The 66,235-nt window shown below is 39.6% G+C and overlaps 1 protein-coding gene across 1 annotated transcript; it reads right to left on the reverse strand.

Annotated features, from left to right (window-relative positions):
- Positions 1-3,749: 3,749 nt before the first annotated feature.
- Positions 3,750-48,940, reverse strand: SUSD1 (sushi domain containing 1). Its single transcript, XM_084304640.1, has 16 exons — positions 48,727-48,940; positions 46,877-47,005; positions 45,511-45,666; positions 44,681-44,833; positions 43,957-44,133; positions 41,573-41,752; positions 39,371-39,550; positions 30,711-30,805; positions 28,462-28,651; positions 27,385-27,479; positions 26,032-26,218; positions 16,772-16,865; positions 15,410-15,665; positions 10,185-10,224; positions 7,274-7,367; positions 3,750-4,827 (listed from the first exon to the last, which is right to left on the reverse strand). Exons 1-16 carry the CDS (start codon positions 48,821-48,823, stop codon positions 4,689-4,691), a joined length of 2,262 nt encoding a protein of 753 aa, XP_084160766.1. The 5' UTR covers positions 48,824-48,940; the 3' UTR covers positions 3,750-4,688.
- Positions 48,941-66,235: the final 17,295 nt, after the last annotated feature.

A 66,235-nucleotide genomic window follows, 5' to 3' on the forward strand; every position in this document is an offset into this window, starting at 1 on the left:
TCAGGCTACTCCCAGCCATTCAGCTTTCTTTTCACTTGTCCCAGGATGGCTGTGGAAAACACTTTTATATGAATTATCACTAAATTAAACCATCCAGGCTTAAAAGCTGCTCAGGAAAACCAGGGCCTTTGGAAATTACCTTCTCCTGTGAACCGTCTTTATTGCTACAATCCTTTTTCTGTTGCTCCCCAGCCTGTAATTTATTTATTTTATACTTGTGGGGAGAGGGGGAAGGGGAGGACGATGACACGACAGAAACTGAATGTTCCCACCTATGCTGTGAAATTGTCTGTACGTTCAGACACTTCTAAAGTAAAATAGATTAAAGAGAAGAAACTCCACATAGACATATATACAAATTACACATATATAACATATGCAGTATTTTACCACGTGCTGATTATGTAATATGGACACCAAGGAGCATAAACCAGCTGCAAGTGACAAACACTAACCGTGCTGCCTCAAGGTGGGAAAACACCAATGGAAAGTCACACTTCCTCATTCAGCTGCAAGACTCCAAGGACAAAGGCAGCATTTCTGGAAAAACAAACACAAACAGTGCAGGGCAGGGAGTGGAGCAGAAGAAAAAAACGTAACTTCAGAGCAGGTTCTCCTTTCAGTGACTGTAAAGTTGCCATTTTTGTTAAATTCAAAATGGAAATTGCTACGTAACAGCTATGCCACAAATACTGTCCTCAACCTTTGCCTCCTCAGACCTGCCCCCTCTGACAGAGCTGAAAGGAACAAGTGTCTGTGCATCCACAGAGTCATTTCTACTCTTGCCAGGAGCTGCAGTTGCAGAGGTGATTTTGCAATGCTCTGACACCTGTTTCTTTCCACTACAGCTCAGCACTGAGATCACCAACTAATTTCACAGAGTCCTCAGAATGTCATAGGAAGGCACCAACTCCATCCTTGAAAGCAACTCAACAGGTTCATCTCTGTCCTGTAGAAGAGATTTGCACAATTTCCTAGGAATGCCATCACTGGACAGAAACAATTCCTTCTAAGCTGGAGATCATGGGCCTACCAGCTCATGCTGGACTCTGGTTGAATTCTGCTGGATATGGCTCTGCAATATAATGGAAAACCTGGGAACAAGAACAGTGACTGGAAACAGTTAAAACTGACATCACATGCAGAAATAAGGAGCGTACCTGCCCACATATCTGGTCCTGTAGGCACACAGAGCAGATGTTAGCATCGTGATTTATTTTATTTTTTAACCCACACATTCAGTTAAGTGGGTCTTCTGTGTGATTCTGTGTGTCCTGGAAGCTTTCTTCTGATCTAAACTTATTTTTACATGGAACGAAAGTGATCAAAGATGATTTAAGCAACTACATTTAACACCCATTTCCTAAAATGCAATTGATTGACGCCAGCAACACTGAAAGAAACAAAAACGTCCAGATGGCTTGTTGACTGCCTCTATCCTGCCCAGAACACAGAAATACAAGCAGAAAGATTAGAAGGACTCATAAGTGACAAGTAGCAGGAAGCATGCCTTATAATAATGTTTTTTTCTTTGAAACACCATCAAAACTACATGCAGAAATGCTGTGTTTTTACAGGAACCTGCATGTTAGCTTATCATTACATAACAACAGATTAAAAACCTGTTTACCTTGAACTTACACAGAGTGTGTTACCCAGTGCTAACAATTTCCTGCTTCCTCTGCAGAGGAAAACACTTCCGAGATAATGCAAACATTCATATATATCTGAAACAGTTGCAAAATACAGCACCATGAACATCTAACAAACCAGAAGTAAAATCAACACACATCCAAAGAATCAAAGCAAAAAGCAACACAAGTATTTCACTGTTAACAGAAGGAACAGCAGTTAAGGATCATTAGAAATGTCTCTTAAGCCTCTTGAATTGTAAGGGCACTGTTATGGCAGTGCTGCAAATAGATTGGCGGGGGGTACATATAAAATTCAGGGCGGCTGTGTCTCTCCATGAATTTCATTATAAGGATTATAAACCTGAATAACAGAAGTACCCCTGAAGACATATGCTTTTAACTCAAAAGCCCCATTCAAAAGTGGCATCTTTTAGGACTACCTTCTAAGAGGAATTATTTTTGTAAACTCGCTATTATCTGATCAGAAGCATGGAAGTTCCTACTTGCAGTGAAAACCTTTCTAGCATAATGGCATACTTCCTCCTAATGGATATACCAGAGGGCTGGCCTTCATTAGCAGTGCTCTTAAACCACGGTCTCTTTATTGTACAAGCCTGTTTCCATAACAGACAAAAATAAGTATGGCCAGTAAAATTTCATGTTGTCTTTTTAGTCCATTTCAGCAATAGCTGTGCGTGGAACTTTTAAGAACCTGCTTATAGCTACTTCTTAACTTCCCACTGTTTAAACCACTTGCATTTTCCTGAAATATACTACAAAGCATTGGAAAGTTTCGTCGCATCAGAGGCTCTTACAAAAGAAATGTTAACACTTAAAAGAATTATCTGAAGAGGGCAATGCTAAATTATTTTTCTCTATGCTTCCAACACTAAATTGTAACAGATGTACGTGGAAAAAAAGATAAGTACACAACAGACAAAGACAGGCTCCCAGCCAGAGGTAGGGCTGCCAGGAGTGACAAGGGAGGCAGAGAGAAAGAGGAAACCTTGCAGGGCTGTAGCTGTTTTGGAGAACTTCATTGGCAGGCTATCCTGCCTCATCGCCTCTCCTTTATCAGTCTACTCATGGACGTTAGTATGATGCACCACTCTACTGTGCAGAGATGTCCAAATGAATCATTAAATACAGTATGTAATTGCTAGCAGAAGTGTGGTGGTTTACTAAGAAAGAAGACTTGCTCTGACAAAGCTCATATCCTGAAAAGACAAGCTAGGTAGAGATTAGAGAATATTTGCCCAAAGTTACATGAAGACCCCCAACTTTCCAGACACCAACAAGATGAACTTCATGTTCCTGGTCCAACACAACATACGGTAACTGCTGGTCTTAGCATGTGTGCAAGAAGTTTTCATTCACAGAGGATGGCGTGTCATGTCTCTTTTAAATTGTCTCCTGCCTCTTCAGGTCTCTCTTAATTTAGGAACAGCTGCTTATGAATTCCTGCTGGACAAGAGTGTCAGGAAAATGAACCATAATGAAGTGCTTCACTTTATACAGCTACACCAAACCTTGGCAATCGAACCCAGTGAGAAAGGGAATTAAGAACAGAACGTGTGAGAATGAATTCCACGGGAGAAACCGCAAAATTAAGTGACAGTAGCCCAACAAGAACAGTTTTGTTATTCTTTCTCAATCGGTTTAACCCTTTATCACTAATGCAGACAAAGGCATTTTTACTCAGCTGCCAACTACTGAAGACCTACTGACTTGATGGGCAGATGTAGTAATCAGTGGAAATGGTGGATAACAGAAGTAATACCCATGTATTGCTACTGCCCTGATCACAGAAAAATATTCCTAGCTATTTGCAATTTTATGTTAATTCCTCTCTGCTTTGCCAACTACAAAGTCTGCTGTTACACTTTAAAATATCCCCTTTGAACACCAAAAAAGAAATTATACCACCCAGAGACTGCATGCCTGAAATAAGTAAAAATTCAAAATAAAAGCCAACAGGAATCAGAAACATTTAGAATTCCAAAAAGGGATATCACATATTCAAAGTGGTGAGACACAAAACATAACTTCAAAAAAGTGACTAAATTACTAAAACTCAAAACTTCTTTTTATTTCACCAGTTAACAGAATGTTTTTTCTAGTATTACCTCAAAGCATCTTCTGAACAGGAGTGGAAGTAAGCACAGACAATTGATTCTTTCTACAATTGATTCTTTCTTACAGGAGGGAGAAATATTATCTGGGAGGATGCCATAGGAAATTGGTTAACTGTACTTTATCAACTGACTTTAACCAGATGTTACATATCTGTGAAGATAATGATTTTTATGTCTTTATTCCATTGAAATTATCAAACAGAGATGAATAAAACTGCACTTAACACAGGTAGCTCTTGATTTAAAGTAGTTTCACGTGACACTAAAGCTACTTTTTCTTTTTCTTTTTTCTTTTTTTTTTTTTTTGCAACTGCAGTTTTATAAATTGGTGCACTATTTGCGATCATTCCTAATTGCCATGAGCAATGATTGCAATACCTACGGAACATGTGTTGGTGACACTATTTCACGTGACAACTTCACTCTGTACTTGTTACTGAAGTAGCATTACCCACGAGAGACTGATGAAATCTACGTTTTCATTTGGAAAGACAGTAGGCACTTAATCTGAGGTAAAAGTTGATCTGTGTTTTCTCTCGTAATGGGTCAGTTTGTGTGTCCTAAGGCATCTGAAGTAGCAGTTAATCCTCAGACAGTCTCAGTTGGATCCGGGGATTATTCACGTCATCAGGTATGATACAGACACTTGCTATCAGGCATCCATGTGGCGGGAATAGCTAAAGCCTGTGGCCGACACATGAGATGCACGCTAACGTCTCTGACACATCTTTGTGACGGAGGGTTTTTCTTTACACACCACGCTGTCAGAAAACAAGGGGACGCAATAAAAAACTCAGTAACAAACACATTTCAACTGTCAATGCTATAGCACAGGTGTGCCTTACAGCTACATCCTGACAGGTGTTGGCTTTGGTAGGGAGACTGCACTTTCTCTATGCTGACTTTGAGGGATAACACATTAGAGAAGAGAGACATTTTCAGTCTCTAGGGACGACGATGCAATCCTGGCTTGTGTCATATCCATGGTAGCAGATAAACGTACACCCTCGCAGGCTAAAGCAGCAGGTGGGGAGTGCACTGCACTATGCAGATAAGATCTGAAGAAAGAGAGAAACAGCCAGTTAGGAAAACAAAACAAAAACCAACCAACCAAAAAAACCTTGCAAATAAACATTTAAAACCAAAGCACAGGTCTGACACAGAGCTCGTGACACTGACGGGGTAGACCACATTTTCTGAAGTTTTGGTGGGTTTTCTCTGAAGACCTCAGCTGCTGGTATAATTCTGAGCACTACAGCTAGCATGTGGTAAGTGGAAAGCTTCCCCATAGTGTCAGATGACTGCCTGACCTAGGTTAACTTTGGCATTGACAACGCTCATGCCCAATGTAGATTTTCACAGAACTGAAATTTTGTCCCTGTCCTTATACATCTGAATGGGCATCACATAGTGAAGGAAACAAAGGATTAGAAGGAATGAAGCAAGGTGAATGTGTGACTAAGTATCTCAGTAATAACAACTAAGGGCTAATACACTTACTTAAATGAAAAAAGTGTTAATAATATTTAAGGACATGAGCACTCAGGCTGTGTACTTTGTTAATTCAGTGCCAGGCCAACTCAGTGAGGATCAGTTAAAACTTGTCAGCAACCATGACAGTAGGAATTCATGACCTGTCCCACTGCAGTAACATGATTCCCGAGACAGCTGACATGGCAAGCTGGTGAGCACCTGAATACAGAGAACCTGAGTGACAGAAACTACAGAGAAATCAAGCTTACAGGGACCCCAAGAAATAATCCGAGACCATTCAGCTGACCCCATGGCACGACCAGCTGCAGTCATGTCATTCCTGGCAAATGTTTGTTTAACCTGCTCTTACAGGAGCCAGAGTTTCACAGCATTCACAGCAACCTAGTCCCCTGCCTCCCTCTCCTACCATTCAGGAGTGCACAGAAGCACTGTGGCCTTACAGCTGGACAGGGCAGGAGGCTGACTTTGCATATTTGTTCCACCTACCTTTTTACTCAGAAACGCGTTAGGCTGATGCTTGTTTAAAGCTGAAAGAGTACATGTTATTTATGGTCACTGCAGCTACTTGTGAGCACTGGAACGTTCATATCACAAATGTCACCTGGGTTTTCCATCCTCTGCCTCCCACCGTGCATGTGGCAGCTTTGATTTCTGCCAAGGATTCTGTCTGATCTTCTCTGAAACAGGCAAATGCTTTTGAGACTTTAACTACACTTGGGAACAAGGGCCTACAAAATACCTGATGAGTTACCAAGTCCCAGCCCCCACAGTGTGTAAACACAGCAGCATAATCTCTGTCAAATGTACTTAGCTCCTTAAGGATGTCACTTTTTTTTTTTTTAGTATTATTTTTGTTTTTCTCGTTACTTTTAAAGCAAGGCTGAAATGGAAGATCAGGACCTAATCTTCTCTATACTCATTCACAACTTGTTCATACTCATACACACACAATTCTTCTCGCACTGTCTGTTATCTTAAATAGCTCCCTTCCCACAGTGATACTAATTGACTGAGAATGATTTTTAAAAGTATTTTAAAACACTTGTCACATTTTTGTTACAAAAACTGAAATAATTGAGGAGCCTTTCAGACCACAACAGATGAGGGGTGTGCTTCACACTGCAATAAGCCCTCTGCCAGAACCTGCAAGGTGAGACACCAGGACAATAATAACCCCAGAAGCCTTTAAGGCCAGGTTGAATTGGGGTTTGAGCACGCCAGTCTAGTGGAGGGTGTCCCTGCCCATGGCAGCAGGGTTGGAATTAGATGATCTTTAAGGTCCCTTCCAACCCAAATCTTTCTATGATTCTATGAAATCCATAAATTCCATGCATTCCCCAAACTGTAGGCTTCTGACCATGCAAGAGACATAAATTGGAAGAATATTCTTGAACATATTAAAGCAACAACAAAGACCTGCTTTGTAGGCAAGAGAGTTTACACATACACAGGCATACACAGTTGCTGAAAGGCTCCTAGTTGTTTTACCTTTGAAAGGAGGAGTTATAAAGTCATTGCATGAAGGATCACAAAATATAAAGAAATCAATCAGATTTCCAAAATGCGTTTATCGTGTCCTTTAGCTAAGACTCAAACACCATTTTTCTTGGCATTTTGAAGGAAGGTGGGAACACTGGAAATTGGCTCTTTAAATAAGTAATATACAGCAACATTTCTGTTGGCATGACTTCACTTTTGGAGTAGCACACCAGAAAAACTTTTAGTTACCATTAAATCAAAACATATCTGAACAAAATCCCTCATGCTCTTCACTTTCTGAATCCTTCCTTTACTATGAGTCCGATACTTTTCAGATGTTTCCTGAGTGATTGCAAAGATATAAAAGGCATCAATTAAGCCAAGTCAGAGTAAGAGGACACTGAAGGAATTCTTCATAAAACTGATAACCCAGCCAAGAGGCTTTAAACAAGCAGGTTGGCAAGAAAGACTATCTGAAAAGCAAAACATGTAAGCCTTCTGGAGGAAGGCTTAACCAGAGTTTATACGTACCGTGCTGCTGAGAATGACAGGAACAGTATAAGGCAGACAGCAGCAAGTGACCCAAATACAACAACAGTCATGTATTGAAGAGTAGGTGGTAAATCTGAAAGAAAAATATCAAATAGATCAAATGAACAAAGAGCAAGTAATGAAGCTTCAGTCTGGCGATGGAGCTACTGAGTCTGCTCAAAGCTGGAGCACTGCAACAAAACTCCTGTGCTAGACTTGCCAGGCCACCAAGCAGCCATAGAGCTGACTATTCAGCAGCTACCAGACTGCTGAGGATACAAGATTTAACGGTGTATTTCTCAAAAATGATTATACTTCTCTATCCATCAGTTTCCCACTTTTTTTTTTTTTTTAATTAGATTTTCCCCTCTCACCACTGGCAATTTCAGTCTAAATCCTTCAAGGTAGCCTCTTGTGACAGGCAGATCTCATGCTTAATTAAATGGCTTGATGCATCTCTTTCAAAGTTTTTGTAATCTGGGCGTGGATTTCCCTTCCCCATTCGTTTTTCTTCCCAAGTGAAAAAACAAAACAAAACAAAACAAAACAGAAATAAACCTGGCAATGATAGCCTTATCCAAGCCTATCTTACCACAAACCACTGAAGGACAGAACAGAAGGCTTGTAGTGATTCACAACTGAAACCAGAATTACTAAGAACTATCTGCAAAGGTTCCTTGAGAAAAGAAAATTCAATCCTTTCCAGCTACCTCCTTCCCATTTTCAGTATTAGTCAAGGGTCACCCATTTCCTTCTCAATTTCCCACATATATCTGGGATAATGGATTTTGTTCCTGCAATATTCCACAATCCTACTTGCTGTTAAAATCTTGCAAGCACAAGTATTTAAGGTCTCACCAAGAAGTTAAATTCTTGCAGAAACAACACTCAGTGAAATTGCAGTATATGTCTACAATGAGAACCTGACTGCCCAAACATCAGAAAAGCAATTTCTGTTACCTAAGTGGAAACCTTACTTTAGCTCATCTGAATGTACCAACACAAAGCTGGCTGGGCATTGACCCCAAACACCCTCAAGAACTCATCTGAAGCACAAATAATCATACAAATCCATAAGATGCACTCGATCAGTTAACCATCTTTGCTCATGTCTCCTCAATAAAACATGACTTGTATCTGAGTGGCAACTCTCACCTGCTGGTTGAAGTCTGGGAAAATAATTTCAGACAGAGACCCTACGAGGGAAATCTGTTCTACCTACAAGCACGTTCGGTTTTGGTACAAGTTACACCTGTCCTTACATCACTATAATGCTAGTTTCCATATGTTAGTTACACAGAACAGATGTTGACCCTCCATAAAAACGAAAGACTTGCTTTCCCTACACATTGTAGTCTATTTTGTGAAAAAAAAACTCAAAATCTACTTTACTCAGACAACTATTTGTAACAGAAGTAAGCACGCTTGCAATAGCTTTCTACCACTTTTTATGACAATGATTTATCCAATGATGTATACCTTTGTCTATGTGGGAGTTGAAATCTTTCAATTTAGTTTACATTTAATTTACAGATCTGCCCTTCACACAGGTTGAGTTAAGTATAACTCCTTAAAGTTTTCAGTAAGCCAAAAATACTCTCAGCTTCTCCAACTGCAGAAGTACATTAGGCCAAGGACACTGCTTGGCTGGAAGCCTGTACAATACAGAGGAAAATGCATTTACAACAGAAAACCAAAGGCCTATCCTACTCCCACATGCCATTGCCCATTCTTTTTCCCAAAATAAAAGCCACCTACACGTAAGACCATCTCTGACAATGCTCCAGAAGCTGACAAAAAACAAGTTCAGAGAGGACAATTCTTTTGCCTTTTCAGAGTTACTTTACAGCTCTTGCCTTTTTGGACCAGCAACAGAGCCATCAAGCCTATTGAATCTTTGAGCTTATCAGAGTATCTCATAACCACAACTGCCTAAGTGACATTCTACGTGTGGTGGTAAATGAACCACTCTGAGAGTAAACCACAAAAAAAAAAATTAGAAATAAATAAACACTTGTCAGTGGGAGACTAGTAATAAGAGTCAGATGTGGTTTTTGATGAACAGTGGGGCAAATGCAACACAAGCACCTCATCATTCTAAGGCACTATCTCACTCTCCAGTGCCACTGAATTTCCAAACACCAGTTCATGAATCTTTCAACTCAGAAGCAGAATTGAAGAGTTTATAGGAGTGTCTTTTTTTGGTCGGAAGAGGCAAGTGCTTGCTTTTGCTGAAACATGACAAAATTAATAAAGTACTTTCTACCATGGTGGAAAGGAGAAAAACTTGATTTAGAGCTGATTCCAAACTCTCCTCTGAGGTAAACTCTTTCTCTGAAACATTTTACAGTAGAAAAGAAAAACAAGGAGAAAGCTACACTCTCCCACTGGCTTTTTAAGTTTTGCCACTATACCTTCTGAAATTGTACTTACAAGAACAAAAATTATCCATATTTTTCAATTCTGCATCATGTCTTTTGTTTTCCTAAATTCACAAAAGGACTTAATCCTCCAAGGACTACCAAGGTGGAATTAACAATGCATTTCTCGATAGACAGAAGATATTTAAAAAAATAATAATAATCTCAAAGCCTATGTAGAACTATCTTAAAACTAGTTTTTCAGATTTCATTTCTATTCTTCAAGTCCTTTGTGCACAAATGTTGCTGTAAGGTTTAGATGGGATGCAAAGAAAGTGTAATATTGTAAAACAAGCAGAGAATCCATTTCAGAACATCATAATCCAGATAACAAAGTGAAAAGTAATTTTTTTGCCTCTAACCTCTCCCATCCTCAAAGTCATCCAATTATTACTGGAGAATGAAAGAACAGCCACGGCAATTATTTGTTTACACTGCCAAGCAAAGCCATAATACCTTCTATTTTTTCACTAAAGGAAAACTTGACTTACTTTTAATTTGTGCCCATACAGCACAGGACTGCGTTCTCACCTGAAAATGAAAGCATGAAAATTACTCTTTCTCATGAGAGAAATTTATTAGCACTTACACACTCCGCAAGAGCAGTCATCCACTACATACTGAATTTTATTACTTTTATGAACTTTTTTTTTTTTTTTTTTTTTCCCCCTTGGTAGCAGCCTCTATGTTGCCTATAAATTTTATAAGCTATAAAGATAAGATTAGAGATACAGCTTCGATGAAAGCCCAGCTCTAATTTTTCAGATCATCATTCTTCCTCTCTTTCTACAACCTATGCAGGTAAACGTCATCAAAGGATCTTTGAAGCTGCTTAGATACGAATTCAGAATTTATGAAATGCCAAGATAAGGCTGAATGTGCTGTGTTAACTCGATCCCCATGTAGCACATATACATTGAAATACTTACTGACATGGTTTTCAAATACTACATCACTCCCCCTTCCCCCATATCCACAGTATGACAACTTGCTCGGTAATTTTAAAGTATTTTTATACAATACTTACATTGGCTAATGTTTACAATAGTTGAATAGATGTTTATTAAGGGTCTTCTTTTGCAACTCTTTAACAAGTTTGCTTTTTCCTCTAAGTTTTGCTCCCTGTATAGCTTTTTCCCCCTGCACTTCACACTCATACTTACACAAGAAGACTCCCAAGTGCCACCTCTGTTCTAGTATCTACTATCCATTTTATCATCACTGCGAAGTCTGTTTTTGTAGGGTTTCTGCACATATTTTCCAGCTAAATGATTTTCACAGACCTTCTTAAAATACATACACACATTTTTTTGTGTGTTTTAGCAAAATACATATTATGTTTCTCTGGATAATGACATGTTCCTATGAAATCGAAGGCTACGTTTTGAAGCATTTGCATAGAAGGACAAAGGTGCATTTGTATGCATTATCTTCCTTTTGTGTGTTGGCATGAAGAAGTGTGGAATTTCAGTGCTTCTTAAAATACTTTTTATATAGAATTTTCTGGTCATTTAAAATGACAGAACGCTATCAAAAGAAATCCTATTAGGAAAGTCAGAATAAATATTAAGGGGTGGATTTAAAAACTCAACCAAATGCCAGATTCTGGCAAACATTCATGTAAGTGCCATCAAATTGAGATAGCTGCCCCTGCCACATACTCTGTTTTGCAGGAAATCAGTGCCCTCCTGCCTGTGAGAGAAGTTAGAGAGCTGCCATGAATCCCTGCTGTAGCGGGTTTATGTGGCAAGGTTTTGGTAGCAGGGGGCCATAGGGATGGCTTCTGTGAGAAGGATCTAGAAGCTGCCCCATGTTAGAAAAGGGCCCCACTGCTGACCAGAGCCGAGCCAGTAAGTGATGTTGTTTTGTGCCTTTGTGAGAGCAGATTTAAGACTGGGAAAAAAAACGCTGCGCCACACAGCAGCTGGGAGAGTGAGAGGAGTGAGGAACAGCCCTGCAGCCCCCAGGTGAGTGCAGCAGGAGGGCAGGAGGTGCTCCAGGCAGGCAGCAGCAGTTCCCCTGTGGCCTGTGTAAGGAGAGGCCCCTGGTGGAGCAGGCTGTCCCCCTGCAGCCCATGGGTCCCACATGGAGCAGATCTCCACGCTGCAGCCCCTGGAGAGGAGCCCACGCAGGAGCAGGGGGTCTGGGGGGAGCTGCCACCCACCCATGGGGGACCCGTGCTGGAGCAGTTTGCTCCTGGGGGATGGATGGACCCCGTGGGACGGAGCCGTGTGGGAGCAGGTCCTGAAGAGCTGCTGCCTGTGGGCAGCCCCCGCAGGCTCAGTTCGTCCTTATCTCAACCCTTGAGCCCTTTTCTTGGTATTTCTCCCCGTTTCTCTTTGAGGAGGGGCAGTGAGAGAGCAGTTGTGGTGGAGCTCGGCCACCCACCCGAGTAAAACCACCACACCTGCAGTGAAGTTCAGTGATCTACACTTCACACTAAATCAAATTACAATCCCCTTCTTTGATGAATTAGCAGCTGGTCACAACAGTAAACCTCAACACCCTTCCAGAAAATTATTAGTCAAATTACTCCTGCAAATACTCAAGCATCCACGGATCTCAAAGTCCAGATTTCAACCTTGGTATTCAGCTTTCTACACTGAAACTTGTTTAACTGGGGATAGAATCTCCTTTCAGAGATGGATACTTAAAAAGACTTCTGGAGAAAAGAGAAAACATCTTGCACACATACACTTTTCTTGGCTTATATCTTATTGGGCTAGTATTAACAAACTTTTCTGCCAGCAGAGGCCATTTTTGATTAATTAAAAAAAAATCCCTCAGATTTTTATTGAAAATACTGCATGAAGAAATTAATCTCAGATAATTTTAACCTCGAAGCACCTTTTTAGTTCTGGCCCTCCACTTTCAGACTTGGCTCTTTGCACAGCATGGAATCCATAAAGTAATCAATGGAGACAAAAATAGGTACCACATGGGGCTGAGCTATTTAATTAGAAACATCCTTTACAGAGAACAACACTTCCAAGGGTGGAGAATTTGTTCCACTTCAGTAGTGTTTTTTCTTGTTTATTCTCAAATCATCCCCTTGTCTCCATCATTCCTATATTCCTATTGCCAAATTCACCAATATGAAAAATGGTAATTTCTATTATCTCTGACTTCCTAACTGATTTCCTTTTACATTCCCAATGATCTCATCAAATATGATTGGTCTTTTAACACATCTGAATGTCTTGCACAACTGAAATATGCATTTCTAGTCCTCCACCTTGAAAAATAAACAGAAAGTAAAAACCACACAGCAGACAGCTTTCTCAGGGCCTCCAAATACGAGAAAACGATAAATGAAAGTGAACTCAATATGACAAAATAGCTTACTTGTCTTTATCGTGTCCACAAGATTTTATCTGAACTGATTTTCCCAACTCTATTACAAAGAAGATATATTGGGTATATGGATGAATAATGGCGATAAAAAAATCACAACCTAGCCATGATTTTGTAGCACGTATGATAAAAAAATATACTGTTCTCATCGTGAAGGGACCTGGAGCCAGAAGGCACTTTGGCTGTATTCAAGCAGAAATGTAGGCATAGAATTGCAGAATGGCTGGGTTGGAAGGGACCTCTGAAGATCACCCAGTCCAACCCCCCTGCTGAGCAGGATCACCTGCAGCACGTTGTGCAGGACAGCATCCAGGTGGGTGTTGAATATCTCCAGAGAAGGAGACTCCACAGCCTCTCTCAGTGCTCTGTCACCTCACAGTAAAGAAGTGCCCTGATTTCAGATGCGATAATAACTGAGGGCCAATTAAAGATCGGATTTTATAAAGATTTTTAAATATGTAATTTTAGAGTCCAAATTAAATCACTTTAGTAATTAGACTGTAAGGAATTCTCAGCACCCAAAAGTCTTCAGTTTAGAATTCTGAATTCTTGGAACTTCTCTAATGCCAACAGTTGTGCAAAATATGGTGGTGTAAGAATTGAAGACAAACCAATACTTTTGATTCATTCACAACAAAAAGTTCCATTTCAAAGAAGAAGGGACGGGAACCAAAGTTGTCTGGTCTTTTCAATCCCAGTGATGATTTGTAACTGTTGTAACTTTATGTACTCTATTTAGTAAGAAAAGACATACAGGAAAGTGTGTAGGGAGCTAATGGCTTCCTTTCATTACACGGAACACAATGTGTGTGTGTGAATGTGGAATCAAAGGAAGCCAAGAGTGAGTTCTACAAATAAAAGTATTAATATTCCATTAAAAGGGTGGCCTAGAAAATATGTCTGGCAATGCTGAAGATGAAAAAACACAGGAAATATTCTGTATCAAAGAAAATAAGAACAACTTAGAAGCAGTTCAACAAACAGCTTGCAGAGCTGCTTAAGCAATCTGCACTGTCATGTGCAGAAAAAGCTTCAAACACAAATAATAATAGGTAATATTCCCCAGTAACAGAAAACATCAAAGGGAAATAGCTAGGGAAACCAATACGAAAACCCTACCATGTATAAACTGAGTTCAGACTTATTTAGGAGAGCTTAGACAGGCTAAACTTTTATATACTTCAGTCAATAACAATCCTGTTCCACAGAGTAAGTTCTTCTAAAAAATACAGTCTGACATCCAAAGTCTGGAATATTTTGGGCTTATTTCCTATGAACCAAATGTCTTTAGATGTCATTTCTCTACTTACCGCCTCACACAATTAATTAAAAATTTATGACAAGTAACAGACTTGTATCAGGATCAGCAACCAAGTTGTCTGTGCTATAAAACTTCCTGGGATATTATTAAGGTAGATTGCAAAAAAAAAAAACATGCTTTGCACTGGTTAATAAGTATCAGCAACAGCTCTTACATGTACTTGCTTTATTTCACTCAGTTTGGACTGAAACAGCTACATTTTTTACCAGAAGCTGTATTCACTTACTCTGATTTGGGTGTAGGCTTCCAGAAATTCCCAGAATTATTTACAAGTGACTCACAGATGAGTTTGTGCCTCTTTCCTTGCTTCGTGCTGCATACACAAGGCCCCAGAACTCTATTTTCGTGTTACGGACAGCAGGCTGAGACAGCTTTTAGGTGTTTTGGGTGTTTTTTGTTTAGTAGGCGATGGTTTATTTTGTTTATACATTTGACATTCAGGAACTGTACGCATGTCAAAATTACAGCGCGTGTGAGAAAAACTACCTACTTCTGAGACCGTAAGATTGACAGCCTCTTGACCACTGAGATGGGTAATGACTGGAAAACTAGTGCCATAATGACATTGTGGGAGGCGAGACACTGAACAGCTGAGAGAAACCTATAGTTAAGAAATGTTTTGTTTCTAAATAAAATACATATTTACCTTAAAATGTTAAAAAAAAAAAAAAAAAAAGCTAGTAGCATGCTTTTTTTCCAACAAGGTTTCCTCAAGGGAGATGGAGTTGACATTTTCTGTTGTTCAGAAGGTAACACACATGACAAAATACACTTTTCCCTTATCACTTGGAGAACTGGAATATAAGTTACAATTCAAAACTGAGAGAATTTTTCATTGCTCAGGAGAGACTTTCAGATTCTCACACCAAGTTCTGGCCCAACAGACAACCTCAATTGTGCAGGGAAGAGATGGCCCTTCATATTTAGCTCTTTCTGTTGTTTGCCTTTTAACACAACGCTAATATTTTCCTTTTTTTTTTTTTCCTCCCAGCAACACTTCATTCAACTGGTATAAAGAAAAGGTTTTAGAACATCCATTACCTTATTCCACTCGCTTATTATTCTCAAAAAAACACAGTACTCGTTTCCCAGCTTTAAAGGAGCATTATAAAACTTTCCGTAGTAATGTCTGTCTCCAAGAGCAACTGGCATGTTATCAGCAACATCCTTTGCCTGAAATTCAGCTGCTACGTATCCCTTAGTGTCCGTGGTGTTGCTAAAGAAAGTTGCAGCAGCAAAGGACTCACAAATAAAAGTACTTTGCAAACCCAGAGGAAGCACAATCACTTGATAAAGACTAGAGTGAAACAAACAAACAAACAAAAAAAGTAAACATTAGCCCTCAGTTCAATATTATAAATAACAGATATTCATTGTTTTCATATTATTTCTTCTGCATATAGCCTCTTAACTGCTTTTTATCAATGTCCAATACAAACTCTTCTTGTACTGAAATATTTCTCTGCATGTGTTCCCTTGCATTTTGAAATCAATGCATGCACAATTTAAATCCTTGTCACATGCAAATGAACACGTCCATTCATACTCAGAAGAGCAAACCGAATTATTGCAGGCTGCCTTTTGCTTCTCTCAGCTTACACCTAAGCTCATCTGTGAAACAGAAGACATTGCTGGCCTCTAAAAACAATGCCTAATTTCTGAGAAGTAATTTTTTTTGTTGTTGTTTAAAGGAGAGGACAGATACCATTTGTACAGAATTAATTACATCTGTCTCCAAACCTCTCAAAATAATGTTTTGTTTACCGTATTCAAAAGTAGGAAGAGTCATTGTTACAGCTGTTACACTTAGTCATTTCCCGATATATTATCAGCTTTCAAATGTTTTCTGCTTTACAGAAAATATATATATTTTTGAGCTACAATTACCTTCTCTTTCTTTCACAAACAGCACTTAGCAAGATATAAAGCCTTTTTCTCTAGAAATATATTTTTGTAGTAATACTCTAATGTGAAAATACTACTTCAGCATACGCATAAATACAGACTGTTCTAAATTGCCTCTGTGTCATAGAAAAAAAATTCTGGCTGCATGACTTCATTGGAAAACAAAAATTACAGGGGTTGTATTGCTCTTGGATGCATCAATAAAAATGTAGTGTGACTTAACTGTGGATAAAGGGAAAAAAAGAAAAAAAAAAAAAGAAAAGAAAAAAACATTGAAAACTCAGAATTATCAAAAACAGAATTTTGGTCCAGAAAGTACGAAGTCTTTGGCCAAATATTCTGCTAAGGGAGGCAAAACTGGGAGTTACAGCTTAACTTTTCTCCCATTACTAACAACAACAAAAAAATCTAATCCAAACAAAAATTTCCAATATGCAAGTAACATAAACCTGCAGAATGTTTCTTAAAAGGGTAATTAGTGAGTGCTCATAGACAAACCTGATGGGCCCATTTCGATCTTCTGCTTTCCGGAGTCTGAGCAAGGGTGCAGAACCTTTTGCTGCAACAAATTCTACATCTGGGAATGGGGGATCTAAAAAGTAAACAAATACCAGCACTTCAGAGAGGTTTTAGAAATATTGCAGGCATGAGGGTTCCCAGTTACTTCTTCCCCCAGACTTCCTCCATTAACCAAACTTCAAACCCCAATGGCTACAGCCTGCCTGGTCAAGAAAAACACTGGGCAAATATGAGCACAATGAAACAGCAACAAGCCTAACGCAAACGCCTGCATTGAATTACACGTGCCACTTGGGAAGAACAGAGATGCAAAGAATAAGGACAGACTGCAAAGAAGAGGAAAGATCTGTAGGAAGAAGCAGTATTATTCATTAGACTAACTGAAGTGGTCAAGGAGAACTAAAACATAGATCTTTGGGCACACAGCCCACTAGGAGGAATCAGTCAGCATGAATAAAGGGGAATCCATGAGAGCCAGAAGTACTTTCAAGAAGGCAAGTTCTGTAGTTACTGCACACAATCAGCTAGCGATACCCAGCCCCTTAAATTGGATTTCGATATGGGTACCGTGCTCTAATTTGTTCTAGTGGGAACTTGCATCAAGGCCAAAACTGAACAAACACTTTCTGCTGCCAGTTTTAATGGCAACAATGACAGCTGCAGGCTGACAGAGACCAGCGCTATGGTAATGGAAATTACCACTATCAGCCTAGAAGCAAAAATGAAAAGAGCTTCACTGTGTGCAACTGAGGGGGGAGGGGGTAAAGTGTGAAGTTTGGATACTATCTACCCCAGAAAAACAAAAGAGCTAGCATGGATGTTTACAGGTATGGTTAGGCTGTTTGAAAACTGGCCTATCAAGCTGTTTACATGACTTTGAGTAACAAATGCAGTGCTTGTTTGCAGGAAAACCAAGGCTTCAGAGTGCCGTTTGAAAGAATAATCAACGTCACAGAGACAAACAAGAAAATCAAGGCACATTTGTCAAAGTTAAGGCACATCAGGCAAATCCTTGCGGACTTTTCAAACAGCTGGAATAGCAGCAGGTGTACCTACATTTTGACATACAGAAAATCATCAGTACAGATGGAAACAATGAGTGTTGGCAGAAAAACTGTACATTTTTCACAGAAGAACTGGTAAACGGGGAGCTAGAAAAAGATAAAACGTTGAGGGCAGAAGTCCTGGTGTGCAGAAAGGTCACGACAGTTCCTCCAAGACTAAATGCAGTGAGTACCAAGACTATCATTTTGCTAACAACCATGGTGCAAAATCTGGGTGTGTAGAGATGAGCATGCTGCTCAAACAGTGCTAGACAGTGTAAGACCAAAGCAGTGTGGGGATGTTACACAGGAGGAACTGAATGAACTTGGGAGCTGTTATTCTGAAGAAAAGGGATGCAATTCAACAGCATAACGTGAAAGGCAGATACACATGGGGCTACGAACGTGATTCTTTTGGTTGTATTTTCAAAGTTTGCTTGGGTAGCAGGAAAACTACCTTAGAATGACTGTTAGTCACCAGGTCACCAGAGTGGTAACAGAAAAGAAAAAGAAAAAGAAAAAAAAAAGAAACTGCAGCTTAAAAAATAGACTTCTGTAACAGTAGAATAATACCAGCACAGGATTCAAGTGTGGTAATTTCACAGCAGTCTGCAGTTCCAGTCAGTCCAACATAACTAAACCGAACCAGCGCAGAGGATGACTGGTACTGTAGAAATAATGAAGAAACTGTCTTACAAGATGGAACCAGAAACTTGTCTCACACCTTTGGAAAAGAAATACGAGAGCCTACATGATCTCTGCTTTAAATAGATAGCACCACGATGGGAAAGGAACAACGTAAGATTAACATGCTCAAAATAAACACAGCAGGCCAGACATACATCCCTATGAAGGAAAACCCTACCTTGCCCTTGGTAGCAATCATCATCAGGAGACCCTCCTGACAAAGCTACCCTTTGGCTAATTTACCTAGCTAAACTACTTGCTCTGGCAGTTCCCTTTATCAGGTCCTCTTCAAAACCAGGCTATGGGTAAACTGCCCATAAAGAAGGCAGTTATGAGTGATTAGGATTGAGATGAGAATAAGATCTGCAAAGCCTGAGTGCTTTGCAGGAGCTTCACTGGGAATTTCTTCTTTAATGCCGGGTAGAAAGTTCAGTGCATGCAATGGTTTTGCTTTTTTTTTTTCAGGCGAGCATTGATTGCAAAGGGGAACAGGCAGCAAAACCACTGCTGGCTCAGTTCATGACAATTATATGTTCCCAAACGACGGGAAAAATGCAGTATATGAAAACAAACAGACATCTACCACTGACAGCCCTAGAAGGGGGGCAAAAGAGAACAAAATCTGCAAATTACTGTGGTTTTAGCACTCAGTGTCTTCCGCTATTTTTAGTTGTTGGTAAGAAACACAAATTAATACAAACATCAAGCACAATTAAGACAACTGTCTGCTTTAGCAAGAAGAGCAAACAGCTTGCAACAATACAAACTAAATACAAAGTAATAATGATATATAAAAGGAACGTGTTTCATTTTTGCTTCAGTAAACAGAAAGGAAACTCTGAAGGAATTACTCTGTACACAGTATTTGGTCACTAGGAATGTTTAAAAAGAAACATCCGTCCAGAAATTTAGCATTTGCCAAAAATACCTGCTCTAAAGACATCATACTGTCCACAGTTAAAAATCCACATGGAAGAACTACTGATTTAATACCATATAGAAATGGTGGAGGGAAAAGGGGAAGACCATCAGCAGATAAATACTTGTACCAGGTGGATTGCGAGAAGAAAGCAAGATTCTCCACCATGTTCAGGTGCTGTTGACACCTAACGTTTGTAAAGGTTTTTTTGTTGCTTTTTGGTGGTGGTAGTTGGTTGGTTGTGTTTTTGTTTTGCTTGTTTACTTTTTACTGTTCACCAAAAAAACAGACTAATGCCTGTAGCAGCATCAGGAAGATGCAGTAAAACATGGCAAGAAATAAGTCCAGAGGCAGTCCCGCTCTTAGCACTTATCACAGCAGTGCTGGGCTTCGAGTGCTTGGACATTTCATCGCCACACTAATTTTCTACATTAAGAATCAATGCGCTGAGTCTCCCTTTGAACATGAAGCCAGGCTGCAGGAAACAAGTGCGCTTGCTTTCTCAAGTGCCCTTGCAAAAGCACAGGCAAACAGCACAGGCCTCAATGCTGGAGAAAAAAAACCTGTTACACCGTAATCATGCTCTTCAGAAAAAGCTAGCATGCTGCGGGCACTTTGCTATTAGTCATCATGAAAGTGTTTCACAATGGAGCGTGTACATTTACCCGTAAAGATGTTCTAGAGAACAAGTCTTCTGAGGAGCAGCTGAGGGAGCTGGGGTTGTTTGGCCTGGAGAAAAGGAGGCTCAGGGGAGATCTCATTGTACCATGGCCTTAAAGGAGGTTGTAGTGAGGTGGAGATCTGGCTCTTCTCCCAAGCACCAAGTGATAAAATGAGGGGAAATGGCCTCCAGTTGTGCCAGGGGTGGTTTAGGTTGGATATGAGGAGAAACTTCTTTATTGAGAGGGTTTTTTGCCATTGGAAAGGGCTGCCCAGGGAAGTGGCGGAGTCACCATCCCTGGAGGACTTCGAGAAACATGGAGATGTGAAACTTAGCATCAGGGTTTAATGGTGGACTTCAGTGCTACGTTAGAGGTTGGGCTGGATGATCTTGGAGGTCGTTCCCAACCTGAATGATGCCATGTTTCTACGATTTATTTTTTCTCTAGTCTTGGAAATTGCAAACTGCTGCAAAATGAAGAACGTGGGCAGTTCTGTGGCATTCTCCAGTAGTGGTAACAGGAATATTTAAAGCTTTTCCTGCCATCTGACCTTTGCACCTTTGGATATGCAATGCCAGCAAAAAAAAAAAAAAAAAAAAAAAAAAAAAAAGCTGTAGCACTGATCTGTCCTCTACAGACATTTCAAAAATGAATGCACAAATCCATCCGTACACCATGCTAAGTAGGTCTACGTGTAAAACATATGAAGCTGGATAATTTGTTTCTTATTAAAAAAGCTTTGTTTGGGGTCAGCATAGTCCTGTTTACTGCTTCCCTTCATAATTTTCTGCTAGTGATACAGCTTTAAAAATAATAATGGAACTAAATCACAAAGTCCAAAACCAGATGGTAACTCTTCCCAAGTTCAGGGAAGTCAAACCAAAGATCCGTCTTAAGGCCAAGTTATAACTGAAAACAACCACTGCTGAAATTATGCCATTTGTGTCATCTTATTTATTGCAAAAGAAGGGTTTTGTGGTTTTATTTTTTTAATGGTTATTCCAAGGCCATATGTCCAAAAACATTGTTACTGAATTTTAAAACAAGGAAGTCAAAAACACTGCTGTAAAATGTACACAGCAATAAGACAGAAGTACTGATTCAATAGAAAAGGGATTTTTTTATATATATATTTTTTTTGTTACTATTTATACCGCTGTCTGAAGAGTAACTAAGTTTATTGTATATATTCCAGTATAATTGCTTTAAGAAAGAGATTTCTAGTTTGGAGAAAAAACATTAATAGATGGAAGGCAAGAAGGGAGGGAAATAAATCAAGACTACATCCACAGAAAACGATGACAAATCTTCTTTAAATATTGTATAGTAGAAAGAGAAATAACAGCAGGTTGTGTGTGGGGGGACTTTTCTGGTATGAGATGATGGCTGGATAGGCCTTAAATCTACCTTCCTCCTCAATGTAGCTTATTCTTGATTTTTAACCCTTTTCAGTTTCATTCATTTTAGAAAATATAAGTTAATGACAGGAGAAGAGGGAATGGTCTTAAACTATAAGAGGGGAGATCTAGATGAGATGTGAGGAATTCTTCTCACCACTCAGAGGGTGGTGAGGCCCTGGCATGGGCTGCCCAGAGAAGCTGTGGATGCCCCATCCCTGGAGGTGCTCAAGACTGGGTTGGATGAGGCCCTTTGCAGCCTGATCTAGCGGGTGGCGTCCCTGCCTATGGCAGAGGGTTGGACCTGGGTGATCTTTAAGGTCCCTTCCAGCCCGAGCCGTTCTGTGATATAAGTAGGTTTCATATGACCTTATGCATTTGAATAGTCTTTGCATAAATACAAAGCACGCACCATGGGATTTGTATAGAAATGTTTACAGAACCAGTAGCTAATTTCCTCCTTACAAAAGAACAATTTTCATGCTCAGGCTTTATTCACTGCCTTTTCCCTTCTACAAAAGCCAGAAGCTCCTTTGCAATACTAGTGCTGTGAAGCAGCTCACTGTGATGGACTCTCTAGAGGCATATAATTTGCTGTCAGAGTAAGAGCTGTCAAAGCACTACTTCTCCAACAGTCTTTTACTTCCTTACTGGAAAACAGATTTGATTTTCCCTCTCCGTTTCCAGACCTTAAAGAACTCAGAAAGAAGGCATAAATCTTTTCCCATCACACAACAGAGCAGAACAACAACGTATCCTTTATGTACATCCCTGTACGCCCACGGGCACACTCACAAACCAGCCTCCTCTACCTGATCTCTAATGGAATCATTTCAGCTGGAAAAGACTGCCAAGATCGTCAAGTCCAATTAGTACCTTCTCCACATATGAAGGCCGAAGTGCAGGATTCCAGAAGACGGCACTCAGTACATTATGAACCTCATTCCTCTAATTCAAATCACTCTCTGGACTCCCTGCTTGTGAATTCCAACTTAGACGCTCATAGGAAGAGAGAGAGGATACACCTACAAGAGCATGTGGCCAGCAGTTATACCCTGGACTAAAACAAAGGGAATAGTATTTGAGAGACAAAGGAACTCCTGCTGTCTGAGATGCATACATAGGCTACATGGCAAACCTACCCAAAATCAGCAGAAGGTGCGTGTACTAATAAGTAAGACGTGGCAGCAAGTGTGAACAGTAACCGTACTGCAAATTCAAAACATACTTTTGATTTTGAGCAAAAAAATGAGAGTAGGAAGGGTAATGAGACACTGTCACCAAATATATTATGAATAATTTTACAAGAACGAAATGCAAGACTTCCCTATTTAGTAATCCAGACAAAAAACAGTTATTTCTAATGTCCAGAAAACTTTGTCTTACAAATACCATGTCTTGGGTCACAGTGACCATGTCTAAATCAAAGAATATTAGTCAGACATCATAAATAAGCAGGCATTAGCAAATATCCCAAAGTTTTGTCACATGCCCATGGTAAGACTCCAGCCCAAAGCACGTACCAGTATTATTACAAGATATCTCAACTGAAGAAGTTACTCTTATTGAGAATATTAGAAGTGAAAGCACTTGCATTAACTCTTTGTCTATTATCCTCTTTTTCAACCACTTAAAAGCTGTTATAAAACTCAGTTTTCCTTCGTTCTTATGTGAAAACAGATAATGAAACTAAGAAGAATGGCTTGTTTCAGCATGCCTACGAATAATCTACCAAAAAGAAGAGCAACATAACTGCTTGTAATTATAGTAACCCTGACAGAAATTATGAAAGACGAGGTACACCCGGAAGACATACTCCTTTTCCTTGGAAATAGAAAAAATAAACTCCCTTCTGGTTTAAAAGACAATCTTGTTACCATCTTTTCACATCTACAATGTAATTGCCGCCTAACTACTTTTTATAATTGACTTAATTTCTTATCTTGAGTAGACAGGTGTTGAGAGCTTGTCTAAAATAAGCTAAGAAGAAATAAAAGACTGTGTGAGATGTCTGTCACTGGAAGTATGAAAGGAGCAGAATTTCAATGATCCACCAAGCATTTGGTAGACTATATTTACCATCCACAAGATGATTGGCAAAAACAACTATGTGCTCAGCACAGAACTATTTTTAAAGGATGCTACTTGCCAGGATGAGAAGCAGGCTTCTGAGTCCCAAACTTTGTTTTTTTTTTCTTCCTCTTAAGAAATATTATGAATATAATACATCCTGGCTTCAGATATATGAAGTAGGTTTCCCATGAATTTTCAAGTTCTCTTTGGAAAAAAAAAAATCACTTCTTGCTAGCATTTACATACTTACTGTATTTTGCAACACTCCCAAGAGTTTATACACATTGTCAGAAAACTAAATCTTCATCCAGCTGTGACATTTTTCTTCACAGTACTAGAAACTCTGCAGGTATGACTCCCCCAACACTCAAAATACAAGAGACGTGTGGAAGTCAAGGAGATGCAACACCTACCAGACTGTGGATTTGCCCCCAGCTGGGGAAACAGACCAACTGACTGTGCATTTGTTAACATACGCTACATGAAACTTTAGACAATAAACCAGGCCACTTCCAACATATTAACAGTAAAACATCTGTGCAAGTCTCAGCTTCTTTCATGCTTCTGTGCTTAAGGCATATCTCGCATTTACACGGTACTGTTTAGCCAGAAAACCACGAGAGACAGACGACACTTTTCAACCCTAAGCTGGCAGAAAAACTGAGATCATTCCACCCAGTACAGAAACACAACCATCTGGTCCAACAATGGACATAATTACAAAATAACTGGACAAATGAAGAAGCAAATTATACACCTACTCTAAAATTGTAAGTAGTTATTATACAAATTAAGTTGCTTGTAAAGATAATGCAATTCCCCTCCCATACAGAAGGCACGGAAGTCAAAGGGATATTGCTGAAAGAGCTATTTTAACTGTTTCCTTTTCATCTTAAACCAGATGAAATAGGAAAAAAAAAAAAAATAGTTAGATTCTCATTGTTTCGTGAACTTTTTTGCGTGTGTTTTGTGAACAGCCTGATCGCTGTTGGCTTTGTAATTTTCACTCAATTTCAACCACAAAAAGACCCATTTTGACTTTATGGCTTTCATTAAAAAAAAAAGAAAAAGCACGATATAAAGTGTGTGTGTGTGGCACACTTCAGGAAGAGATGGCAGAGCAATGCCCACCTTTTATTGCTCACTGGAAGAAGTAACCATCAGATGTAACATAGCTTGTGGCAGGATCTCCCTTTGAAATGGAAATGACCTAACTTTTATGCGAAGATCTTTTCTGGGGGTACACAAGTGTGTTTGTTAAGCACTAACTCAGTGGAAGAGGGAAAACGTGCCAGCTGCCAAGCCACAAACACTGCTCCATGCAGCACCTCCTGCAAAGTGTTCTCTAGAGCTCTTTCCAGTAAGTGACCTGATGCAATCACGTAGAGTTTAGGAAATGTGACAGGATGGCAGAGAAAAGAGGAACGCCTTTACTCTGAGCGTGTATTCATAATTACCTCAGTCAGCCAAACTCTTGAGACAGCTTATTAGTTTTTACAAAGCTACATGTACTCATGGATGCTAGCTCTGAATCACAGCTAGGCAACTTAAAAAAACCAATTACCAAATCATTACTGCAACTTCACTGAAAAGAAAATCCACGTCATTGTATACCCTACACAGCACCTTTAGGAAACATGATGTTCTGCCTGTCAATCAAGATTAAAAACTTTAGATTTACTTTTGAAAATATCGTAATACTATGAATTTCAAAAACTGTATTGCTAGTTCTTCATCTGCAGCCGGAAGAGAACTGGTTCCACCTACAGGTTGAAAGGGATACATACACCCAGAGAGCTTTACGGTTTCTTACCTACCTGTTCCAACCAAGCAGGAAGGATAGGCACCAGCACCCAGCACTGCATTTCATAGTGTAACAATCATAACCTAATACAGGAAGTCTGACAGTATAGGGATGGTGCAAAACTGTTCTGAACAATGAGTTGAGGATAATTTTTTTTAATCACAACATTTTAGTACCATACACATATCTTGCAAAATACTGAAGCTGACTATCTCCCTGCAGTGTGCTTTTTGATCAAATGCCTTTTATGTTTTGTACTCTACTAATTATAGATGAAGGGATCTGTCTGCAGGACTCTTTGTACTTTGGACCCTTGTAGACTTCAGTGATATCTATTCTGCTTTTATCTCCATGGTGGAAACAACTGGCACTGAAAGAGTAACTCACTTAGCATCTAACAGGGCAGGGAACTGAACCCCGCTCCCCTAGATACTAACTTTGTGTCTAGCCCACCAACCTATCGTTTCCCTGCTGTGTAAAAACAACGCTTCAGAAACACTGCACCCTATTTCACTCCTCTGTCAACCACTGGATTGTCAACGTGTTAAATCCATGAAAGCGAACAATGATGAAGAATTGCAAGCACAGAAACAGCCCTTTTGATACTTAACATGGGTCCTTTAGTAAACACAAAACATAAACGGCAGGACCTACCTGTGATTCGCGTTGTCATGGAAACCATCAGTGAAAAATTCAAAGCTACCATGGAAATGTTAACAGAGTAATTGGTGCCTGGCTGCAAATCAAAACAAACTTCTGGAGCCTGCTTGTGTGTGGTAAGGTTGAAGGTCATTTCATGCAAGAATTCCTTCTGATACCAACGCTGGCCTTGCACATGGAACTGAAACCAAACAATCACAGCATGGAAATCGTAATGGGTTAATAGATCACTTGCATTCATTCATATCTCTAAATCAGAGGAAACAGCAGAAAAACACATCATTGCATACAGGCTGCCAAAACTACTGGCACTGACAGTTATTCTGATTCAAATGCTTCCAAAATTTTACAAGTGCAGTCTCCCTCTTGTTGATCAGCTCTGACAGCGTGCAAGATCTTTCACCTGTCCTCCTCAGAGTCTATCTTCTTGTCTGTTAAAACCACAATTTTCCCCACGTCTTGCTTGCTTCCTAACACACGGATTTCCAGTAATGGCGCACTTTCATCCTAGCATATCCTCATGGTGCAAGGCGATGAGCTACGAAAGTAAGCTCAGTAAGTCAAACCAGAGATGCATACATCTCTGGTTTGACTATGAAAAGTAAGTGAAAATCAAGCCATTTTGATCTACGTCAAAATGCCAAGTAACCTCAGGTTTCTGCTGATATGGTTCCAGGGAAACTTACAGACCCATTACTTTTTTGTTTCAGTTGGATTTTTGGTGTGTTTGTTCTGTTGTTGGCATCCAAAACAATCACAAAGTTATTAACTTAAGGCCTTTCCTGATCATTCTTCTGTTAATTAAAACTAACCTGCTTTCTGTGTTTCAGCCATGATTATTTTCCTTTAAATGGATCCCATGCCTTTAGATAACCTCTGAGCACTCTGAGCCCATGGAGATGTGAGATAACAGCAGGTGGTCAGAGTCCAGGCAGAGGTAGTTCACACAGAAAGGACCTGCTGGGCTAAGGGAAGGTTGGAGGCATATCACAAGGCAGAGTGTGCTGACCCTGTGGAATTGGAACAGACTTGTCTGGGGCCTGAATGTGACGAAGCTGAAGGTACAGATGGGGAGGCAAAAAGTACTGATAGGGAAGGTACAGACAGGTAACAGTACGATAGGGGAAAGAGTAAGTAGGAGACTAGAAGAGAACATGGTAGAATATTTATTTTTGAAGGCTGCTATGAAGCTTATTCCCTGGCTTTTTATGAGAGTATTAGAGTGAGGAAGACTGATGACAGTAAGTGCCTCAGAAATTACAGATTATTCACATACACCATTTATACAAAGTTGTTTTCTAGAAAGGTAAAAGAATTTTTCATTCAAAAATATGGATTATCACTTACAGAGTATCTGTCTTCTGTTTCAGCTCCCCTTACATTTCTCCACCATCTCAAGCAGGTGTCATTAAAAATTAACACATTATTGAAAGCTTCCTTTACTGTAGAAACAATGAAAAAGGGAACAATTATTACAAAGACTTCACCCTCTACAACAAATCAAATGCGAGTAGATGAGAATAAAGGAAGATTTTTATTTTAATTCTATCCTGAGGAGGAGGCAGAACCTCATATCTTTTAAAATGAATACAGTAAATAAAGCAAATATTTTTTTCCCAAGAAAATGGCTTTTGGGAAAAGAACAAGCATGCTATTTGGAAAATTGAGGCAGGACTTATTTGTTTCAGATTGAGGGAGGATGTAATGACAAACATCCAGTGGTTCAGACCCTCTGAGGAAAATTCAGTTATCACAGAATCATTGGTCACAGCTGATGCCCTTTAGGAAAAAGCTCTTGAGGAAAAAAAAAAAAAAATTATAAATTTTGTGGATTCCAAAGACGATTATTTCTCAAGGTCTGTCTCATTAGTGTGTCAGAAGGCAAGCCCCGAATTTCCATGACCAAAATATTACAGAACCCTGCAGTTAGAACATGCCTTCTCTACAGTTACTGAAAACCTGCCAGAGCACTGCTCATCAGTGCTAAACGTAGGAGCATTATCTATAATGCTCGCGTCACTTAGATCGGTATCACACAGCTTAGGAACAGCGACTTCTCCCACAGAACTGGTTATGGAGGCAAGGAATGGAAAACAGTGAGCACTGTGCCACGGGCTGAAGTTCTGGCACGTAGCCAGCAGTGGCACCACGTCCTGCTTTAGTCAAAAGACAAATCCTGAAGCAGTTTGCCAAGGGCACTTACGGCCACAGCTTTGTTTGATCATAGATTAAATGACCATGGTGAGGATAAGGAAAAGCATCTCTCTTGAGAAAAAAGAGGATGGTGGTGGCAGCTACATTTGTGTACTGAGTATAAAGAAAGACACGCTCTAGGAAACAGCCTGTGATCTGGTCTGCACGGCTCCAAACAACTCTGCCCCACAGCAAGCTCTACAAGCACAGCGAACACAAAACAAAACCTACCCTTTGTTTGAACTGCTACTGTAACTGAGACACTGGTGTTTGTGGAAGAGATGGTAGTGATATTCACCACGTAGTTACTGCCAGAGTTGAGATCTAAACACACCTTTGGGTTATCTTCACTCGTAGTGATGTTAAATATCACATCCTCTGGGAATGTCTCCTCATCCCATCTTTGGCCAAGTATATGGAACTATTAAAGGATTAAAATTAAAAAAAAAGTAATATTGCAATTGTTTGTAGCTCCCCAAAATTCAGAACACTAGTTCAATAAAGCCTTGAGAATCTGGGTAACACCTGCTTTAGAATATCTGCTCAACTGAAAAAATAGGATTGTGACCCACTGTTCCGGTGCAACAAGATGGGTTCGTAAATTAGATTGTTAATTTCCTCTGGATGTTAAAGCAATGAGTATGTTTTGTTTACTTCTACAACAAATAGAACGGATCTAAAACATGGACATCTCCAACACGCGAAGCAAGCTGTAAGCAAATATTCTTGTGTACAGCAATACAGCTGGACACTACATTTGCTCACCATTTCCTGTTCTTTGTTCTGTTTTTTTTTCACCCTTGCTTTACAGAGCAGCATTCAGACTGAGTGCCAAGCAACGATAAAAGCCTCTGATCTTCTCAGTACTGTGAATTTAGAAACCTGGTATTTGTACGAGGTGAAGGGACAGACAAAGCTTATCTAGATGAGCTGGGGGCAGTCCAGTCCAGACTGTGTTCTGAACTTCACGGCATGCATCTGTGCGTGCATCATCCACAGTTTTGACTGATTTCAGGCAGAAGCAGGTACACAGATCATCTTACAACAGAGATCCACAGTTTGCCATTTACCACTGGGTACAATGAAAAGCATTGGTTTTGAACCGTTAAGATAATTTGGAGCTTGTCTTTTCCATCTCACTGGTGCTCAATAAAAGCCCTCAAACTACAGCCACATTGGTTTATCACACAGCAGGAGGAAGAGAGGTTGTTTTCCAAAATCATCACCCAACTTCAGAACACAGTTTCCGTATTAATCTTTCAGCCCTGGAGATCCTAAGTAATCCCCTTTTTATTTTTTTCATATTTGGCCTCAGCACAAGAAGGACCTGGACCTATTAGAATGAGTCCAGAGGAGCGCCATGAGGATGAATGATCAGGGGGCTGGAGCACCTCTCCTGTGAAGACGGGCTGAGGGAGCTGGGTATGTTCAGCCTGGGGAAGAAAAGGCTCCCGGGAGACCTTCCAGTGCCTAAAGGGGGCCTACAAGAAAGATGGGGAAGGACTCTTTGTCAGGCAGTGTAGTGATAGGACAAGGAGTTGTGGCTTTAAACCGAAAAGTGGTAGATTTAGATTAGATGTAAGCAGGAAATTCTTCACTCAGAGGGTGGTGAGGCCCTGGCACAGGCTGCCCAGAGAAGCTGTGGATGCCCCATCCCTGGAGGTGCTCAAGGCCAGGCTGGATGGGGCCTTGGGCAGCCTGGGCTGGTGGGAGGGGTCAGGGGGTTAGAATTAGATGGGCTTTAAGGTCCCTTCTAACCCAAACTAGTCTATGAATCTATGATATTTGGACATGCTCAGAAAAACAGTCTGCCTCTGGGCTGTTGTTATTCCCAAAACACGGGAACTCTTCTTGCATTGTTTTGGGTTACAATAACCAAACTATTTGTTTCTAAGAATGTGTATCTTAACTTTTATTCTTACTTTTACAGACAACAAAAATAGTAGTCATAAAGGTTGCTTTCAACTTCTAAGAAAAACAGTTCTAAAAATGTTGAAATATAGGATGGTTGAATCTGTTGAGCAAGGCACAGTCTATATATGTACCCTGCATCTCTAAAACAAGCTACATCCAGTATCTGTAAGTGATAGGATGTTTACTTGAAATGTTTGCCTCACGGATAGGGACAGAGACCACGTTGTGCAATGTTTTCTATGTCAATGTGACCTCCAACTCTACAACGGAATTTCACTAAAACACAAACTTGTGCTGAAACCCTTCTTGTAGTTTCAAGGAGATATTTAGATACTTTAGTAGTTGGAATCAGTTCCCAACAGCTTTTGAGTCTTTCAAGTAACATTCAGACAGGTAGATGTTTCTTTCCTAACCCAGTCACCGTTAGGGTTCAGGGAGGTGCACTGGAAGAGTGAGCCAAACGCTTACAATACAAACCAAACCCACAGAAATTACTTCCACTAATGACTCACACCAAAACTAACCAGGACAAAACTACTCCCAGTCTCAAACGCTGCCCCACTTACTGTGTAAGTTTCCTGCACTCCTCGTCTTCCAGTTTTTCTTTGCCATTTCACGCAGGTTTCGTTGAATATGGACAAATTACTGAATAATTCCTCCTCTGTGACCAAAACACAAACACAGAATAAACACAGTGATTATTTCTCACACAAATTTTACTGTATTTGGAGTAACAGTTTATTTACTCCTTTTCCCTGTTCTTTTCACAAAGGACAAATAAAACCAAGTAGGTGGGAGTTCTGTAGCAAGTCTTCCCTTAACTATTGCGGCTCCTAAAATTAAAATAGAAAGCTAAGCAAAGAAGCATATTCTGAGCTAATGGCTGCAAGCTGCTTAAACAGAGCCAACATTACATGAAGTAACATGAAAAACAAAACCAAAAGGCTTTGCTTGGTCTGCATTTTAATTAGAACAATTTTAATCCTAGCAGCTTGATAGATCTTGAAGAGGATGTTAAAACTGAATTACAGTATCCTGAAAGCAAAGGAACAAGCTCATTCACTCCAGCAGACCTCTGATACGTTTCTGCATATCAAAGTACGCGTAAAGAAGCAATGCCCCAGTTCCAATACTGCTGCCACTTGTTCTGTGCTCTCCTTGAATTTCGGTGCCAGCATCTTGACCCCGTGAGATGCAACAGTCTGCCTTTTTAAGAACAAGCCATTCACAAATGAACAAGACTTTGTAGACCGTTGAATTTCATGGATTAGAAGTCATGTTAAACTGCAGACAAAAACTCAAACTGTTTTTGAAAGATCTGTCCATAAGAAAAAGAGACTACCAATAAGCCAACTGAAAACAAGACAAAGCAAATCACTCCTCTGAATACAATAACCTGCATTAAAGCATTTTAGGAAACCTGTACTAGACTGGAAAAGAGGTTTTTGTTTGTTTGTTTGTTTTAGCTGAATGAACATTTTAGTTCATTGTTTGGGCCTCTGTTTTAAAAAGCTGTCTACATTTTTTCTTGTCTTATAATAAAAAAAATTAAATGGCATAGCTACATGAAAACTTTTCACACCAGACACTAGATTAAAGGAATGAAACCCACAGAACTAAGCATGCAGTGACTACAGTTGTAATGACCAGCAACAGAATCCTCAACATACCTGTGTTAATTTACAAACTGTTTGAGATTTGGTTTGTGTCTCAGAGAAAGAACACGGCCAGAAAGATCTACTCATCCATTCTTTTTTTAGGCAGCTCTCTCACTGCTGTCATCAGACACGGAGCAGTTGCCTTCACATGACAAGATAATCAAATATCCTCTCATAGCGAAGAGCGGAGCTCCTTCTGGTCACAATTTAGATTGACAGCAAAGGTATTTGCTCCTCTCCTTGCCTTTGCTGTCCTTCAGATACACCATTTCTTTGTCCTGCTGCTGTATTTTCTGATCTCATTCACCACATGGCCAAGGTCATACAAATCCAAGCTCATACAGATTCTAAACTAAAAAGCCCTTACTAGCCACTGAAAATATGAAGGGAATTTATATAACAGCCTGGGCTGATACTTTGAAAGTATCACAGAAGTTGATGTAATGCCCTGGAGTAAAGGCAGACACAGCTCTGGGCCCCTGTCCTCCATAAGTACACTTCATTACCATTTCATAATTGTGTTTTCATAAACGTCCCTCTTCTGCAGAACAACAACAAAAAAAGGATCTGCACGCCCTCTCAAACAATTTCCCTTGCAGTTGGCTGTGTGATTCATTGCATTTAAATGCTTACTCCGATTACTTGTTTCACAGCAATGACTAGAAACTCCACAGTATTAAGACTGTTGTATCAACACAGAACAAAAGAATATGTTCAGTTATTGTATTCTTTAAATCAGACACACTTTCATTAAAGGACTGGATGGCAACAGTGCCTCGTTAGAGAGCAGCCTGAGGGAAAATATTTACATATACATTAAATTTGAATTAAAATGCAAAACAACTTAAAAAAATATTTAATCTCTGAGATCACTCAGCAAGAAAATCAAGCATTTGATTCACAAGTTTATAAAATATTCTGTAAAAATAAAAAATTAAAGAGCTAAAGAACAGAAAAGTGACTTTGCCAGGTATTCAGGCATAAACAAACCTTATACAATGGCCTTCTTGGAGGGGAGATAACAGAGTTGTTAGCATTTGTTCTGTAATGACATCTCTCTGTTCTGCCTTGCTTTCTGCACCTTCCCAAGGAGAAAGTCACCATACATTCACCACACATCTCCAGCATAGATGGCAGATTTTTCCCAAAAAGTTCATGCTCTGAGTGGGTAGGAGTCAGAGAACAAGGAACGGTGTAACATGCACAGAAAGCCCAGCACAAAGAAGCCCTGGGCCTTCTGAAGAGACCGATCCTCCTCCTTTACTCTGATCACACACTCTTAGGTTGGATTGTCAGATAGACAACAATGCCTTGATTAAACTTTAAAATAAACACAGTATTTAGTAACAGCACCAAGGTAATTATAAAAAAATATTCTCTCACCTAGAGAGAGAAGCACTATACCTGCCTAAACTCTGTGAGATATCTTAGCAGGCAATGGCATCCTCGTCCTCAGCACATCCCATTTTAATCCACGTCTTTCACTCAGACTCACAAGTGAGATGGGAGAAAGGAGAGCCTCAATTTTGCCGTGCTTCATTCAGCACTCAGAAATTTCAACTTGCGATTAACCAAGAAGGCCGCTGGATGCCACTGTTGCTCAACTGACCTTCAGGTTACCTTCACAACCCTCATCCCATCTCAAGCGAAAGGGTCCTAAAAGCAGCGTGCAAATGGATGGGGATCAGAGCAGCAGGGTGGGAAAAGATCCTGGATGAGACAAATTTGGGAGAGGGCTGAGACGCAAATAACACCTGGCTGTCAGCTTCCAGGCAAGGCAGGTGCTGGTAAGCAGAACACAAGTGGGAAAACAGAAAGCAAGCAACGAAGTGAATTGTCAGCGCAGTGAGCACTAGAGGGGGAGGAATCACACTAGAAGACAAGAGAAACTAACTCTAAGAAGAAAAGAAGATTAATGTCTTCTTTGCTCCATTCTTAAAAGCCCTGCTAGGAAGAAGGGCCCCTTTGTGTGCTCGAGTGCATGGAAAAATGTTCAGATTAATTACAGCCAGTGCATAATCACCTGCACTGTGGTGCTGTCCTGCCCTTGCCTGTGCTGCATGGATCAACCTTCGTCTTCAGCCTTTGCAAGTTTGGGTGCCAGTACTCAGGACTATTATATGCTGAATCAGAATAAAAATTAACACTCAGATGACTGTATGTCCAAACAGTCACTAGAAGGACAACTTCTTTCTGGAAAGAGTCCAGTGGAGGGCCACACAGATGATACGGGGCCTGGAGCATCTTCCCTGTGAGGAAAGGCTGAGAGACCTGGGGCTGTTCAGCCTGGAGAAAAGAAGGCTGAGAGGGGATCTCCTCAATGTGTATAAATAGCTGAGGGGTGGGAGACAGAGGGATTTGGCCAACCTCTTTTCAGTGGTTTGTGGGGACAGGACAAGGGGCAATGGCCACAAGATAGAGCACAGGAAGTTCCACACCAACATGCCAAAGAACCTCTTCACGGGGAGGGTGACGGAGCACTGGGACAGGCTGCCCAGGGAAGCTGTGGAGTCTCCTTCTCTGGAGATATTCGAGGCCCATCTGGACGCCTCCCTGGGCAGCCTGCTCTAAGGAACCTGCTTTGGCAGGGGGTTGGACCCGATGATCTCTCCAGGTCCCTTCCAACCCCTGCAATTCTGTGATTCTTTCACATACACCATTCATTCATTAGTCCTCAGCTGGAAGAGCACTTGACTGCCCTTGACCTGAGCTCGAGATATGTTTTACCAGTGAAGTATTCCTGAACTTGCATGGAAAAATGCTATTTAACAGAAAGCACAAAGAACCAGCTCTCATCTGTCATCTCATCTTTTGCAAGTAGCTAAAAGAACATCCACACAGGCGAATTCATGTGCAGAGCTTTTCCCACCCATCCTTGCACATACACACAATTTAGAGGAAAGAAAAAAAATGTTGTCTTTTTTTGTATGTTTTGTGTTTTCAATCCTGTAAAAGCTGTGAATAATGCTGCAAATGCCATCTGCTACTAACATGCAGTACACATATGTTCAGACACAGAAATGAAATGTCTGCAAGTGTATTTCAAAGGGAACTTCCACCCAGACTGTTTCAAGGCACCTGTTCCATGGCAAACAGGCAAATTCATCTTGCATGGTACCTTTTGCAGGCATTTTTACAATTTATTTTACAAAGAGGTATCTTCAGTGTTTGTACGTTTTAGGACAGCATAGTTTTTTTAAGATGTTCTGTCATTTTTGGTAACACGCTTGCTTCCAGTTTATTTAACATTGAAAACTTCAGCAGGTTTCCACCTTCTGCTCCTAAGTTTACATAGAGGAAACTCACAAAAAAAAAAAAAAAAAAAAAAAAAAAAGAAACAAAACATCAAAGCTGCAGGCAGGGACAATCATTTAGGAAGAAGCAGACAGATGATTTACTACTTCCTTCACCTAAAAATGTTACCAGGAGACAATTAGGAGTACAGTAATTGAACCAGATTGACAAAAACATACAGAGATACAACTGTAAGCATGTGCAAAGGAAAAATGTATTAGTCAATGGTGACAGATTAGATGGGATTACCTGGACTGGAACTAGTCCAGGTAATCCCACACAATTTACTCCCTAGGTGAAAGAGGTTCTGAGGACTGCTATTTACCATCACAAACTGAGAAATAGCTAATTTGGTTTCAAACAAACAAAAAGACTAAATAGCCCTACTGAGCAAAAAGCTGCATTATTTTATTTTATTTTATTATTTTTTTAACATCATTGGGGTTCCATCGCTTTGTTGTAAGGAGCAGCACCTACTAAAACACCGATTCCACATGTGCTTTTTCCAAGCAATTAAAAAAATTATCAGATTACCATATATCTGGACTTAACATATCAAATTAGCCCTTTACAACAACTCAGGCCAATCAGGTCCTTCTCACTGATGACTACAGTTATCCCAATTGTTTGATGGGGTCCTTATTCCTCCTGGGTTTTGAATCAATGCCCACAGATGTGAGTGACACCTTTTCTATTAAGCCTGCAACTGTTGACATGAATTATTTACACATGGCTGGAAACAGAAATTAGTAGGACAGCAATCATTAACCCATTCACTGATGCATGGAAATTACTGACACTGCCACCACAGAAACATCCCAGCTATATTTCTGTATCATCCCTACATTGTACAACTGAAAGTGTAAAACCTGACATCTAGCTAGAGGGGAAAATAGCCATTGAGATTAAGGACAAAGCACAGGAGAAAAAGGGAAACTGTAAGCAAATGAAAAACATCTCTGATTAAAAAGGAGAGTAAGTAGACCCTCTCAGTTGCATGGAAATTATCTTTGTTTTGGGTCTGCAGTTTACACCTCAGAAGATGGTCCTGCCCTGTTTATTCCAGATTCAGATTTTGCTTTTGATTTCTTTCAATATGTTTCACAGTATAAAAGTATTCATTTCCTCTTTTGCAACATTTTCAAGTGCACGGTATGGACAATCTCTTGTCCCTTCTCTGAACTGATTCATCAAACTGCTCCTCCTTCTAAGCCTTCAGAAGTCAGAAGAAGCATTTATAAGAAATCTGCAGGTATGTAGCAAGTATCCACCATCCATTAGGATTTTCAGCGTTGGTATACAACATACATTTAATAGGACCTGGCTCAAAAACAACACTTATTCCCTTGATGCTTTTAAGATATTCATTATTATCGTAATATTCAAGTTCCACGTTATTATCTCAACACGATTACCAGAGGTGAAGACATGCAGCTGAACTCTGTTTGTAGATGGAGAGCCACAATACAGAGAAATGAAACAGAAAATTAACCTTCAGTGAAAGAGAGACGGTCGGTATTGCATTGAGTACAAAGCACTGTGAAAAAGAGCATGCACATACAGTTGAGACACTGAAGAAGCTCCAAGATCAGGATCAGATGCAGTGTGTACTTGCCTAGGGAACAGGGGAGGCTCCTATTTGAGTTCCTGGATCACAACATCTTGGGACTGAATCATCTCATCCTCTGTGCATCAGAATCCTACAAACTGCTGTCAGCCCTTACTGCTTATCACTGCTTTGGAAGGCAGCTCACAGCTGATCAGTGAGAAACCTGTGCTGTCAGACTTAGCATCACAGTGACACAGAGGCCACATTTCCCTTATGACTACCAGAAGCTCTCTCGTACTGTGGGAGGTTTGAATACTTCACCAGTAATGTGCATCACCTTCCCACACAGGCCAATCCACTCTTTTTACATACCCAAGTATTTTTCCCACCCATGTACAGCAGTTGCTTCTAGTGCAAGGACGGTATTTCACTTAACACATCCAAGAAGTTTTAGTCAATACATTTCTAAAAATATAGAGAATGGGGTTACTGGAAACATATTTAAATACTGAGAAGCTATTCTTTAAGGCACGCTTGTGTTTTCTTTTCTTTGGATAAAAATAATGAAATTGGGTAAACTGTCTTCCTTTCTTAGGCACTATCTTGTCACTACCCACACCAAAACTTGCTAAACATAGCACTGAATATTAACAACCTCCACAGAAAACAGACAGAGAGAAGGAGTTTTCTGGGATCAGAATAATGAGGAGCAACTAACCCAACATATGTGGTCAAACATTTGCATCAAAGCTCACTAAAAGACAGAAACAACTCCTTTTACACTTGCATGTCATATAACCCCGTATCCTCTCCCTGCTTTCTCAAACAGATACCCTTACAGACTTGTTAACAACATACACTGCATTTGCAAGTGAATATTTAGGAGTAAGCATCCCAGATGCATGAACAAGGCACGAATGACCTTTTTTTTTTCAAGCCTTCTCACAGCTACGATCTATCTACCTAACAAGTAAGAACAGAGTGGGAAGGTTTCATTTGATACATTTCCCTTTTACAAAAAATGCAACTGTAAATCTAATGTTACCTTGTGTAACATTTCCTGCACATACCCAAAGCAACCTCTGCAGGTCATAGAAATATTACTACCAAGAAAGCTCAGGTTTGACGATTTCTTCTCTGAAAGTCACAAGGTGAAAACGAAGCTTCTTGTTTTAGACTATCTTTTACTCCACTGCTGCATGCTCTCATGCTTCATAGCCAAAGCCCTTCTGTTACACAAACAGAATCATTATTCTCACAAGAGCATCTTATTTTCACTCTACAAAAAAATTCCCAGATTTACCAAGGAATTTTCTGCTACAAAAATAGGTGAAACCATGCATTCCTACTCTACAGAGGAAATCAGCAATTTTATTTCATTTGGAAGACACTTGTTACTGCTAATGTGTTAAAAAGATAGTAGTTTAAGAAGTTGGAGACTTTTGTATTAATTTTTGTACTAATTTCTTATTTATGATTTTTTTCAAATATGTCTGGACTAGTTAAGCTATTTTATTTTAAAGCACTTCCATTCTACTTGTCCATAGCTATGACCTTTTCTTGCTGTCTGATCCAACAGCTAGAGCTGGAGTTCACCCTTCGGCCTCTCACAGAGCCCCTGCTGAAATCCAGAGTAAACCTGCAAGTGCAGTCTGCAGGTTCAGGCCCTTCAAAGCTTTGCAGTGCTCAGTGCGTTCAGAAAGAAGAGCAACACAAATAAAGTATGAATCATGACTTCTAACATCAGCAATTCCATTTTTATTAGGGCACTATAAGAAGTGAGAGACCTGTTTGTCTGTGTGCTCATTTTAAGTGATGTTGCATGGTTTACATTTGCAGTGAGTACCCAAGGCATCAAGTAAGGCAAGAGAGGCCACACTCTGCGTAAAGGTTTGGTCTGCGAGGTGGTAGCAGACAAAGTGGTCAAAGGGACACTTCCAGACCCTCTGGAAAACATATGGCTGCTACAAAACCATGGGAGCATTATCACCTGCAGAAGACAGCAATGCTACTTAAAATCGAGAGATGGACGGTCATCGAGATAGCTCTTTCACCCAAAACAATACTGAGGAGAGGAGCACAGCGGCCACAGCCCAAAACATCTGCTAATTCCTAGCTATTATTAAAATGTCATTACAACCTGTTTTCAAGCCCACGGCATGACAGCACCTCCCTTACAGATCTCCCTTCTCAGGATTTGTTCTTTTGTAGGACAATCCTCCTGGATTGAAATTCTGAGAAGCCAGAGATCCAGGCTGGAAAGGTCCCCAGACAAGCTCCAAACAAATTTTACTCTATGTATCAGGAGAGAAGGAAAGAAAGGAGTTTTCAAGTCCACTGCCCCTACTATAAGATTGAGCACAACTAGTGTATCAGGCCCAGAAGAGAATATAGTTAAATGCCACCTCCTTGACCAATGATGTTCCCCTGTCCTTCAGAGCATGATGTTCTCAGTGCAGGAATCAAATTCCATTTGCATTAGTCCTTTTCTGTTTGTAATAAAAAGCAAGGCAGACACAGCAAGCTCTAACCATGACATCCCTTAGAAATCACTGTATGTTTACCATTCTCTTCCTTGCCTTTTCTGTCTGAAAGTAATATCATGTTCTCTACACTGCAGATTAAAAAGGCATTTCTTGCTTTTCATCTACCCTACCTTCAGAACAGGAATTAGAAACTATTTAAATAGCACACCCCTACAAAAATTTCCTACCGTAATACTTACCTTTGCACACGTAAGTAATATTCTCCCACTCTTTGTCCATTGTGCATTCTGAAAAATTCCTGTCTCCATCAAAATAATATCCTTCTTTACACTGATAGTACACTCTGCTCCACAGACGGGTAGAGTTATCCCAGATCATTTCTGTGTGTGGAATCAGCGAAGGTCTGCCACAGTCTATTTCTGGAACAGAAAAAAAACATTATAACAAACCCTGAAAATGGAAACAAGGATGGCCTATCAAAGAATTCAAGGAGATGTGGATAGTCCCAGAAAACACCACCACATTTTTTCACTTCCTAATGACTTCTAGCAGTCAGGTCAGTGTTTCAGAATCTGGCATTTCATGACTTGAAAATTTATAAAAAGGTGGAGCATTTATCCTTCAAGATTAACAGTAAAATAAAGCATCATCCTGTTTTTGAAATGGAGAACAAGGATCTCTAAGCAAATTTTTAGAAACGGAGCCACCTTCCCACAACACTCCACCACATTATTTGTTTCTTAATTTTTCCAATCATGAGTAACAATAGAGCTAAAAAATGGTACATGGTCCAAGGAGAGACATGGAAGAACAGCATCAAGAGGCTTATATCCCCTTGCCAGTGGATTTAACTTGAGCTTTGGAAAAAAAAAAAAAAAGAAAAAAAAAAGAGGCTGCTACAGACAAGCAGAAATAGTTCTTCTGGGGGAAAATCTGGCTTGTTCAGACCTCTGGAGAGGTAACTAGAAAGATATAGTAACCTGCTTCAAAATTACTTCATTTACTTGACTGTTTTCAGGGAACTATAAGAATAATAAAAAAAAAGAATATCAAATCAATGGAAGAATATTATTTGGGGTTAAAATTCCCTTTCTAATTAATAAGGAACCTTAAAACCTAGTTCTGCATTGCTTCATTTATGAAAAGTAAACTATGTAAGAATTAAAATCTTATCTTCACTAGAGCTTAAACACAGAACACAAGGCTTTTAAACATCTTCAATCACTGACCTTAAGCGATTCTGAAATTCTACTTCAGAAAAAAGGAAAATGAAGTAAAAAATGAAGACTGTAGAGTAAAAGTTAATCGTATGTATTGCAGTGTGGAATACATCTACCATAATGACTACGTACTTTTCCATATGTCAATGTGTCTGAATATGTGTATCAGTTTACTAAACATCAGAAAAAAGCTTTAGAATAACTAATTTACATGTGTAGAATGCTTAACATATAGGAGAACAGTATGTGATGAGATACAAAAATGACTGCTCCTTAACTACAGCTCTCTGCCTATAGCTATCCAGTAATCAAGGCTGAAAAGCAGAAATGCAGAAGTACGTATATGTGTAACACAGACAACCTTTTATTTGAAGTGGTAACCCTAAACCAGAATATTAAGAAGATTTTAATAGTAGAGAGTGGCTGAAACATCATTAAAAAAAAAAAAAAAAAAAAAAAAAAAAGACTATATTTAATTGCACTGGACAGAAGACTTGGCCTCATGAGACTGAGCTGATGAGACATTAATTGTCCTGCAAATGGAATGCTGAAGTCGTGTCAGTGTGAAAACTGACTAAAGACTGTACTTAACCCCAGGTCACATAGTCATTAATATTAGCTCAATAGTAACCATACACTAGAAATTTTGCTGGGTAAAGCACTTTTTTTTTTTTTTTTTAATGTTACTTTCTGTTACTTTTCTTTCTTAACAAGGAACTTGTTAGGCTACATTCTTCCAAATTTCAAAAACAGAAGGGATTTATGAGTTATGTCAAGTAACAACAGCACGGTTCAGCAATCTTAGTCAGCAACTGGAAGATGTACTGGAATTTTAAGGAGAGGCTAGCTGCTAATAATGATTCCATTTCTGAGGAGTGGCTTTGACCATAGAATAGATACTAAGCTAGGAAAATAGCAGCAGTTTTGGCTGAATTTTCATCTCATGGAAATCCCAATGTCTAACATGCAAACAATACTGAAAATGTAGCTTTTGTCCTGAGAATGTTAATATTCAAGAATTATTGCAACTTCATTAACAACACAGATTAACAACTGCTCAAAATATGGCTGTTGTTTTGTGATTGTACTTCATATGCCACAAGACCATATAAACCATACTCCCACAGACGGTGTCTCTAACTGATGACTGTGTGACTGCTATTTATAGTGATGGCTGAAACAGCATCTATCCTAATTAATACATAGGCAGATTTGATTTACCTTTGCATACCAAATCAGCACCATCCCACCGTCCGTTGGCATTGCAGACTGCAGTCTGATTGCCACTTGCAATAAAATAACCATGAACACAATTGTAAGTAACTTTACTTCCATATGTGGTCTTCCCTGCAGATGCTGGACGTGCATTTAGGATAGAAGGTGGATCCCCACAATCCACACCTATGGAGAAGACATAAGAGGAAAATGAACCGTTCTGTCCAGAAGTAACGATGGCTGCAGTCACGTTTATCAGGTTATTTTACTGTTATCCATTAATTCTCTTCTCCTGCAGTCATCCAAATCTCCCTCAAGTCCTCTGCGCCACTCCCACTGCAGCTGACAGAACTGCATCTACTCCAGAGCTGCTTCCAAACTGAGTGAGTTCTGTTTGCTGTTCCTCTCAGCATGTCATGCAAGTCTCTGACTCTTTCCTCAACCTGGCTGCTAATACAAAGATAATGCCCTGGGTTTTTACTATACTTATGAATCTCCTGCTGTTGCCAACCAGATTAAGGGTGGTCTTCTGATTCGACACCATTTGCAGTGAGTCAGAGGGAGGCAGACAAGCAGAAACTCTTTAGGAACTGAAATTTTTAAAAGTGCACAGAGACCAGAGAAATGCAAAGCCATAAAAAGGTTGCAACACGTGAGACAGAAGCTTCTTCTTAAAGCAAGAGTCTACATGATGTTCAAAACACTGCAATTAACAGCTGCTCTGTTCACAAACACAGTAAGTTGGCATTTACAAATGCACAAAACAAGAAGTCAAAAGCAGTACGTTTGCTACCATGTCCATTTTTCTTAAGTAAGCAACTGTCTAAAAGGCTTTCATGTTAGCGTGACAAAACACCATTATTCAACAGTTTAACTACGCCTCTCCACACACAACACAACTTCCCAGAAAACTGACCTTTCACCTCAAATTTTTGTTATTAATATTTGAGGGAAGCTGTGCTCTTAGAAGATACGTTTTACATATATTTAAATCAAAAAAGGGGTATGTGCCACTTTCATTGTCTTAATGTGAGGTCAGACACCTTACCAAGTTTGGCCTAGCATCAATGATCAATTTTATCATCACCTAAAATAAACTCCTAAATTAGCATAGGAAGGAGGACAGAAGACAAACTTCTTGATTTTGCTGAACAAGACAGCATTACACCTGGCCAGGAGAGATCTTCAGTTAGCTGTGATAAAGACACATCAGAGAAACTGTCAGAGCTTAAGGTGCTGATATAAAGAAAAGAAAAAAAAAATCATGCATGCTGGTTTTACAAAAAGAGAAGTTCTACTTGAAATGCAGGAAAAGAGCTTGCAATACAAAGGGGAAATAGTTTGTCATTTCAGACCCATGGGTTGTTTCCTGGGTTTTGAGGTGTTTTATTTCATTTAACAACTGGAAGTGTGCTCAGAAACTCCAGCCTGACCTACTGTTTGACTGCAGGAATTCAAAAAATAACGTGATCAGAATACCAATGAAAAATATTTATAAAAAAAAAAAAAAAAAACACATTATCAATAAATCACAAGAGCTATATTCCACAAGCTTCATTTAGGGACCTTTCAAGACTTTGGGCACTTCCTTTTTGTTTTTTAATTCATTGTCCTTATTTGGGGGAAAATATCATTTCAATTAATTTATTTTCCATGTCAATGCATTTTGTTACTTAGCAGTAAGGGCTACTAATAATTTAATATTAAATCCTTTAACCTTTTCTCTCTCATGAATTTTCTAGTGCTGTTTAATATTTCACTTTTTCCAGACACCCTCCTTTTCCTTATTCATGCACAGTTGCATAAATACTACATTCTGTCCACTCTGTAAAAATAAAGCAAGCAGGGAAGACCTGTAGACCACTCTCTTCTCTCATTGATCATTTTCAGGATGACAATCTTCCTCTCCCCTGTAGAAGCTGTCAGAGAAATCGTGTCTTTGCCTGAAAGGTCACTGACACCTTCCAACTCGGTGGCCTTTCCCACAAATTGCTAGAGCAGTCTAGATGTTTGCTAGGCCTCAGCTCACAGTCACAAGAACATGCTGTAAAAATGCAAGGGCCAGTATTGATATTGCCCTTACAGTAACAAAAAGAGGTGGCATGATTTTACTGTACAATTACTAGAAAACAAACCTGCTCTTGTAAAAGACCTTTGTAAAGAATCCTGACAGAAACAGTAGTTCATTGTTGATGCTGCAAATGGTATATTGACTTTGAAGTACACTCAAATTCAGAATCTACTGAATATGAAAATAGGTTCAATAACCTTCCCCTCCCCCTTTTTTATTTAAACTATCTCTACTGCCTTTCACAAACACACTGTGCCATCCACATACCCCTTTAGCAGAGAATTCATGAAAGATTTAAAACGACAAAAGCTCCTCTCACCTTTACAGCGCAAAGTGGCAGGTTCCCAAGCTTCGTTTGCAGTGCAGTATGAGAGCTTTCCCTCATCGCTGTAAAACCCTTCTTCACATTCATAATGAACCGTACTGCCTGGTACCAAGCTGTAGTTTCCTACAATGTAGCCGTGCTCCATTTCAGGAGGGGAGCCACATCTAATTTCTGCAAAAGATTGGGTTAAGAGCCTTCACAGCACAAAAATCACAACAAACAGCCACTGTAAGAGCAAGATACAGCAAGATAAACAGTGCAGTTTATTCATGCAGGTGGCAAAGTATGTAACAGATGGGTAAATTATTATTTTATTATTCCTCTCCCCTAGGCTTGTTTTACTCACTTGACCTTTCTCTCAAGCTATTTATCCTCTCTTCCTTTCCCTTCGAGCAGTGTGATTACACAGGCAAGTGGATTATGCCACATTGCCTCCCTGCTCAGAAACTAACTATGTCACCTTTATGGCACTATTAAACTTCTCTGACGCTGCACCTCTGAATGACTGCCGAGAGTCTGCAGCAATCACATCCCATGGTGACTCTAACATCTCGGTATTACTGGAGAAAGTTGAACACAAGAAGAAGAAAAACATAATCACACGACAGTGGAGAGGGCTTCTGTCCTGCTGCTTAAAAGCACAGTCATGGCAGGTACTACCAGATCAAGTCAGATTCAGTGTTATCTGCTCGCACACACAGCATCTGAGGACTCTCACCTTGGCAGGAATCTTTGTTCCCATCTGGATGAAAGGAGTGTGCTCCACTTTCTAATTTATAACCATCATTGCAATAACACTTGTAGCTTCCTTCAGTATTTACACATCTTGCGTTGTGACCACAGAACCCAGACTCCTCACATTCATCTATATCTAAAAGTTCAGAGAAAAATATATGCACGTCATGCCAGATTTTTAAAAATTAATTACCATAGCACCCAACTTCAAAACAACTACAGCATTCCCTGAAGAGTTCTATGTAACTCCTGTTTGCTCTTCCGGGAAACAAAGGAGCTTATCATGCCTGGTGCTCAAGCATCTGGAAGGAGGAGACTCTCAGAATTTTGTAGCTAGCTGTCTTTTAAATGTTATTTTTGTTTGTTTGTTTGTTTGTTTTTTACCTGAAAAATAGTTTCAAATACATTTCTTTCAAATACATTTTTCTTTCCAGAAAAATTCAATTGCTGCAAATATCTTAATCACAACAGCCCATGAACTTAACAAGGAGCAGACTAATATCCTGCATTAAACAAGACAAGGACATTCCAGAGGGAAAGATAAGTATCATCTTATTTTCTTAATCCCAGATTCTTTTTCTGGAGATATTATTGACTGAGTGTGACTTTGAAGCAGTAATTTAGAGTAGCAGAATAAAGAATGAACAACTGAACCAATTCATAGCTGTTAGATGTCAAGTAAGTGTTTGCATCACACAGCCAAAAGTACTCTGACACAGTGTCAGGAAGTAAGTTCTAAAATGACAAGAAAGTCTTGTGCAGTAGGAAGTGAAGTTCTGGATTCCTGGTGATCAGGATTCCTTGTGTGTCTACCTGTACAGTTCGTGCCATCGTTGGGAATAAATGTCTTGTTGTTGTTAGAGGCCCGGTATCCATCGAGGCAAACACAGTAAAAACTTCCATGCGTGTTATGACACAGTGTGTGATTTCCACAGATCTTGTTGGCTCCTATCTGGCATTCGTCTTTATCTACAAGCAGATTTAAAACACATCAGAGAGATATTCAGAATTAGAATACCCACCTCATCTCGCTCATCCTTATGCAATCAGACTTCCCCTTGTTGTTTTTCTTTCAGGGTTAATTGTGAGGTGAACACCGCTTGAAAAATGGAGTATTTAGACCAATAGAGGTTGTTGTCCCTGATTGAAACTGTGAATGAAGTTTCGGGACACAGCTCAAATTGACCTAAGGGCTGTTGAAATCAGAAGGACTGCTCTTCTCTCTGCTTCCTTCCAGCGTGCGCTGTCTGCAGCACTTGTGGAACTTGGGCTGACCTTCCTCCACTCACAAAATGGGCAGAGAATTAACATGGCAAAATAAGCAGCTTAATGAGATAACTGTGCCCAGTGGGTGTCAGTGCTTGTGGAGAAGGGGAAGAGACAGAGTGGAAGGTATCAGAGGTTGAGGACCTTCCCCTCTAAGCAGTGGTAAGATATTACATTCACTCAGACACATTATTTGATGTCAGCCTCTGATTCACACACTGATTTGGCATGTATGAGATAGTACTAAAAGGAGGATATAAATTACAGCCATGGAAAAGTGCTAAACAACACTCTTCCTGTAAGGTATTTACAATTAAGAAATCTGTGTATATAGGCACACTGTTATTATGAATAGACCTTCAGCTTATAAAGCTAATTTTTATTTGTTCTGTAACCTGAAATAACTGGAAAAAAATCAGTGAAGAATGCTAATTTTAATTGTCAGCTTTATTGTCTAGTTCTCAGTTCACAATGATTGAAACAATGATTGAGAAGAATATTGAAGTGGAACCAACTTTTTTTTGTTTAGAAGCTTGGATAAAAGATTATTAAATAACCCATTCCAATACACTGCATATTGAAAGCAAATGTTTGATAAAAGCCCACATTTTCTGAGACAAAATGAATTTACAATTCTTCATTATAGACTAGAAACTGAATAATAACTCAAAATCTGAGTACAAAACAATACTTACATTCAGTACATGTGAAGTACTGCTCACGGCTGGCCATTAAAAAGAAAAAGAAAACACGTGCACACAAAAAAAACAATCCACACATATTCCATGTTTTGGAATTTCTGTCACGAAATCAGAAATTTCTTATTGTGTTTTGAAGAATTCAGTGATACTGCCCAAGAAAGGACATTTTAAGAATATACAATTTCCTACCATTTTACTAACACACAGCCTACCTTGACAATGGGTTCTTCCATTCCCCACAAATCCATAGTTACAGATACAGACACTTTTTCCTTCAATTTGATGACATGTAGCATGAATGTGGCAAGTCGCACAAACATCTGGAACTGATCGGTTCACAACTGCTTTAAGAACAAAAATAAACAGTTAAAACAAACAACAAAAAAAAAAAAAAACAAAACATAAAGTTGGTCTGCTGTGGGTAAGTGGTACAGAATTTGAAGTGGAGGTAAAATCCTGATCAGAAGACATAGAACAAAATCCTATCTCCTTCTACCTCACTTTCTAACAGGCAGGAAAACCATAGCCATATTATTCAGCCTCACCAAAAACAAACAAACAAACATATATATATATATATATATATAAATAAAATATCTATACTGGACAGTTTTCTCCATCTATTCTTTCACAACAAACCAACCAGCTTTTCGTGACAGTTGTTAGCAGAGCTTATGTGACATGTAACGAATAGCTCTATTCATTCCCCTTTTTTGGTTTTCTTTTCTTTTTCCTCGTTTGTTCCATCTTTTTTTTTTTTTTTTTTTCCTCTTACTTACACATGGATGTTTGGGCTACCTGTTGGTCTACTTACATCATCCATATGTATATGTTATATAAGCTATTCATAAAAATGATGTTGAGAATGCTGCTAGCACAGCAGTGACTTTATTAAAATCATCTTAGAAATTAATTTATCTTACTAGTAATTTAGCAGCTTATCACACAGTACCTAAGTTACATACCTTGATAAGGCTGTAAACATTCATGAAACTAGCATAATATAAGAACATACTCCCCAATTTCTATTCACACTTTTTGTGCATTATGTGAATTTCTGCTTTTTGTTGTTTTTGTTTGTTTGTTTTGTTTTTGCTAAGTTGTTCCCGTTATCTTCAGACGTGCACTCACTTTCCAAGCAACAAACCTCAGAACGGCTGGTTTGAGCGCAAACAGAAAGTCTATATGTGTTTATACCTGTTTTACGTTTCTTAAAAGTAACACACAGTGCAGAGGTTGATACTGTTTCAGCACGCTGGTCGCAGCAATAGGGACCTTTTACTTTTCTAAGACAGCCAGGACTGAGACGGATGGTGTGGTTGTTACAAAACACAAATCTCCCAGCGTATGTTACACCTCTGACAAGAAACCGTGTGTTTCTACATAGTTTCCAAATACATAAGCATGACTGGAAGGAGAAGGCAGCTGAAGTCTCTTAGCTAGCTTTCTTTCTGCCCCAAATTTATCAGAAGGGCAGCTGCCCTGTCCACGTGCGCAGTGTTTTCGTTTCCCAGCTCCTGCAGGCACTTTTCTGTTTGTGCTCCTGGCGAGAACAGAAAACAAAAACCTGTCAGCACCTCAGGGCAGCCAACATCGATTAGGAAAGCCACCCTCAAAAACAGCCACGGCAAGAACTCCCTCGTGGCGCTTCAATCTTCTGATAAGAAATGGGAGTGTCTTCCTCAGATTGCTGCTCCGGGAGATAAAAAAAAAAAAAAAAAAAGCTTTTTTTTTTGTTGTTTTTTTTTTTTGGTGTTTCCACCTCCTTACCTCTAAGAGACGAAGCCTCAGCCCCACTCCCCTCCGCAGCCCCCAGGGTCTCTCTGTGGGGCACCACAAGCCCCGGGAGCCCTCCTGAGGGCACCGTCCCCGCAGGACCCGAGCCCCAAACCCACAGCACGGCACCTGCTCGACGCCACGACCCCTCGGAGGGTGCCACCACCCCGGGGACACCGCGGGGACACCACTGCGGGTCCCCAAACCCTCCCCTCCCGTCCCCTCCTCGCCCTTCCCGGCGGCTTCGGCTGCGGGACGGCGGCACAGGGAGCCGGGCCGCACTTACCCCGCCGCCGCCCCGCACAGGGAGCCAGGACCAGCACCAGGAGCAGCGCCAGGACCACCAGCAGCAGCCCCGGGGCTCGGCCGCCCCCCAGGCTCATGTCCCCGCCGCCTCCGAGCCCCTCAGTGCGGCGCGGCCCCGGCGCCTCCGCATCCCCCCCGCCGGCCGCCGCCGCGCTGCCCCAGCGCCTGCCCCGGGGGCGGCCGACCCTTATCGCCTCCCCCGGCCTTCCCCTCGGGCAGGCCCCTTTCCTCCCTCCCGCCGAAGAGCCCTTGCCCACAAAACTTTTTTTTTTCTTCTTCTTCTTTTTATTATATATATATATATATATATATATTTTTTTTTTTTTTTCTCTTCGCTGGCACAACCCCTTCCTTCCCCAGGACGCCGCCTCTGCCCCAGGCGGGCGGGTGGCAGCGCTGATAAGGGCTGCGTGGTGGTGGCCAGCCTTCGGGGAAGCGCAGGGAAGGGGTTGTTTATGGCTAGGGGGAATGGGGTGCAACGCCTCGGGATGCTCACAGCTCGCCCCGGCTGCCAGCCCCGCCATGCCCCCGCCTGCCATGGAGCCCCCTTGCGAGCCCCACACAGGGGGGCACAAAATGGCGGCACCGCGCCCTGGGTGATGGCGGCCTGTGGGGAGCGGTGGCTGCGACAGCTCTTGGGGCACCGGCACATCAGGTGCCATAAATTTATTGTGAAGGATACACCTGTACTTGGAATTGAGGAGAGCTTTTCCCCTTGTAGGCCTTCCTCGGCGTACAGCACTGTCCCCAGATGATGTTTGTAATCAACACCAGCCATGCTGCCTGAAGCAGTTTCTGGTGTATGACCAATAATTCTCCTAACGCTCATCACCGCTTGGCACTTCACCAGTGCCAAGGAGAAGAAGTGGGAAGCCTTACAAAGACAGGTTTAGGCAACATTTATGCACTCTAATGAGCTTCCTGAAGGAGTTTCCTCATGCGCTGTGTTGGCTTTGCATTGATGCCACTAAGGCAGTCAGGCCCGCCATCAAGACTGAGTTTAAGTAACATAAACTCATCTTTCACTGCTGCATCTGCTGTGTTACAACAACAGAGACCAAACTGTGCATCTGATTTCAATGGAAATAAAATCCAGTTTCATAAAACTACCAGTTTTATTATTTTGTTTTTATTTATATAAGGTGATCACTTCCTATATCCCCAATTACTGTTCTGTCAGCTTAAGTATGCATACATTTTTAACCAGTTTCTGCTACCCTTAGTTATCTCAACCAGGACACAAAGTGACTTGATTTCCTGGCATTGGCCAAAGGCCTTACAAGTGATCCTGCTTTTAGAACAACATGCTATAGATGCTGGTACCACACATTTCGTAAGCTACTAGAGCTGAAGGCACACATTTGCAGTGGTGGTAAGTAGTTTATCACTATAAGAAGTGATTCGGAGAGGAGATGTTCCGCTCAGTGTATTGGAAATGTTTTGCAAATGACATCTTTTCCTCTCCCTTAGTAGCTGACCAAGATACAAATCCTCTGGCACTTCAGTTTCTACTGTTCCTTTCATAAAGAGTAGTAGCAGCAACCTCTAAGAATTATAAACACTTTACACAGTAAAGAGAGAAGTATTATTATATTAACAAAGAGAATAAATTAAAAATATAACATATAAACATTCTCTGAAGAAAGTTACAAGGAAATGTATTGGTTGAAGAAAATACAAGACCTAGACTGGAAAAAAAAAACTTGTTTGCTGATTAGTTTAAGACACTTCAGAACAAAATAATCAAGGCTACTTTAATTACATCTATGTTGTTTATATATTTACATTCAAAGCACAATCATAAGAAATAAGGGTCAAAAGGATGTTAGGTCATCTAATCCATTTTTCTGCTCTAACACAAGCTTGACTATATGAAATGATTCTTGACATTCTTGTCTATCCTGATCTTTACCATGACGGTGATGTTGGATTCACAGCATTCACATGCAATCTATTCCAGTACTTTGTTCTGTTTGTAATCTGAAAATGGGAATCCAAGTTTCAATTTAGCTTGTAGTTAAAATGGTAAGTCTCTGTCCTGTCCACAACAGACTCCCAACAGTCTTTTTAATCTGGATCCAGAAGTGAATCAGATACTGAAAAAAATCGCAGATCACATTTGGTCTGTGGTCACCTGCCAAGGTGCTGAGTTACTTTATTTACAAAGACAAAGATTCAGGAGAGTAAGGTAGATCAGTGTCACAATATGCTGATCCATACAGCTTGGGCAAATTTAGCATATTTAGTACAAAAATCTGTCTCATGAAAGTACAGGAGAAGATACATAATTTCTGCTCCAGAGAGCATGAGATTTTTAATCTTTTCCCTGTCAAAGTTAAAAGATCTAGTTTGTAATGTTAATATTTCTCTTGACCCTAACAGCATTACATCTTACTACCCGGCAGGCAACTGTACCAGTATTTGCTTCCATTTCTCTTCTTTGTGATAAGAAAACAGTTGCGATGGTCAATGTAATTGAATTCATCCAGAGACACATGGAAGTTTCCCGTGCGGCTTTTTCCTTGCAGCTGTCTAAATGGAGATAATCAAAAATCAAAAAAGGCAAGCAGGATTAAACACCTTCTCAGTTGTCTGTATTTGTTCTGTCTTCTTTTCAGACGGTGAATGTCACTATGTCATTTAAATCACATTCGTTTTGTAAGGATGTTTAGCATAGATTACACTACTTATTCTGACATATAAAGACAAAATATTCTATAGTAATGTCTCTTTCATCAATTAGATTTCAAAAAACACGGCAAACATCTTCAGCCAGACTAAATAAATATAATTCGTCCTTGCTAACAGATTACTTAGCTTTTCATAAAACAGTTGCATTCTCTAACAGCTTGCTTTCTAGCACTTCTTTCCAGCTGGCAAAGAAGAGAGCAATGGTAACTTGACAGGAGTTTTGTTCTGCCTTCCCAGCCTATTTAAAAATGAGTCAGATTAATAACTGTTTTCTGGTTATCCACTTTATTTCCAGAATAGGCAACTGCAGTTGTTGAAATGGAAATAACTGAAAAATTGGCCGTCCCCCTTCAGCTTATAATGGAAATGCTTTAGTAAATATTGCATGGAGGAAAAGCATTGTCCTGTAATGCATTTTGCTACAAAGCAAGTATTACCACTCAAGTTGTTTGCAGTGTATCTGTGTGCACTCTCAGGTGCCATTTAATGCCATTATCTTTGCCATTGTCTCAAGTCCTGATGAATGAAGCCAAGACCAAAAAAAAAAAAAAAAAAAACCACAGAAATGGGATCTTTGTGAAAGAATTCAAGTGCAAGATACCTGAATTCGATCAAACCTTATTAAACCTTAATTATTGAATACTTCTGCAACACTTCCCTGGAGGATAGGCCTTGGATGAAATAGACATCAGAGCATGCCACATACATCTCATAGCAAGAGCATGTTAGTGATAAAGCCTGCTGACCGTTGCTGCTAATCAGAAAAGCAGTTTTACAGAGCAAAAGGGCTGCTATCTGTGGGTTTTAGCATAGAAGTTGGAGCCCAAACTGAGCTTTGCCACAAGCTCACTGTGACCTCAGATAAGATAACCCCTTTCTGCCTGTCTTGGCTTCTCCCTCCCGCCTCTGCTGTGAAACTGGGAAAATATTCCTACAGGGGTGTCCCCAGGGTTAATATCCTAAAAGTAGGTCTGGGGTAGTAGAATGTAAGCTATTCTGACAGAAGCTTTGATGTTACTACAGTCTGCCCCAATTTTTAACCTATAAGGACAGATAGAAAGACTTAGGCTCAATCAGTTTATGTGGAAGCACACTAGTGTTGCTGGGTCTAGGAAAATCATGCAAGAAGGCTGCTGACATGACACTGCTGCTGATTGTTCCACGTGGTTGTATGCGAGTTGTGTCATTTTGACATCTATGCTGACTGAAGGTTAATAGTTAGGAGGAGAGATGGAGAGCCAAAAAGTAAAAGTAAAGAACAGAGTACCATGCAAAACGGCACTCCCTTCGTGTGTTGTTTCAAAATTAAAAAACATGGTTGTGATTTCTAGAGTTCCAGATAGATGTACAGACATCTTTTCCTTTCTGATCCTGGAATACCAGGTAATATTGGAAGAGAAAGAACTGAGCAATGATCTTAGTGCTCCTTTTGCCACGTTTCCTAGGCTCACCCAGAAGAGTTTTGCTTTGTTATGCAGCTGTGCAAAACTTGGTAACAACTTCTAGTTATGGCAGCAATTCATGGTAATTTCTTTGATGGGTACAGGAAGAAAACCAAGACCCTTTCATTATAAGTACTATCCTTCTCTCTTACCATTAGCTTTGCTGCATTTAAAGGCAAGATCAGTGCGTAAGTGCTACAATCGTTAGATGGGGTATATGACAAATTACCAAACTATGTTATCCATGAAAAGACATGCATATGGGATTTTTGATTATGAGAAAGGAAGACAAATATTGATGAAATCCTATAAACCAAACAGTTCTCTTCAGGTATCTAAGGATTCCTTTCCTACAGCTGCTTCTTTCCCAACAGACCAACTATATTTTGTCACCAGGTAGTTTATTTGCATCAACACTTTGTACAATGGAAGAAAGAGGGAAGAATCTGATAACCAAAGCTTTCATAGTAAATACATTGGCCTTTGCTCTCAGAGTTGTTTCATAAGCAATTCAGCTTTCAGATACTCCTTATCCATTGTAAAGAAACCTTTGTTATCTCAATTAGAAAGCACCTCAAAGTCACTGTATTTTTAGACTCTGGCAACACAAAGTCAACAGGATGACTTGGAGCCTCAGATTCATAATATTATGGATTCTTTTTTGGCATAGAAAGAGAGAGCGCTTTTGTTTGGTTAAAACAACAACATGAGCTCTGCTCTTTGGTCTTTCAAAATTCAATTAGGTATAACTCTATTATTTCTACATTTACTGGCAGTCAGAAGAGAAAGAGACCCTGGGTGAGGACATTCATGTGTTGTCATAAATTGTAATAAAGATATAAAATTGACGTTTCTAGGGAAATAAAAGGTCACCTAGTCTTTTTTTGATATTAATTGCAAAACTGAGATCCTTGTTTCAAATACTTTATGATATTCCCACAAGACTCTTCAAGTCTATCAGCAATGCAGCTATCCAGAAATTGGCAATAAGATACCATTTATCACAATATTAAAGGTTGAATTCTATCTAGTAGTGAACATTTGTTATTGGACCACAAAAATACGATAGCTAAATGAGAAAATCATTGATCTTTATTGAGATTTTGCCTACTACCTGCTTCTTCCCACCAGGAAAAGTATAGTACCAAAGATAGTACCAAAATGAAACCATTCTTTAATTGTTCCTGGCACAATCTCAAAAATTAGGCTAGTAAGTGTCACAGTAGACGGCATAATAGCTAGGAAAACCATAAAATGTATTTGAGCCTCATACCTTTATGAAAAATCATAGAATCATAGAAAGTCTTGGGTTGGAAGGGACCATAAAGATCACGCAGTTCCACCCCCCTGCCACAGGCCGGGATGCCGCCCACTAGATCAAGCTGGCCATGCCCCATCCAGCCTGAGCCTGAGCACCTCCAGGGATGGGGCATCCACAGCCTCTCTGGACAGCCTGTGCCAGGGCCTCATCACCCTCTGAGTGAAGAATTTCCATCTAACCTCTAATCTAAATCTTCCCTCATTTAGTTTAAAACCATTCCTCCTTGCTCTGTTATTATCCGATTAGCGAAGAGTCATTATCCATCTTTTTTTTTTATAAGCCCCCTTCAGAATCATGGAATCATTAAGGTTGGAAGAGACCTCCAAGACCATCTGGCCCAACCATGCCACTACCACCACGTCCCCAAGCACCACGTCCAGCCTTTCCTTGAACACCCCCAGGGACGGTGACTCCACCACCTCCCTGGGCAACCCGTCCCAACACCTGACTGCTTTTTCTGAGCAGAAATGTCTCCTCATTGCCAACCTGAACCTCCCCTGGCACAACTTGAGGCCATTCCCTCTGGTCCTATCACTGGTTACCTGTGAGAAGAGGCCGACCCCCAGCTCCCCACATCTTCCTTTTAGATAGCTGTAGGAGCAATGAGGTCTCCCCTCAGCCTCCTCTTCTCCAGACCAAACAACCCCATCTCCCTCAGTCGCCCCTCATGGGACATGTGTTGCAGGCCCTTAACCAGCTTCATAGCCCTGCTCTGGACAAGGCTGCAATGAGGACACCCCAGAGCCTTCTCCGGGATGAACACCCCCAGCTCTCTCAGCCCTTCTTCACAGATGAGGAGCTCCAGCCCTCTGATCATCCTCATGGCCCTCCTCTGGGCCTGCCCCAACAGCCCCACACCCTTCTGGTGCTGGGGGCCCCAGAGGAGGACGCAGCACTCCAGGTGGGGCCTCCCCAGGGCAGAGCAGAGGGGCACAATCCCCTCCCTCCTTCCCCTGCTGCCCACCCCTCTGTTGGTGCAGCCCAGGACGCAGTCGGCCTTCTGGCTGCAGGCACCCACTGCTGGCTCGTGTCGAGCCTTTTGTCCACCAGAGCCCCCAAGCCCTTCCCTGCAGGGCTGCTCTCCAGGAGCTCTTCTCCCAGTCTGTGCTCATGGCTGGCATTGCCCCGGCCCAGGTGCAGCCCCTGGCAGTGGGACTTGTTGAACCTCATTAGGTTCACGTGGGCCCACTTCTCCAGCCTGTCCAGGTCCCCCTGGATGGCATCCCTTCCTTCTGGTGTCTGACTGCACCGCTCAGCTTGGTGTCACCTGCAAACTTGCTGAGAGAGTGCTTGATCCCACTGTCTGTGTCACTGATAAAGATAATAAAAAGTACTGGTCCCACAATGAACCCCTGAGGTGTCCATCCATATCTTTATCAAGCCTTCTTTTTTTCCCCCACAGAATTGTAACAGGGCAAATTCCTATTTAGTTCTTTCTGCAGGAGAAAAAATCAGGGAATCATCACAGATGACAGTTTTCTGAAAAAACTGCTAAACAAAAGTGTTTTTGATTTTGTTTTTTTTTTTTTTTAAATAACTTACTGTGTGGAGTCCTGCCTGTGATAAAAAGTTCAATGCAGAAGCACTGCAAGGAGTTGAATAGAAGAAGAAAAAAAATTAATGTGTGTATGCTATTGCTTAATTTTGATCAATGAATGGTGAAATGTTTGAAGAAAAAACAAAACAAAACAAAAACAAACAAACAAAAAAAAACCATTGCTGTCAGGAAGACGCTCAGAGACGTCTGTGTATTGGAAGCACAGAAACACACAGAGGCATTATTAACCTATCTTGTGTCTGAAGACAAACAGCTATATCTTGGAAATCATGAAATTAGAAGCATCCTACCAGCCTTTATGGTTCTTTTTGTAGCTCTTTGTACAAGTAAAGTGTCCCCTAATGACAGTGGAAGTGTTTCATTGCAGGTTACTATGTGATGGAAATACAGTGCATAACAACTCTGCTTTTCTAAAGGTCTCTGAATTATATATTTGTCCAGCACAGCTCATCTCAGACAGCAGCTCTTCAAAACCTTAGGAATACAGCCTTCTGAGCATATTTTTTTACTCCAAACTACAACCATTTTTAGTTGAATCATCATTATGATTCTATTGTTATATAAATATTATATATTTAAATATATATTTTTTTGAATATGTATATATATAACCCAGAAATTCAACTTTCACTTGGTGATCCTTCTCACTGATGATTGTAAATATAATTATGCATAAAGTGAACACTTTGACCCATAGTAAATATTTAATAACTGGAATCAAAATCTTTGGCATGTTTTAAACTTTTTGTAGCTTATCTTCCTGAGGAATGCATGGCCAGCTTACATTCTAGAACATTTCCCCCAAATTAACTGGAAAAGGCAGACATAAAAATATGATACATCCACAACTACTGTGTTCTTAGATTACTTTTCTGTCCTTGTTATTACATTGTACTTTAGAGTTACAGAAGAGGCAAATACTTTTTATTTTTTTTTACCATGTATAAAATTCATCTCAAAACTCCTATAATGGTATTACAGAGGGAAAATTAGACAAATGAGACTTGTTAAACCTTTAAAAAACATAAGCAAGAAATCAGGGTCTGTCTTACAATGCACTGTCATAGCCTTTAACTTTGTAGGCAAAAAAAGTCCATAAATATAAGCCTTAACTAGAAAAATAAACAGAAACCGACAAACAAAAACACCCTCTATCTGTAAAAGAGACCTTGATGGGGGTAAGATATGGCTACTGTGCAGCTCTGTTAATGAGCTGCTGTCACTTGATATTCTTTTTGCCTTCGTGGAGAACTTTCTGTGCACCAGAAGAACTTGAGATTCAAATAATGGACGTCTGTAGTAACTAAATAATGACTCCCTATTTAGTCCTGCACTAGACCGAGTGTTTTGTTTTGTTTTTATTAAACCACCTCATTGTCTAATTACAGTTACATTTTTTTTTTTTTTTAGTTCAGACCCATTTGAAGTACAACTATTTCATCTGTAACATTATAGAGCCACATAAATCAAACATTCCTGTTTATAACTGCCTTAATATAACACAGTGTGTTATGTGACATAGTATTTAGATCTTCCTTTCAGTCTCCCTAGTCAAAACCAGGGAGTGTTTTAAAGTAAGGCGGATGTTATCACCCGTTATTGGGAGCGTAAGTGATTAGGTATGTATATTTAAGGTTAGCAGTGTGGTTTTTTAGATTGGATCCTGGACTTTGGAGGGGGAAAAAAAAAAAAATCAAGATTACTCAGCAGAATTTCTCAACATACATTCAGCATCTTCGTCAAGCCCATTGTTTCTATGCAATTGATCTGCAAAGTTATCGGCATTTTTCCTGTTAGATTACATGAGACAGTAAGTGAGAAAGATATCCCAGGCAAGACAGGATGTTGTTGCTAACGTCTGATGGTTGTACCAGACCTTTCAGAAATAGTTTTGTGCTTATCTTTTTATTTTCCATATGACAAGTGGCCATAATTACTGTAAAAATATTTTTCAGGGACCTTGACTAAAATCTGGTGCATCACAATAAAGATTGATAAACACACCCTTCCCATCTGATGTCAACCCTTCCTATAAAATAAAATTGGGAGAATCTAAGTCCCACTGAGCAACAAGCAGCTTGTATAACAGCTAATGATAAAGATAGGTGGTAGTCAAGCAGCTTCCTCAAAGAAAAACAACTTGCACCAGCAGCAGCCATGGTCCTGCACCAAATGCTAAATACAGAGCTCCATAAAGGAAGTTCTTTATGAACCTTTCTGTGTATTTAAGCATTTATAGGACGTCCTGGAGGTGAAATCGACCCAGACCATCTTTTGGCAGACAGAGTGTCAATCCAGTGCAAGAAGACAAAAAAAAGATATTTATGCCATTAAAACTCTTAGCATCAAGAAGTATGGTGTTGTGTATAAAGCTTGATATTCCTGTGGTTGAATTAACATCAAAATCTTTTATTCTGGGAGAAGCTTAAAGGTAAGTACTCAAACAGCATAACCCACTACTGGTTACTCTTGAAACTGAAGACACTCATGTATCAACAAACTTAGAAACTGAACTTCAACACGGTTGAAATTGGGATCCATCTCCTATCAAAATATTTAACTAGTTTAGTACCTGTTAGACCACTGAAGTCTCTGAGAAAAGCTGTAAATGTGTTGAAACACACAAAGAAAAAAACATGAACAATGAGACCATTTATGCGCTTGTCAAGATGACTAGAGCCTCAGCTAGAGAGAATTTGAAGCTATCCAGTCACTCTGAGAATATACACCAAAAGGAAAATGATACATAATGCAACCAAACTTTGTATAGCAAGGAAACTGTAGAGCAACTTCTGGTCAATGCATATGATAGAGTACTCAGGTAACAAATCCTTCTCAAAAACTTCATGTGCTCTTCAGCTGAAAAACTACTTTCATTTGTAAATGAGGAACCTTAATTGCGGAACTTAGAAGGTATTTCCAAATTTGTTGACCAGATGAGTTAAATTCTACATAGACAGGAATGGCATTTTGCTGAATGCACTGCGTTGCAGCTACTCAATCTCATATTGCTGTTGGGCAGCTTGGCCATAGGAAAGAATTGGAAATAAGAGGGGAGAGGGCAGGTGAGAAGTGCTGAGAAATCAGCTAGTGACATTCCAGTGCTCTTTTATAAGATCTAAATCTCTTAATTTCCATCTTTTCTCCATGCTAAACTGGAAGTTTTCAATTAGAAAAGAACCCAACTAGAACTGGACAACAGATGTCTCCCACTCAAGATATTTGGGAACATACCTCTCCTACTGGTATCATTGTTTGAGTCTTATCTGTCGATGTATAGCCAACATAGACTTGGGTTTAAGGAAAATTGCATCTCCAGCTTTCTTCTGTTTTTAGGTCCAAAACCTCTGAGTTCTTGAAAGCTGTAATAGATCAAATGTCACTTTTCAGGCAGATCAAACTTTTCAGAAAAAGTTTAGATTATCTCTTGACCATTAGAAAGGAAATTTGGTCTAAGTGCGCAAACTTTTTAAACACAGACTTGTCGAAGACAGGACAAGGGGTCTCAATCGTGTAAGTTTTGAAGTTGCTACCTTAAAAAAGTCTGTCCTTTTTGTGAGTGGACAATTTTGCATTTTTATTTATTTATATATATATTTATTTATTTATTTATTGTATCACCCAGGCAGAATCCATGGTTGACAGCAAAGGCATTGCTCTGGAACTGGCCAAATATATCCGAACTTAACAAAATACAAGGTGGGTGGGTGTGGTGCTCTATTATTTTTACTGTGTGTTCTTTTTTTTTTTAAACATACATTGTCTTGTTCCCAACTCTGTAAATGTCTGGGGCTGTAGAGCAGACATTTGGGAAAGGTCCCAGTAGTATAAGATCTTACCAGTTTGCATATTCATGAGTTACTGCCACTTCTGTTTCAGCTTGTTAGTAAAAGAATAAATTCCGGTACTGAAAAGTTTAAAAACATGCTGTTTAAAAGTAACTCTCCATTTTCCAAGGTAGATGCTTACCTCTAACTATTTAAGGAAAAACAATTACTTGGGATTATATTCAGAGGGTATAATGACAGTCGACAGGAATTTGAGTTGGGATTCATGTTTTTGGTTGTGAAAGAACAGAAGACAGGTAAGAGTCCCACTCTCTACTGCATTTATTCAGAAAGACGTGGTCAAAGAAGCGAAGTCAGATTTTGGGGTATCAAAACCTAGCACCAAAATGAAGCATTACACTAGAGGAGTACACTTCTAGCCTTCAGAGAACAAGCGTGTTGCTCAAAGCTGAAATCCCTTCTATAATGAATTTAATTTTCTCCCCTCAAAAGTGCTTATATTCCGAGATCACCAACAGCTTAGTCAATGCCAGATTTGCGCAGTGCTCTAGTCCTGGCCAAGAGACACAAGTGATCACTAAGTACACATATGAGACTTCAAGGTCTGCTAGGCTTGGACTCAGTAGCTGACAATGAAATCCTTCCCAGACTGGCTGAGAATTTTGGCTCAGCAAGGGGGCACCACACTCCCCTCATCACCCCAATATTTGTATTGTTTAGCCTCCTGCCCGTTCACCATTATTCCTCGATTTTGGATACGTGAACAACAGGGTTTAAGTTAGTGTTGTGTAACACACAGAAGGACAAACAGAAGAGCATTAAAGAGAAGCAGTCAACCAGAAAGCTGAGAAACAGGAAGCTAAAAGCTACATCTCTTTCAGCCAGCATCTAAGTTTTGGAAATTTTTGTGCAGGTGCTACAAGGTTGAATCTGATGGCTACAGAGGAGAACAGAAAGGCTAATGAGAAAAAGAAAAGAAATCTGATTGATGAATCTCCAAGGCTTCAGGTCTCTCATCCCTGTCTCAGAGAATGAAGCAGTCTTCAACTGCTGAAGTGGATCAGAGTGGTTGTTTTCCATCCTACTGAAAATGGAGATTTCTACCCTGTTCAGGTGTTACTGAACATCAACTGTTGTTGGAGATGTGCTTTTGTCCTCTTAAGATACATTTGATATAAAATGCTTCTTCTTAGATGGCTGTGGTTGCTAAAGAAAAAAAAAATAAAAGGAAATAAGATATTATTAGCTGCACAAATATAAGACAAAAATAAACCCAAAGCAACAGACAAAAACACAGGAAAACTCAAGTGAGTACAGATGTAATGACATTTATTAAAAGGCATGCTACAACAACTAGAGTTAGGTGTAGATACCAAGTAATCAGCAAATACATAAATCTAAAGGAAACCATATATTGCAGTGTAAACAATTTCAATCTAACCATGCACTACACAATTAGAAAATAGTTTTTTGTTGTTGTTGTTGTGTTGTTTTTTTTATTTGTTTTTGTTTTTAATATTACATCATCTTTGCCCCTGTAATATAAATCATCTCAACAAACATGGAATCCTTTTTCTCCAATGCCAGAAGCTGCTTTACAAATGAAAGCTGGTACTGTTGTTTATTAAAATATACAAGACAATTGATTTTTTTTTTTTATATATATAAAAGCATTTTATACTTTCATTTGTCCCCCAAAACAGTTTTTGCCAGGTTTAAAAAAAGGTTACACATATTTACAGCATTTTCTTGTGTTAGACGAACACTTCTATAAACCAAGAAGGGACTTTTATCAACAGATAACATAAAATGAAGGAATGTCAGTAATTCCTAGTCATGCTTTTGTGTGTCTTGAATACAGTACTAAAAGTAGCCCGTTAACTCCTTACCCTACACCATTTGGTTCCCTTTATGACCTCATTTTCTGCTATGAGTTTCACCTACCAGCAGCAGTCTCAACTAAAGTCCACTTTGCACTGGGTCTTTCCCATCTGAGAGGAAACATGTTTTCACAGCACATCTCAGTAAAACCAGTGCAGTCAGTCTTTGATCAGAGAACGTGATGCCCTGATGCAAGAATCTGCTTGGTTAGCGACTGCAACTTAATTTGCTGCTGCAGTTCTAGGGTGAAATTTTGCAGAAAGTCGACAGTACGCTCAAGAAAGATTGGAAAGTGCTTAAAATGGGCTAAGTACATAGGTGGTTAGGTTCTCGCTCATCATAAATAATGCACAGTTTCCAAGAAGGGGAAAACTGTTTACAGTGGTGACGTTAATCTAAGGTAAAGGTTTTCATCATCTATCAAGGACCTTCAACTACGTAAGCATTTCATTTGTTGGGGACTGCTCCAGGCACAAGCTGTTGTGACAATTCTGAATTGGAAATATCTGGATTATGCTTGGATTCTGGCATACTGCAGTACGAAATAAAATAGAATACTGCAGTGGTAAAGGCAAAGACATAATTAAATCTGTATTGAAAGTTGCAATTGACTGCTTGTATAGTCAGTGGACAACATTCATTCTTAACAATATAAATATACGATTTCAAGGGGGGAAAAAAAAACGGTATTTATTATACTTAAACCAGCAATAGATAGAAAAAAAACCCTACATATAGGACTACAGAAGGCACATAAACTTTGGTCCCACTTTGTGTTGGTCCCTGCCCACCCTACACAATGAAGCCCTGAAATTAAGAATCTCAGGACTTTTTTTTTCTGTTCTTTCATGAAATAATGCACAATTCTTAACTGTTAGGTTTTGCTTTAAAAAGAACAGGCAAACAGCCTTGTGTATAGCGAAGAGATCTTCAGAAGACAGAAGATGAAGGTAACGAAAAAAAAAAAAGTATAATCTGAACCCTACCTCTTTCAGCGCAACTGGAAGTACACTCATTTTGGTAGGTCTGCTTTGGACAGCACCATGCCAAGACAAAAGGTTGAAGCAAAAAAAAAAAAAAAAAAAAAAAAGCAAAAAAAAAAAAAAAAAGCTTCTTATAAGCAGTTACCCTCTCACTTGAAAAACAGCAGTACGTGCTACTCGTATACAATAAGAGTAGGTCCACAACCAAAACAGAATAAAAACCTCATGACTTTGCTAAACAAAATGAATGAATCTGCAGAGAGCAAGACACGCTGGCAGTTTTTTTTCTCAACAAGGGTAAGTAGTTTTCTCAGCATACAAACACAGGTTCGCCATCCCCTGAAGCAATTTGTTCCAGTTTTCCAAGACATTTTAAAGAACTTGGATGTGAAAGTTCTACCATTAAGCAACAAATTGCAATTGAAAAGGCACTAAGGGACATCCCCGGTTGCTAAAAAAGGCCTTACTACACTTTGAACCAAGCGTGCCTCCACCAAAAAAAAAAAAAAAAAAATAGAGTTGGAGGTAACCCAGAGCTGATTTTTGACTTGGTATATATAAAGGCAGAGAACTCCATCATCAGCCATTGCTGGCAGCCACGGTCAGGATTTAAACATTAGTGTTCTAGAGTACAACTTATGAGTTACATCATACACATTACAAGGTACTCCACGAATGACTTAAACGGGAACTAAGAATTTACGTTAAAGAAATTATAAACTTATCCTTAACAACTTAATGCCAGAGTATATTGAAGATGGAGCCAGGAACGTCTTTGAGAATTGCACAGTAATAGCACAGAAGGCAACGCATGTAGGATGCAATATGCTTAAAGCCTGATTACACAAGGGAAAAAAAAAAATCACAATGAGGGCAGTCAAACATTGCAACTGTGGCTCAGTATTTGTGAAATATCCATTCTCGTAAATACTGAAAACTCTGGACAATTCTCTGAACACCATCTCAAAGTTGGCCCTAATCTTAGTGAGAGGTAGGACTAAAGCCTTCAGAGGTTCTTTTCCAACGTGCTATCTGTAAGAACCTACCCTCTGTGTAAGGATCTGTAGGATAAAACCATTCTTTCCCAAGTCCTGCTCTTTTCACCGATACCAAGCTTGTATATGCTTTTGAGAACCATGAACTGAGATGCAACTGCGCTTTTGCAGCCAGGCACGGATGAGTCAAGCACGAAGCATGAGAATTACTCCTGCCGTCCTGATCTTCCACTAGCGGTGCATTATAGTACTGGTTTTGCCTGTAATTATTCAAGGCAGAATACTGAATGACATAAGCTAGCCTTAACTAGTACCATCTGTCTGTTAAGCAAGCATGAAGACGTACTGCTATTTTTGAAGCCCGCCTGCACTTTTCGTACAAGCAGGTCTTCCTAAGAGGCACAATCTCTACGATGCACACCAATCTAGATGCAAGTTCATGAGAACAACTCAACTAAAGAAACAGAGCAACAACAAAATAAAGTTATAAAAAGATAGAGGATAAATGTATCACAACAGCAAAAACAAACAAACAAAATAAACCATAGGATCATAAATATCTACTACCCAGATTTCTCTTAAATTAAAGATCTGTAAATATCTGGCAACTTAAACTGTAGGCCTCTACATTTCAAACTGCAAGCAGACCAGAGCTGACATTAGCTATATCCTAACATTAAGACAAAAACAAAAATATACTCCTCTCTCTGAGAGAATGTTGTAGGCCCTTTACATTTATTTAAGGCCCTTTCATTTATCCCCTTACATCTATTTAAGCATTCTCACCTTCTGTTATTATAGTCAACAAATTAAAAAGGCACATAATTTGTCTGTTTGTATATACATATAACATTTTATACAGACAATATACATATACTGTTTCTGATATTATATATGTCAATATTAACTCTCAAATTTATGGTTCCTTTTCCCTGCTCTAGAGTTACATTCAGGTCTAATATGACTTCTCTCCTCTGTGGCTGTAGCTCTTCAAAAAAAGTGACAAATCGTATTTTATGAATAATGTCTTCATACTATCAAACCACTTGATGTGCAGTAACAAGAAGCGTTCTCAGTTCAGCAGCTGTCTGGAGCTGTTATCAATGTGACTGCTACGAAGGTTGAACGCAGACGTGAGTTACGAATTACCTGTCTTGTTGAAAATGGTTCTATCTGCAAATGAACAAGGCTGCCTACAACTGCACTTCGCTAAAAATGTAAAGATGATACTTTCTAGGCTGCTCTGGCACCACAGAATTAATTTTCATGGAAAAAAAAAAAATGTTTGAGAATTCACCAAACTGAATCAGCCATCTCAAAGAGGGTAAAATGGAAAGACTACCTCAAGTCTCGAAGACAACATAGCTATACCTAAACCACAGTAACTTTCCATCAAATATTACATTCTGAATAATTATTTACTTGTGTACAGCACCTACTATGGCTACCGACATAGTCAGCACTTTACCAGCTGCCAAATAGCACGTTTTTGTTGTGGTATAGAGATCTGGCACCTTCTTCACTACGGTTGGCTGCTGCTTTTCTAATGAAGTTATAGACATTGTTAAAGGGCAAGGCAGCATCTCACTGATTTTACAAATGTAATTCAGGGAAACTATTTGAAGAAGTTTACTCCAAAATGCTCAGATCTCTCTAGAAATACAAGCTCTAATCTAGAAAATAGGGAAAATCCTTCAACTCATAAAAAGAAATCATGAGAAAAATGAATAAGCTGCAAAACATTACTGCAGAAATGAACTACAGTAGTTTTAAGTAAGCAATGCTATGATATCACCTCTTCAAAAAATGACATTTTTTTTTTTATAAATTCTAAAGAGAAAAAGAACTAAAAATGTATTTTTTCTTATAATACAGTCAGAAATCAGTAAAGTTCATTTGTACTTTCAACACAAACTAACTGCATCTCAGCTCATTCTCCAAATAGAAATGGACAATCAGTATTGAACTTTTTGATATCTATAAAGGAAAGAATGCCCTTTAAGGTCAATATTGGGATGAAAATGCAGGAACCTGGAAGAGAATAATCTGATACAGCCGCTGTCTCTCAAAAAGTTTGATAAAGTCCACAAACTGGAGTGAATTTGCTCTTTTACCTTTCTGTAGAGATTTTGTTTGTTTGTTTGTTTTGGTGCATTTTTCTGTGTGGGATTTTGTTGTTGTTGTTGTTGTTTTTTTTTTTTTCCAGTCAAATATGGGTATCAGACAACTGCAACCAGCAAAGTTCAAAGAGGCCTACAGGATTGTACAATGAGTTAAACCTCTTTCCCACATCTGCCCTATCTCTACATCCAAGCACCAGTAACTAGAATTCAGAGTGTTACTTACTGAAAAAAAATAAAATAAAATAATACAAGTAGCAAGGAAAATATTTACAAAAACAGAAACAAGAGAATTTGAAAAGCCCACAATACATTTTTCAAGCTACTTCAGTAAAACTCAAAGCTATTGTATCTTAAGCACATAGTAAGGCACATAATAAGAAACTAAGTAAATACACAGTAACCATAGTGGTACAAAAAACTGCTGAGGTTTAATTTTTCATCCCCAAATATGACCTTACCAAAAATAACTTCTTAAAAATTCATTAAACCGTCATAGACCTGAATATTTTCTATAAGATTGTAAACATGTTTTTCTTTAAAGAAATGTAAAAAACTCTTTGAAATCAGGACTATTTTCCCCTCTTATATTCTCCAAAATACTATTACACAACACGACTTTGTAGTAAAAATAACACATCAAGCTTCCATTACATGATGAAGTCAAGCTAAATCTCTGATATCACATCTTGAAGAAACTCAAATATGTT

Source organism: Netta rufina (assembly GCF_964035555.1).
Source record: "Netta rufina genome assembly, chromosome: Z".
Classification (NCBI taxonomy): Eukaryota; Metazoa; Chordata; class Aves; order Anseriformes; family Anatidae; genus Netta; species Netta rufina.

Excerpts from the sequence above, each read along its gene's own strand:
- SUSD1 (XM_084304640.1), bottom strand. The coding sequence starts at position 48,823 with ATGAGCCTGGGGGGCGGCCGAGCCCCGGGGCTGCTGCTGGTGGTCCTG. Across the intron at positions 15,666-16,771 it reads GATCGAAATGGGCCCATCAG|TCTTTATCAAGTGATTGTGC; the intron begins GTTTGTCTATGA and ends GTTTCACTCTAG. Across the intron at positions 10,225-15,409 it reads TAATAAGCGAGTGGAATAAG|GTGAGAACGCAGTCCTGTGC; the intron begins GTAATGGATGTT and ends TTTCATTTTCAG.